This window comes from Pelodiscus sinensis, chromosome 7 (assembly GCF_049634645.1).
Source record: "Pelodiscus sinensis isolate JC-2024 chromosome 7, ASM4963464v1, whole genome shotgun sequence".
NCBI lineage: Eukaryota > Metazoa > Chordata > Testudines > Trionychidae > Pelodiscus > Pelodiscus sinensis.
The window spans coordinates 13,287,677-13,359,765 of NC_134717.1; the positions used below are offsets into that span (position 1 = coordinate 13,287,677).

Genomic DNA, 72,089 nt, shown 5'->3' on the forward strand with positions numbered 1-72,089 from the left:
TACTTCCCCACTCCCGTGGGTAGGCACAGAGGAGATGGGGACTCACCACCATAAGGGCTGGGTGGTTAAAGCTATCCTATTCTTCAATACTGGCCTTCTAATTCCTTTAATTTAGTTCCATTAATTAACAATCCAATTAGTCTCTGGTCCAAATATCTGGTTAGGTTTAGTGAAATGGACACAGAGCTGGACAGATCCTTCAAACTATTCAGGATCAATCGGTTGGCTTGGCTGGTGTCTAGGCCTTTATGGGCACTGTATATTATTGCATCTACCAGCCTGGATTCTATATAATTTCTGGGCTATGACATAAGTGTTGCTGACAGAGTTTCCAGGCCCAAACCAATCTGCGATGGTATCTGCTAAGCCCCTTCATTGCCTAATCAGGCACTTGCCAATTTGATTAGCCAGTCTAGCACACAGCTGGTCTATACCAGTGTGGAACATCACCAAGGTAAGGACCAGTGACAGTTATCCTGGTTCTGAGACAGGTCTGTTCAGGGCATGATGCACAATTGGGAGGCTCTATTTTGTCCTTAAGGACCTGGTTAATAATATCCAGATGAGGGCAAGTTAGCAATGGCCATTGTTTAACAAATGACAGCCATGCCTCAGGGGTTACCTTTGTCTGGGCTTTAAGTGGTAAGCCCCAGTGGGAGTCAGTAGGTCCAACTTCAGTGGCCTAATGTTAGTTTAGCTTCTTTCCCACAATACTCCATACAAACTTTAACTTGGAGGACTGTGTATTCTTTGTCCTCATAGTGTTCATGTTGTTACAATAAACAGAATAATTATGTGTGAATGAGGGGTGGCCCAAGGCCATGTATTCCCCATTGCTATTAGCGTGTATTTGTTCTATGTATGTGACTTGAAGGAGGTTACATTGACTAGAGTCACTGTTTCTCTTATAGGACCAAGCATGGTTCACAGATGTTTAATTGTTAATAGGAACCCATGCAATTCCATAATTCTTGAGGCCTTTTAAGGCATCAGGCACCAATGAGTAGCAGGGCAAGTAGCTGTTATTGCAATGGTGAGGTTACTAGTTTCCTCATTGTTGTGGGCATCTTTACTTAAACATGCTGATGTCCACTTGCCCGTGTTGTTTCTTATAAATTTCTTATTATCTCTGGCCAAATCACTTTATCGTTGGTGTGCAAATTTACAGAAGCTAAATATTTCATTTGTGTAGCCATTAAAGCAAAACCAATCCGGTGGGGGAGAGGGCTGGTACCCCACTCCCAGTCCTTCTGTTCACGTGATGCACTCCTTGCTTCCTTCCAGTTCCTTTTTTGTTCACCTGTGGAGACATTGTTAACATTCTCCTAGCCTAAACAATTTCCAAACTATTATCCTTTCACTGAATTTTAAAGTTGCCAATTGATTGGGCCCAATTATTAATTTGGATGGTTTAAATTAATGCTTCTGCTTTACTCAAATTATCCTTTCATTAAAACAATATCCTACACACAACAATATTTGCAATACGTATTACAATTAAGACACACAAGACAAACTTGGACAGAACACAAACTTATTGTGTCATGACACAGAACCATGGTTTTTTGTTGTTGTTGTTTGTTGTTTTTCTTCAGCTGGCACCAGCGCTTTCTGATGATCTGAAAGACAAGAAAATATTTCTACCCCCGTCGGGGTGGTCCATTATAACTTAAAATACTGCCTAAGATCTGTTAGGGGAACTGGTTACAGCTAGTTCCTTACCACTTCCATGGGCGAGTGAGCTACAACTTTACGAGAACAAGAGCGCTTCATCGGTACTCGTGACCTTCCACTCCCTCGAATTACCTCTAGAGTTGCTAGCCCTCCCCAACAGTGGCATGCCTCAGTTTCCCTCTTGTACCACAGATCAGGCTTAATGTGTGAAGCTATAATGCTTCTCCTTAGCACAAGGTGTTGGTTAGTTATTGTTCCAGCAAGCAAAAAGCTTTTCTTTTCCTGAAAAGAATCATATACAGTGTTACTTATTAAAACTATAGTAATAATAATATTGACATTAAATTTTGTTAAATGGGCGCTTATAAATATTTTGTTTGTATTTGGACAATTTACTTGAGGGGACAGGTGTTTTATATTCCTTTGAAATAGCCAAGCAGCCTGTATTCACATATAATGTTGGATTTGAAAGCAAGCCAAAAGTGTTATCAACTCAGCCTTGAACAGAGACACAGTGAAGTTTCAGGGCTTGGATTCTTAAAACAAAGATTTGTTTTCTTAAAGAGTAAATTTAACCTTAAGGATTGAATGTAGAGATTTCATTCTTTTATACAGTTAACCAGTTAAGTGTCAATAGAATTCCTTCTTATCCTTTTGAATATTTAACAAAAGTGTCTGTAGTCAAATAATTAAATTTAATTGTTTCTTTGCCTGGATTATTGAAAAAGGCTGCAAGAAACAAGGAGTCACTTTTTAAAGCAGGTTTCCCTTCATATATTACAACAATCGCTTAATTCCTTCTTATGTCCTGATTCCTGCTAAATGACCCTTCCCAATGACACATGTTTGTCCAGTATTAATTTGGTAAGGAGGATGGGCTTTCCCATTAGCCCCCACACCTCCTAATTCTTTTCTATAGGTAAATCCAAATGTGTATTATTGCAGTCAGCTATTACTAATTTTAAACTTCTCAGTATAGGGTTGATCTATGCTGCTGACTCTGGGGTGGATCACTTGACCATGCTCTGTAAGGAGATTTATTTTGCAGAATGTGTCTCCTTGTTAGGGCAGATTTAGCTTCTAGTGATTACATCTTCAAATTCAATTCCCACTATTTGGCTTTTAGGGTGGCTTTTAGGTTACGTCCTCCCACGCCCTCAAGCTAACAGTGTGTGAAGGAAAGGTTTTAACTGTTTTTTCTTCTGGACGGCCCCCACTTGTGCGTTGAGAAACATCCTTGGGTAGCCTGCGATTCCAGCCAAAGAGGCTGTAGTTATCTATTTGCTAACAAGGGCTTGAGAATCTCTTAAAGTTGCTTGGCAGCCCTTTCCTACTCCTGCGTTGTGTTCCATGTATATGTTTCCAACCAAAATGCCTAGGGCCAATATGGCTTGATGGTCGGCAGGCATTCCTTCCTTGAGAATTTGGAGGAATACTTCCCACAAGCTGTTAAGTCTATTCCAAAACTCAGTGTTTTGCTTTGGATCGGACAGATTTGTAACTAGAGCCCGTTCTTCCAAAGGGAAGATCTGATACCTTTCAATTATCTTCTGTGCCTCCTCTCTATCTTCAGTATGTGTGGTAAGGGCCCATATAGGGCTGGGCATAGAAAGGAGTGGAGGGGGTAATGTTGGGCCAAATTCCCCCCCTAAGCTTGGGAGAGGCTGTGCACTTGCGTGTAAGTTACATTTCTCACTGCAGGGCGGATTTTTGCTTTTCTGAGCTTCAATCTCATCCCTCAGGGCTTTAATTTCTTTCTCTGTCAATCTGTCAAATGCTTACAGGTCCTTGGACCATGATGCACGTACATGTAGTACGCAGGGGTGCCTTTCAGCGGTCTGGGGGGGGGGTATGCTTAGACTGACCCCCATCCATTTTAGTCATTCAGGGGAGCATCCTGTCCACTTCCCGTCTGCTCAGTGGCTTTATAGGAAACTAAATCTACACACTCCAAAGAAGGGGTCTGCTGGGTCTAGAGTGTCAGACCTTATCAGCAGCTCATGAAATAAGGGGAGTCGTCACTCCCTCACATATCTGCTCGGTCTCGAGGTTTGGCTGACCCTCCTTGCGTTCAGAACTCCCTTGTGGGAGAGCCCTGGTGCGGCTGGAATCAGCTTACTTTTCAGAGACCTGGGCAGCGGCATTCACACTCCACTCATTACATTCACACTCAGCATGCTTTTCACACACAGAAATTTTCCCACTTTTAGATGCATCTCTTATTATGGACCTCGTCCATATTTGGGGCGGCAAACAACACTGTTCCCCCCAGGGGCGGCAAACAACATGTTTCCCCCCAGAACCACAGCAGTTCCCAGCACTGCATAAACCTAGGTGCCTTATGTCCGGACGCAATACAACCTTCTTCCCGTACCCGGGGCGGCACCACCAATACCACAGCAGTTCCCAGCACTGCGTAAACTTAGGCCTACTCGGGGATAACAAAACAACCTCCCCGGAACCATTTTGCGTCTGACCTTGTTGCAGATTCAAGAAGTTCGGATGGCGTGAGCCCACAAGAAGCAGACGACCCTACAGGCAGTCCTCCTCCACACCCCAGTAGAGATTTCAAAAGGTCTCTTACCTCTCGTTTGGCGCCATGGGGGTGAAGGGGGATGGTCTGCAGCCGCTGTCGCTGTCTTCAATCGGGCGTTGCCATCCGAGTCACGGCACCAAATTGTGGAAGAAAACATTGTCCTCACTCTGAGTTTGTAAGCAACAAGTAGCCAGAGGCAGTTTTATTACGAGCTGCAGCAAGGGAAAAACTGGTTCGGACGGGGGGGGGGGGGGGGAGTCCCCCCCCTCACCGAGGCAGATCTTCGAATACAAGCAATTATGAAGCAGTTTATATACTGTCTATTAAATATAATAACAATAACAATTAGTCTCCTTCCCATTCCAAACACCAATGGCTAACAATTATTTAGTTCCACCCAGATGCTCCTTATCTCAAGGTCCCTACCAGAGTCAGCATTCTATCCTTATCTCCGTATGGAGGCGAGAGGCGAAGGCAGCGTCTAATTACAGATCTCGCGTTGTCAGGCCACAGACTTAGCCTGACTCTTGCTCTCTTGTTAACAAGACCAAGATGGCTGCACACAAATTCCCTTATTCCCTTTTCCTGCCTCCACATTCGGAATAAGATTTTTCGGAAGATCTCTTTTCGGAAGAAGCCTGCAGTCTAGATGTAGCCTGAGAAAACTTTGTCTCCTCCTGCACAGATACGCTTTAATCTTATGGTATAAAGTTTCATTGTGCCTGAGGAGTGGAGTTGTTGACCACAGTCCTTACCCCAAAGCTTTAGATGACCATGTAAATACCTGAGCCCAGGTTATTAAGTACCTTCAAATAAGTAGTGTATATAAAAAAGTATTGTGTGGGTATGAGTGTGTGTATGTGTGTGTATACACACACAGGCACACACACACACCCCTTACAAGAAGTACAGGCAGTCCCCGGGTTACGTACAAGATAGGGACTGTAGGTTTGTTCTTAAGTTGAATCTGTATGTAAGTCAGAACTGGCCTCCAGATTTAGCCGCTGCTGAAACTGATCAGTTTCAACAGCGGCTGAATCTGGAGGCCAGTTCTGACTTACATACAGATTCAACTTAAGAACCCCAGGCATCCCCAAGTCAGCTGCTGCTGAAACTGATCAGCAGCTGATTCCAGGAAGCCCGGGGCAGGGGCTTCCTGTAGTCAGCCACTGGTCAGTTTCAGCAGCGGCTGACTTGGGGACGCCTGGGGCAGAGCAGCTGGGGTGCTGCTGGGTTGGTCCAGTGGCACCCAGAGCGGCGCTACGGGACCAACCGGCAGTGCCCCAGCTGCTGTACCACAGGCGTCCGGAGCAAAGCCGCGGAGCACGGGGGCAGCGGGACAGCCCAGACGCGCCGTGGCTATCCTGCTGCCCTCGGGCTCCGTGGCTTTGCTCTGCTTTGCTCCCCGTCCCCCTGGTCTGCAGACCAGGGGGACGGGGAGCAAAGTGGCGGAACACGCGGGCAGCGGACAGCCCAGACGTGTCTGGGCTGTCCGCTGGCCGCGTGCTCCGCGGCTTTGCTCTGCTCTGCTCCCCGTCCCCCTGGTCTGCAGACCAGGGGGACGGGGAGCAGAGCAGAGCAGAGCAAAGCGGTGGAACACGCGGCCAGCTGACAGCCCAGACGCGTCTGGGCTGTCCGCTGCCCGCGTGTTCCGCTGCTTTGCTTCCTCTCCCTGGTCTGCTGGAGACCAGGGAGAGGGAGGGCCCCGTTCATAACTGTGGATCCAACGTAAGTCGGATCTGCGTAACTCGGGGACTGCCTGTATCTGTATATAAAATCTTAATGAATGGCGTGAAATCTCTTTTGCAAGCGTGTAGAAAAATTAAACTCCCATTTTGTTACTAGCCTTACCAATATGACAGTACTAGCTATTATGTATACATGCGCATGCTCACACACGTGCATGCACACACACACACGCACACACAAGGCAGTTTCTGCTAGCAGCCAAATGTAATTTGAACTCTGCAGTTCATTCCAACTATTTACAAGTACTATACTCCATAAACAGACCACCTCTTTGGTAACATTCTTTAGAAAAGCTGTGTAATAAATTGGCATAATAGTCTTTTTGAGGGAAAGCATTTCATTTTAATCAAATGTGTGCCACCATATTTAATCAATCATATTGATTGACAACAGCAATAGTTGGGTATCCCAGCAGATGCTGCTACTACCTCATTCTTATTCCAGTTTCATTTCTCAATCAAATCCATGTGTAAAAAAATATAATGTGCTGCCAAGATAATGTAATACAACTTCAACTGAAATGCACACCACCAAGACCAAAACTGATAAGTCAAAGTATGGGAAAAGTTAACTTTAGAAAAATCATTTATGACATGCAAATATAAAAGTTTTATAGGTTAGATATGCAAGGACTAGCCCTAATAAAAATGGTAAAGTTTCAAAAAGAAGTATTGAACAATCATTGTGAAAATAACCTTTCAAAAGATGATTAGTTCTGAGCTTATTTAAAATGTTTTGCTATAAACCTTTACTGTTGTTAGTAGTATCTGAGTTGGCTTAAACTGTTCATTACACAAGTGAGATGAATTATAACTTTTATCTGAACAGCTGTGTTGTTTCTGTTGTGGCGAAAACCAGTTAGCAGTGATGCATTGCTCTGTGCCAGAGGCTGAACTAGCAAGTTTTGAAGTTAATGATTCATATAAGCATACAGTGAGCCCTAATTGTTAGTATGTCAGGTACAGTATAAAATTACTGTTTTCCTACTCCCAACTCCATTAAAGTTCTTTCTAAGCATTCTGCAGACCTCACTTTACCAATATAAGGGTTGATGACTAACCGAGACCACCCTCTTAGTGGATTTGCTTTATCAGACATTTAGAGGCCCAGATCCTCAAAGGTATGTGGGCACCTAACTTTCGTTGATTGGGGTATTAATATGTTGGATTTTCATTCATATAGAATCATGAATCCATTATCTGCTAGATCACTATATGGGCCAAATCCTCATTCAGTGTAATCTGATGTTGTTCCATTATAGCTGGCACAGCCATGCTGTTGTGCTCCAGGTGAGAATCTGATCAAACAGGTCTGTCTAGCTCTGTCGATATATTTTTTCTGATGTTTTATGCCATTCAAGTACAACAGCTCATTATGTTTTTAAAATTGCCAGTATATTTTTTAAAAAACCACAGTACAGACAAGTCTCCAAATTAGTCTCCTTTAATGCCTCAGAATAACTGAGTAGGTTTCTGTGTGTCTTGAAATAAACCAGAAGATGCAGCCAATGACAATATAATTAGACTATGGATGCCAGCATTGTCTGGCATCCTTCAAGCTAACCTCACACCCAGAACTGATTTTAGCAGGAATGATGCTGACAGCAACTAGGAGAACACACAGTTCCTCATACTAGCAACCATGCTGAGGGAATTTTTTATTCTAAAACAACAGACAGTGAACCAGGAAACAGGCCAAACAGGCTCCGAATTTTTTCCCCCAGAATCATTTTACTCAGATGCCATCTTTTCTTGTCTTAAGAGTCAGGGCCTCCAACAGGGGTGGGTGGGTACCTTGGGGCCTGGCTATTTAAAAGGGCCTGGGGTTGAAGCAGCAGCAGCAACCAGAGTGCTGGGCCCTTTAAATCACCGCCAGAGCTACAGCCAGCATGCTCCAAGCAGCGCTGAGGACTGGGGAGGGGGAGGTTAGTGTTCAGTCCTGCCCCTTTTGCCCAAGGACCACCCCTTTCAGAAGCATGGAGCTGCACCTCCACACATGCCTTCCCAGGGGCCTGGCAATTTTGTCGGCCTTCTTGAAATGAGCAAATTGCTCATGACATGAAAGGTGGCAGAGTCACAGATCTGCAGACCAAAATCCAAATTGAAACAGAAAAGAGCTACAAGAATGATTCATCTGGAAAACATGAGAGTCTAAGGAAGATGAGAGTCTATTTTTCAGAGAGAGAAGGATAAGAAATGTTTTAATCATACTCTACTAGTATCTACATGAGGAGAGCTCTTTAAACTATCAGACAAAGGCATTAGAAGTCCCAAGGCCTGGAAGAGAGGTGGGCAAATTCTAGCCCACAGGCTGGATCTGGCCCACAGGGTTAGTTGCTGATGGGGCCCCCACCTCTATATTTATCTTCGCCTCTGCAAGTATGGGGCAATCACAGCTCTTGTTGGATGTGGATCGCCATTTACGGCCAATGGTAGCGGCGGGAAGCAGTGTCCCAGTCTGCACCGCTTCCTGATGTTCCCCTTGGCCATGAACAGCGATCCACAGCCCACAAGAGCTGCTATTGCCCCGTACTTGCAGAGGCGCAGTTAAATATAGCAGTGGCGGCCCGCCAGGAACTAACCCTGGAGGACTGCCTTTTTTAATTGTCCACCCCTGGCCTAAAAGCTGAAGCTAGACAAATTTAGACTAGAACTAAGGATTACATTTCTGACTGTGAGGGTAAATAACCATCGGTACAACATTCTTAGGGTATGGTGGATTCTCCATCACTTAAGGTCTTTAGATCAAGGTTAAAGGTCTTTTAAAAATATGCTTTAGCTCAACCATGTGCATGTCACAGGAGGTCAGAAAGAGAATTGTAAAGACTTCTTCTATCCTTAAAAATATGAATCTACGAAAACCTTCTATTTACCAATGAAGTATAAGTGTGAATTGGGGGGGGGGGGGGGGGGGGTATTGAGCCCTAAACGTAAAAGGCGAGGAAAATTCTTAATTCCCAAAGAAAGCAAAATAAATTGGTATGTAATATAGTTTATCAGGCACTCTCCCTGACTTCTCTGTGAGTTTTTTTTTATATTCAGGACTTCACTAGAGGTATTCACAAACCATGGACATCTGTCATCCCTAGAAAATGTAATGAGAAGAAAGCTAGTTGAAATTAGTTGAAATTATTTCAGTGAATAGAAAATTTGCTGGAAATTTTTGTTTGTTTGTGTGCCACTGAAACTATGAATTCAGGCCAAATATGTTTAAAAGTTTTGGCCAACTCCCTTCCTTCCCCTCCAAAAAAAAAAAAAAGACCCGAAAACAAAAAAATTAAAAGTGTCAGAAATTTTTGTTTTCAAATATCAGTTCAACTCACCAGGCAAAATGTTTAATTTTTTGACTCAGACATTTCTTCTGTTCTTCATGTTGTTGAGAAAATGGAAAAAATTCAATTTTCAGTTTGAAACTAGCCTGTTTGCTTGTTTGTTTTTTCACTGAATTGAAACGATAATTATTCACTTGGCTCTAAATGAAACTAACAACTCATTTCACATAGACTACCAACCAATCATATTATTACTTGAAAGGCTTTGCAGCTTCATAACTGTCCATTTAGCCACCCATTCCCCTATTTTGGCTAAATTTAATAGTATACACCATTGCAGTGACTAATGTTCATTTTGTGAACAAACACAATGAACAGACTTTCCCATTAGTGTTTTACAGTATTTAGGAATACAAAAGATCTTGGAACATATATGAATACAATTTTATCTGCTAATGCATCGTGTCGGTCTTTCTAGACTTGTGTAACAGAACTTGTCATTGCAGCAGCTGAATGTCTTCTATGCGAAGCAAACACAATTATAACTCAATGCATTGGGCTGGGATGATGTACAATGTTTAAGAAGGCTTTTGGATTTGCTTTGACAATGAAGGTGATGATGATGAATTTATTGGGCTTTTTTTCTCTCACAAATTCGTAGCCAACTTATCTGTGCACATGTAATCTTTATACATCATAAGAATGGCCATACTGGGTCAGACCAAATTTTGCATCTGCAAAAATGAGCTGTGGCTATCTGCACCCACATCAGCAGATGCGGATACCCGTGGATATAAAGTGGATACCCACAGATTTCCAGGGCTCTAATTATGAACAATGCTTATACACAGAGCGACAACCTCATGGCCATGTTCTGATGGAGCCACCAAAGAACAAGAGGTTGCATCCAGGGACAATGTAGCTCGGGTCTCACCAGGCCCAGTGGAAACAGAGAGATTCTTGCTGTAGGTGACAGCTCCCAGCAGAGACCAGACACTTCCCTGAGCTGCAGCACTGGAGGCTTCCTCCTCTCAGAAAGATAAATTCCTAGCAGTTAGTATCTCCTGGCTGCTGTACTTCAACACCCTCCCATAACCTCTTCTAAAGCCCCAAACCATCCTTCACCCTGCATCCAATCCAAATAGTCCAAATGTCAACCAAACTATCCCAGTATCCCAGTCAGTCATTCTTCTCCTAACTGGAAAGGTGCCCGCTTCTTCCTGCTCTTCCCCACATGCAAACTTTATACCAAGGAACCAAAATTAGTCTCTCTTATCATGGCCTCACCTGTGGCCAGTTTACTGCCTGCTGCTCTCAAGGGCTTATGCATTAAAGCCTACCACTTCAGGACACACTCAGCTCTGGATGCATAATCCCTAACTGGCAGATCCAAGGGGACAGTCCATCCAGGAAAAGCAAATTAAAAAAAACCTCAACCCCCTTGAGAAGACACCCTGCCAGTGTGAAATATCATACACCTGCAATGCATTGTACACCAGAAGAAAAGGAACCGCTACAGGGCACAAGAACAGAGCTTTTGGAAATGGCGCTGGGAAATCTGCCCATGCTCAGAATGGTGGCTCAGACAAGAGGATCCTATTTAAATGGCTCATGGCTCTCGTTTGCAGCACAGAGGCCAGAGCCATGAGCCTTTTAAATAGTCGCAGTAATCCCGGGCGGCTGCCAGGCAATGTGGGAGCAGCAGGGCAGGGAGCCAGGAGCCCTTGGTTGTGTTTTTACTTCAAAGCCTCTAGTCCCAGACAATTCTGGAGGGAGGCTAGTCTCCTGCTCCAGCCCCATCCCTTCTGTGAGCTGCAGCCACCCCGTAACCACACACCAAAATTCATTAAGTGTCCCCCCCCCCCTGAGAAAATTATTGCTCAGCCCTGGTATAGAGGAACATGACTGACTTCAAAATGCAGTGCTGCTGCCATTCTTTAATCAGCCAGAGGAGGCACTGTTGAGACAGCCTTTTCCTGCCTCCAGGAGATAAACCAGGGTGCTGCCGTCTTCCTGCTGCCAGCCCCCGGGAATAAGAAGGGATACTGGCTTGACCACTGTGTTTCTCTTGGGCTGCTTATGTCCCGTTTTCTTTGTTGTGGTTCCAGTGCTTCAAAGACACCTACATATCCCTGCATCCTTGCTTAGTCCTCACAGCCTCAGAATCTCAGTATATGTATTGCATGATACAAAAAACAACATAAAAAGAATGCTGAAGAAGAGGTTGGGACAAGAGGGGAAGGCTTGCCAGACCTCTGTCTTCTCTCCCCAGAACTGGGTCACTTCCTGTCCCATATGGTGGCCCTAGAGGGTATGATGAGCCTCTAGGACCATCCACTGGCCTGTTGGAGGGAGCCTAATCTGGCTCTTTCTCTCACTCTGTCTGGGGTTGGCAGACTTCCACCCCCATGTGTTGTCCCACCCACGGCAAGAATGGGTTATAGGGCCTGCTACTAGAAGGACAGAGGGGGCCTGGCTCTCTCCCCCCTCCAGCCTCCACTACATCTATTCTTGCCCCTAAGCCATTTGCACTGCAAAGGGGATGTAAATATGTTGTGCCCCAAAAGTTTGGCTGTAGAATTATTTGCCCTCCTCCGCTCATCCTCGCAGAAATCAGGGTGACAGGTGACAGCTGCGGTGGTGAATTTTGTGATGAGGAGACTGGAATGCTACAAACTTGTCCAAAACCACCTAATTTCTTTGACATAAGAAACCGTCATAGATGACGTCTCTTTTTTTCAATAATCTGCAGCATGGAACACATTTCTTCCTCCTCATCATGAAGAACTCACTTCACACCCGGGGCTTTTGGAGAAGCTGAGATTTTATCCATGTTGCAGCTGTCATTTTGGAAGGCTGCTAGTTTGGAGACTAATTTTAAAAAGACATGTACACTCTGGGATGGGGCGGGAGCCAGGAAACCTTGCATCAGTCAATCTTCAGTTTGTATCCTCTAATATCCCATTGCAAAAATGCATCTAAAGCCATGCCAGAAATTCATGAAGTGATGTATCAATCTTTAATTAATTTTACCCTATGCAGGTTTACACTGCCAAGTACAATCCAGAATATTCAGGGGTGTGAATAAAGGACTAAAAGGCAGGAATTAGGCAGGCAGGTAAATTGTGAATATTGCGATTACTACTGCTCATTAGCTGTTACACTGAACATCATATTTTCCTTCCTTGCCTCAAATTTTCCTTCTGCAGTCTCTTATTTGCTTTCTCTAACTGCTCTGGTTTGTTGTTCACACTATAAACTCTCTGGAGTAGGATCTACAGTTTAATATGCATTTGTACAGTGCAGAAGATAGCACAACAGAGCTCTGACTTGAGCTTTTAGACGATGCTGCAACAAACAAGCTGGGCAATACTCCATTCTAGGTCTAGTTCAGACATTGACTTAGTCGGTAACTTTGGTAGTAAATGTTTCAAGCAAAAATAAATAGATATTGTCATGATTTATAATCTGCACAATATCCTGATTGATTCGATTTCTTCCTTCAAGTAAAGGTGTAAAGGTTTTGATAAGCTGGAGTTTCGAGCAATTACATTATCTTGACTTTTGAGTAGCACTTCCAAGAGAACTCCAGGCAGAAGCACCAACCCTTAATTGAATCTAAGATTTCATTTGCCTTGAACTAATAGCTGAGGAATTCAGTATAATTTCTTCCCAGAGAAAAGTGAGATAAATGATGTGTACATGTCTATCAGGTAAAATATTTGATCACTTACCCTCTTACTCATCATTGATCTTTAATCACTTATTATGTAATGTTACACCCAACAAAGATTGCAATGGGGGGAAAACATAACAACCATGCAGCCTGCAGAAGCAAGAAGGCAATTTGTCTCCAGCAGGAAGGTTGCTCTTTTCTGCACACTCCGTTTACAGCATCATCTATCATCTGTGAAAATCGCCAAGAAGCAGCAGTAACAAAGCTCAGCTGAAGTCACATGAGGCAAACTGTCTTCTTAGAGTCTCATCCCAATAGTAGCCAAATTCTAAAAATTTCCCAGAGCAATGACAAAAGAGTCAGTATAAAAGGGTTTTTATACTCTCACCCATTGGTATGGAGCAGAATGATATTATTCATGAGACCTCTTTGAACACTACCGTGCTGGGAGACAAATTACATTTGCAGATTATATATTGGTAACGGTAACAACATGATCCTTCTAAGGAACAGGTAAACTATTTTCATATGAGAATCAGTGTGTTCCCTTATTCCTACCACTGTAAGCTGAACAGCTGATGACTTTTTCTAGGCTGTGAACTGTCCGTTTATGGGGGGAGAGAGAAAAGAAAGACGAAGAAGGAAAACTATTTTTTCACTAAGAAACTTTCAGATCCCATGAAACCTGACTACAGTTTGGCATGTTCTTCCAAGCACAGCATGCAAAAGTAATAAGATTTTATGACGTGATTATTGGACATTGTGGGCCTTAGCCATCTGCTAAGAGGGGGACACACTGCTCCTGGAACATCCTAGTAGTAATTTGCACAGTGCTTGAATTCTTGAAAGTTACCAGGAGTTCTAGTGTGGTGTAGATATCAACTGGCAATCACAACATGAAAAACAAAATGACTCAGCCATTTGGTCTTCTAGGAAAACTGATTCCAGAGTAGGGATACTGTCATGTTTTGCTTTTAGATTTCTCATTATCTCTAATAGGGATACTAAGTTTTCCAGTCTGCTGAAAACCTGTAACATAACTCCTCCCACAAGTGAATGCTGCCTCACTGACAAAGCACAACCTAGTGATAGCACAAAGGACATACTCTTCCCAATTCATAGTTATGGCTGCGTTCAGCTTCCCATTACTAAAAATCTCTAGTGGCTACACTATTCATGCATGCAATAGGCAGACAGCATTCAGTCGCCTACCAAACCCCCTGCAGATTCCCTAGGCAATGCCAATTTAGTCGGATTCCATGCAGGGATTAGGAATGACTAAATATGAGGAGTGGGATTTTCAAAAGTGCATAACATTGGCCTGTAGAAATCATCTCCTGCTGCAATCAGCTAGGGATGAGAGAAAATTACTGACTTGGCTATAGCTCTTGGGTTGTGTTAGACTCTCAGGAATTTTTGATCCATGTAGTCAGCCTCGTTTGATTTGTTTCAATGGGTTGGTTTTGGAGGTCTATATATACAGGACTTGTAGGACTGATCCCGGGAATATCTATTTGGTTGATAAGATTTTAGGTCCTATGTACAATTAAGTATAAAAATTTTCAAACTTTGGGGCTGTGGAAATGCTGCACCTCTGTAAGCCAGGCTAATGATGTAAGTGCTCAAAATATTGACTTAGGGTCTGGATTTCGGTTCCCAAGTTTGGAAACTTTGGCCTAATTTAACATTTTTGAAATTTTAATAACACTTCATTAGCGACAAAGGATTTTATGGAAAGCTCATAAAAATGACAACAAGGACACTGTGGGTGTGAAATGGCTCTCACGACAGCAAATATATTGTAGTCTGCATGAAGGAAGTCGATAAATTGCAGATGAGAAGTTTTGGAAGGGGTAAAACGGACAGCATTTTGCTTGCTGTACCAGATACATCCCCTTGTTTCTTGAATGGATCCATCTAGTGCTCTATGTAACCTCATCTCACATCAAGGCCTGTTGCACTTATGCCCATTTCTCACCCTGAAATCCTATATTAGACTATGGGCTGGGTACTGGGTGAGTAAGAACACCTCTTCTGCTTCTTCCTTGCATGACTCGACTCTAAACAAGGAGTGGACAGGTAGACATGGGGAAGGAGGAGATAAATGGAGCCTTAACTCCTCTCCTCCACCATTCCATCCAGCAAAACTAAGCCAGTAAAGGGGTTAGGGAGTAATAATTTGTCATAGATAGAAGCCAGCAGAAAATTATTAACAACCCCATGGCTGCACAATGGGGAGAGAAGGGAGGGAATTGTAACTCCCTGAGCTACTGTTTCTTCTCTGGGATGCTCCTGGGGTGGCAGGGGCTAAGTCCTTGTGGCTCAATCTAATCATAAAGGAGAAGCTTTTACTGTGGAAAAAAATGGTCTTGATCTACAGCCGATGTAGATGGGCTGTTGATTTACAACACCTGAGGATGTGATGCGTTATCTTTAGGAGCAGGGAAGTTGGGTAGTTTTCTTCTTAATGACTATGGCTACATCTGCACTAGAGAGCTCAGAGCAGCACAGCTGTACGGATGCAGCTGCACTGCTGTCAGCTTGGAGAGAGCTCTACTGTTCACATAATCAACCCCCTCCCAATGAACAGCCATAGCTATGTTGGCAGGAGATACTCTCCCACTGACATAGCACTGTCCATACCGAGGTTTGTTTTGGTGTAACTTACATCACTCAGGAAATCGGTGCTTTTCACAGAGGCTACGTCTACACTACGAGTTTGTGTGACAGAAAATATGCTACTGAGAGACTCATTAACATAAGTCACGATCTTATTTGCATATTTTCTGCTGATCTGTTTTTTCGCTAGGGGTTTTTGTGCAAAAACAAGCAGTGTGGACATTTCCTTTTTGCGCAAAAACCCCTTTTTGTGCAAGATCCTCACGCCTCAATAAAGGAGGTATACCAATCTTGTGCAAAAAGAGGTTTTTGCACAAAAAGGAAACATCCACACTGCCTGTTTCTGCGCAAAAGCCCCTAGCGAAAAAACGGATTACCAGAAAATATCGAAATTAGATCGTAACTTATGCTGAGTCCCTCATTAGCATATTTTCTGCCACAAAAACTCGTAGTGTAGACATAGCCAGACATTCAGCATAAGCTATACTGACATAAGTGGTCATGTAGACATAGGTGTAGTGTGCTTTTTGCAGGCAGCTTTATAAAATGCTACATTTGTTGAAGAGACAAGAAAAGAAAACACCACCACTAGAGGTGTCCCCTCTGGTAGCAATCTATGCATAGTGTATGCCTTGAATGAGGAGAAATAACAAGCATCACGTGGGGATAGGACCACCAGGCAGCAATATCCTTCTGAGTACACATCAAGCGAAAAAATGAAAACTACAAAAGTAAGCTGTAATAGGCCAGTCTAGGACAGCTCATGTGTTAGGCATGCCTTTGCTAATTTGAAATCAAAACACATGTACTCTTCTGAGGCATTAATACAAAAATATATATTTGTCATAAATGTTTCTTATATCAAAAAATTATTATTATTTTACATTACAGTAAAATAAATAGCCCACCTAAAACTTCCTTTACCATTGACAGAAAGACTAGTTAACAGCTGGGAGAAAAACAGGGGGTATGGAACTGTCGCAAAATGTGAAGGGAAGCACACATCAGTGGCTTTGCTTTTGTTCTTTATTGTTATAAGTTTTCTCACACTTGTGTAATATTAATATAAATATTGCCTCATCTTATGTCAGCATCCTACACCATTGCATCAAATTATTTCATTCCCCCATCACCTTTTCCTTCCTACTGCTTCTTATTATCATCAGAAATACCTATTAATCCTCAGGAATACTGCATTTCCCTTAATATAAAATGGATTTATATTTTTAGCAATAGGCGTTCTATAATACTGACACGACATTCAGGTGACAACAGGACATGGATGTGAGAAATACAGATTCTTCAGTAAAGAAAAGGAAGATCTCTGCTTATCAATTAACCTAGACTGGACCCAACACTACAAGAAAGTGTTGTGCATAAAGGGGCGAAATTCTCTATGACAGATGGCACTTGGTTTCATGCTATTACTGAGTTACTGCTCACAAGCTTGTTTACCTCCCATACAGAAACAATAAAATTGCTTATTTATTTTAAAGAGAGACGTTGAAATGCTTATTTACCAAATCAATCAAGGCTTACTAAGGCAGAACAGCTACAATCCTCACTCCCCTAGAACATTAGATACCTCACTGATTTCAAGTGGCAATTATCCACTGCATTTTTTTGCAGCCCACTCTGACTAGAGGCATTTAATTTGCAGATTTTGATGAGAATTGTCATATTTTTAATTGCCTATTTCGTCAAACTGAATTTTGAAGCAAGTGATTAACTGGAAGCTGCTTTTCTTTTTTCTTTCTCACTAGCCTTGGGCCAGCAAGACAAATATTTGTCAAGACCCAAGTCTGGTTATTTTACATCTAAGAAATGCACAACTACCTTCAAGTCACCATTGGGCATAAGAGAAACATGACTATGATTTAACAGTAGCTGAAAAATGTCAAAACAAGCTGTGGCTGGCATTTTGACAAGACAGTGTTGAAAAGGAACCACTTTTTCAAAATTTGGAAAACTGCAGAGTAAACTGTACGGTTATCACTTGGCTCTGAGTAGGACTTTGCATAGTCCTGAGAATTTATACGTGAACCTCTAATCAGGGCGTATTAAATTGTTATTATTTGTATTCAGTAGCACCTATCAGCCATGGACCAGGACTGCCTTGTGTTAGGCACTGTATATACTGAGAGCAAAGGGAAGCTTTCTGCCATAAAGGCTAGATAAGACAAATATTTACAGGTATGCTTGGTTTTGTGCACACAAAGTCAATGTGACTGTTCACTTGCCTGACAGTAAAAATGTATGTACATTTTTTTCCAGGACTGGGACCTAAATTGTGACTCAGTGTTTGTTAAAAAAAAAATCAAAAATATTTTAAAGCAAATATCCTCCCTGGAAGTTTATCAGTTATCATCAGAATATGATTTGGCACATTTTTATTAAAAATAACATTGTGGAGGGGAAAGCACTTGATTCTGAAATAGTGTAGGAAAATTTTAAATCAAATATACTTTTTTCCCCACAGACAAGCAAGATGAGAGCATTTTTAACCATCATGTTAAGAAGTGATCATTCTTATGATTCCGAATACTGGGTGGATCAGTGCTAGAAGCAGACAGTACTCTATCTGTTGATGATAGTTTTAAATAATTCTAATTAGCAGGATGGACAAAGCTATGCAATTAAAAGACTCAAAAGCGTCAAATATACATTATACATTACGCAAACAACTGTTGACCAGCTCCATTTAGGTTAACTGACTACATCTATCTGTGCTTCCCTAAGATGTAGGTAAATAATTGTTTTCCTGTTCATCTTGCCCCAGTAGGCCTTTTGGATATCAACCTGTTTTAGGTCACGTATCATTGAACTAAATTTGAGAGTTGCCAGTTGTTGGTTTCCTGAGCAAAAGCTAGAGTCACCCCAGCAATTCACCCCAGTTGATCATCAGGTGAAGGATCATGATTTATTCTCTCTCCAAAGCCCTGGCTACAAACTTTTAACATGATACCAAATAAAAGAACAACTACAAAACATCTCTGCTTGTTTTACTAGCTGTCCTCTACTTCAGGGCTTACATCAAACTCTCCTGAGAGTTATGCAGATTGGACTAAATGTGAAAAACTCATATGTATTAGGAGTTCTGAAGACTTCCATGCTATTTTTTGAGCGTCAGGGAATCATCCATATGAACAGAAAGGTTGTCCTCAGAGCAGAGAGGTTCTGCATACAAAGAAGTATTTGTTTTTCTGCTGCTCTCAGGAAATATATTTCAGTTTCTAATGTCCCAGGGGAATTTTCTCTTCACCAACCCAAAGCTTAACCCTCTGAATTAATGCAGTGACCAGGGTCTGTAGAAATAACATGAAGAAAACTTTACCAGGAGCAGATATCCACCTCAGAGATTTAATATCTAACATAGCGCCTGTGCTTGTTTCACAGCTTGAGGGAAACCAGTGGCTAAGTATGGCTGTGAAATCACAGGGACCATTATTATTGCTATGACCTGTTTAATCAGAAGAGACATAGGCCCAAAACAATCTTGAGCTGAATTTCCTACCAGTGAAATATCAAACAAATCTATGTGGCGATGAGTGACGACCACAGATTCATCAGTAGCCAACACTTTCCACTCACATTGTTATTAATCTGATCTGCCAATGTCTGATGCTAATAACCCCATCCCTCTGAAGAGCTGACACCCTATAAAAAGGGCATCGGAGAAAGGTGACAATTTTCATCCACAATGAAAGAGAAGAAAGGAGTGGCAAATGTCACCGTTTATTCTGACTTACCTAGGTACATTTGTGACCCACCATGGTTGGGAATGCTCAAGAATGCTACCATAATTGTTCTGTCCTTTTCCTATTTACTTAAGAACAATTATGGTAACATTCTTGAGCATTCCCAACCATGGCAGGCTAGTCTCTGCGGTGAAACTGCTGCAAATCCACTGAGATCAATGGAGCTGTGCCAGTTGAGAACTTGGCCCTGTGTCTCAGTTCATTCAACAATGATTGTACTTGACATGCAATACAGAACTAGCATTTGTTTCTAAAAGGAAAACAGTGGGTTCTTTCAGTGCTAACCCACCCTATAAATAGTCCCAGTTTTCCAAGAACTTAAGTGCCTTTAAATCAAACTCATATGTGCAAACTAGTTTGACGGGAGGGGCAGAGGAAGAGAAAGGAAAAGAGGACATCACTGTCACCGCTGTGGTATTGTTGAGTGGCAGGGGATCTCAGTGGTGGAGAGTGAATAAATGACTGCTTGAAAAGCAAGGCAGCAATCTTTTCAATTGTACCTCATTAAACACGCACCCATTACAAGCAGAGTCATTTCTTCCCCACTGATGAATACTCCCAACATTATTACTGAGGATCAGATCTTCCCAAGACCCCTTTGCACTGCTCCACTGAGGTCTTAAAGTTGCCTAAAGACTGCCCTAGGATAATGGATCACTGGACCCTTTTATAAGGTGGGATTCCAGGTTGGATTGGTGGGAAAGGGCTGATGCACGACATAGTCTGCCAATTCTAGGAAGCAATGTGACGCCTTAGGAGCTGTTACCCGCTGACATAATTTGAAGCAGGCTCCAGGATCGGAGTGTTTCTGTATGATCACTGCCTCTGTGGATCTGGCTCCCAATCTTGAAACTCAATGCCGGCTGTGAAAAAAGCCATTTATCATTTCAAGCTTCCTTGTCCCTTACTACTCATTGTACAGCCTTATGCAAAATTGCATGGTTTCCCTGCCCCAGAGATACGTAAATAATTTGTAACAATTTCTTTGCTGAATTTTGTCTCCACCTCTGTTCATGATTTTTTACTGAATAACTGTGGTGAATAATTCTTGCTTCAGAAACTATTCACAGCAAATATTCAAGATCTGAAATTCAAGATGTTTTTACCACAGGGCATATTTCCATTCCCTGATTTGGTGAGCATAAATTAGATGGATGTTTCTAGTGCACACAAACTCACATTTGCCAATTCAATATTTCTGAATATTCTCTGCAACATTGGCTTAAATTGCAGCCTCTCCACAAGTACATTTATTTACTACTATACTCATAGAAAACAAACACAACAGGGGCATGAACATAAAATAATCTTTTAACATTTAGATGAACTCATCACTAGTATGTCTGTACAGGCAGTCCCCAAGTTACGCGGATCTGACTTATGTCGTATCCGCAGTTACAAACGGGGATTTCTCGCCCCGGAGGACTGGAGCGGCGGGACGCTTGGTCCCGCCGCCCGCCTCCTCTGGGGCAAGAAAAGCTGCTCCCCGTCTCCCTGGTCTGCTGGGGGAGCCAGCAGACCAGAGAGACGGGGAGAAAAGCGGCAGAGGACCCAGGGACGGACCTGCGGCCGCTTCCAGATCAGCTGGAAAGCCGCGGAGGACCCGGCCGGACCCGCGGCGCTTCCAGCTGATCTGGAAGCGGCCGCGGGTCTGGACCCGGGTCCTCCGCCGCTTTGCTCCGCGTCTCCCTGGTCTGCTGGGGGGGACGCAGCTAGTGCCCCCCCCAGCAGACTAGGGAGACATGGAGCAAAGCTGGGGGCCTGTGGTAGAGCAGGTGGGGCGCTGCCGGTTGGTCCCGCAGCACCGCTCCTTGGTGCTACTGGACAAACCCGGCAGCACCCCAGCTGCTCTGCCCCAGGCGTCCTGATTCAGCCGCTGCTGATCAGTTTCAGCAGTGGCTGAATCAGGACGCCTGGGGCAGAGCAGCTGGGGTGCTGCTGGGTTGGTCCAGTAGCGCCGAGGAGCGGTCGCGCTACTGGATCAACCCAGCAGCACCCGAGCTGCTCTGCCCCAGGCGTCCCCAAGTCAGCCGCTGCTGAAACTGACCAGCGGCTGACTACAGGAAGCCTGAGGCAGAGTTGCTCTGCCCTGGGCTTCCTGGAATCAGCTGCTGATCGGTTTCAGCAGCAGCTGACTTGGGGACGCCTGGGGTTCTTAAGTTGAATCTGTATGTAAGTGGAACTGGTGTCCAGATTCAGCCGCTGTTGAAACTGATCAGTTTCAGCAGCGGCTGAATCTGGACACCAGTTCCGACTTACATACAGATTCAACTTAAGAACAAACCTACAGTCCCTATCTTGTACGTAACCCGGGGACTGCCTGTAATGTACTTTTTAGTACCTTTCCCTCCCCCATCTTCTCTTTCTTAATATTGTGTTTGATTTGTTGAAATTATGGTACTCTGGGTGCATTAGAAAATAACTGGAGTCCAAGTATTAACAGGACAGATAATCTTTTGTGCCTCACAGCAGAGTTCTAGTGACTGCAAGCAAAAAGAAATCCCATTAAAAAAAGACAAAGCTGCCCTATAGCCCGAACTGAAGCGTGCCAAGGAAGGTCAAGAAAGGACTACTGCTTCCCCTTAGAACTAGCTGCCTTTCAGGAGCCAACAGACAAACTGTGCATAATGTTTATACTTTAATTTGAGGTTACTACTTTGCTGAAAAAAAATCAGGACAAAAAAGTAGGTCTTTTTGTTCCAAACATCCTATACCTAGTGAAAATAAAATGTGAGTACATGAAACAATTAAACTATGTAGTGTTTACTATTCTGCTGTTGTTAACTGGTTGGATTTACCTTTCATTTAAGATTTAGTGTTGGACATTAAACTCCAAAATGCCTCCTGCTTTGCATTTAATGCTGGCTTCATAACTAACGGCATGAAATGATTATTCTGCCCACTGTGAGGTACACACTCCCTCCTTCTCAGCCATGGTTGTACTTTTACAAGCATTATATTTTACATTTAACACCACTTAAGTATGGGATGTTTATCCGTTAGTGTTCTAATTGGACATTACTGGTAACACTGATTCCAAATGTAACAGACACGCAAGTCAGGCACTGTGATACATCGGTTACGACAACACTCTTTGTTTAGGAGCCAGGATTAGGAAGGGTCTGCCAGTCACTACTGCCTGCTACTGCAGAATCTAGCTGAAAGCAGATGGAAAGGCTAGCTGTCAGAGAGTGGTAGGAGTCCACAGCTGACCCATCACTCTGCTCACTAAGGTGATGTCTACACAGGAATAAACCCCCAACAGCTAGCCCAGGTCAGCTGACTTGGGCTCATGGCATTTGGACTTCCGGGATGAAAACTGCTGTCTAGACATTTGAGCTCAGGCTGGAGTCCTAGATCTAGACCACTGCATGTGCGAAGGGTCCCAGCACTTGGTTCCAGACCAAGCCCATATGTTCACACCACGAGATAGGTGACTGTGCCAGCAGTGGCAATGTTACAGACCTTCTATCCCTCTGTAGATGGGCCCTGAGGTATTACCTATTTCTCCCATGGAGTGCAGTTAACTGGGAAATGGGTGCTCGATGGATTAATTATGTGGAAAGCTGACAAGCTAATGAGAGCAAGAAGCTTGTGTACTGGAAACTGTTACTAGATAGAACAGGAAGTTCTGGGCAGGCTGCCAGGAGATACAGGATTTCGGGGTGATAAGATCTTACCCTCCTTCCCCAGTGAGCGGGAAAAGAGGATGTTTACTTCTGCTTGTATGGTGCTGTACTTGTAAGCTGGTGCACTGGACGCAATCAACAACACACTGGTGTCTATAAACCTGAGAGCATCTAGTTTGTTTGTGATGGCAAAGAGGTAGAGAAGATTGCCTTGTCACACCAGCTTATAGGGGGAACATGGGGAGAAAGTTGGAAGAGAGTAGAGAGGACACAGGGTCCTAGGTATTTCAACCCCTCTCCTCCTCCAAAGATGGGCCCTCCACGGCAGAACTCCTGCACTTAGGGTGCGTCTAAACAGCACAATTATTTCAAAATAACTGATGTTATTTCGAAATAATGTGCGTGTCTACACAGCAATTCTGTTACTTTGAAATAATTTCAAAATAACGGACAGATTATTTCGAAATCTGTAAACCTTATCCCACGAGGAAAAACGCTTATTCTGAAATAGCTATTTCAGAATAACAGTAGCATTGACGCTCCACTGCTATTTCAAAATAGCTCCTCCCCGGGGCCATTCAAAGTAATTTCTCCCCAGTGCATCCTGGGGCTCTACATCAAGGTAGCACATCCACATTGGGGAAACCTGCCTCAGACTAACTTTGAGTCTTCCCTGTAGTGTAGACGTGCTATTTCAAAATAAGGCAAGATGTGCGAGCTTCCTCACTGATACATTTCTACCAAGCAGGGTGCAAACAGATGACCCTACCATTGGGGAACCATTAATGGCTCAGATCCCACAGACTACATTTCTACAGATAAGCCACTGATCGGGGCAGCAGGTTTGTATAATTTTTAGTGGTGCCCAGAATGGGTCTAGTCCCCGCCCTGTAAGCCGCCCTTCTCTCTGCCCTCAGCCCTCCTGAGACCTACCCTCCTCCACCAGCCCTTCTCACCCCCATGCCCACTCCTCCAGTAGCCCCACTCTGATCATGTGAGCTACCCTTCCTCATCCCCGCTCCTAAAACCTTCCTCTACACACCTTCCCTGCCTCTCTCCTCTGGTGCTGGTCCCTCTCTGCAGGTGTCTGCCCTTCTGCTTCACCCCCAGAATCTCCTGGCACCTGCACCTTCCCTTATCCCTGCACCCTCCTGGTGCCTCCCCCTTCCCTCACTGCCCTGGCCCCCTTTGCCCTCCTTTTCCCTGATGCCCACCCCTCACCACCCTCTGCCCTCACATGACTTGCTCCATCCCCACCTTCCTCATGCCCACCCCTTCTTTCAAGCCTTCTTCCAGCACCTCCCCCTCCCCCTTCTAGCGCCCAATGCCCTTACCCTCTCCCCTCCCAGCATCACCCTTTCCTGCTCCCACAGACACCTCCCCTCCTGCCCTTTTCTTCAGTCTCCACTTGGCCGCCTGGCATCTGTCTCTTGCTACCTTCCCCTTTCTTCTCCTGACCTGCTCTCAGCACAAGCCCCTTACTCTCCCACCCCTTCCCCCTATTTTTCCCTCACCCCACCTTCTTCCTTCCAGTTTGCAGCGCTGGAGTCTGTGATCTGGCCCCAGCTGCTTCCGGGGCCCCAGACCACTTGCCGAGCCTGGAGCCGGGTCGTGTGGTGAAACTCTGGGCCGCGCGGTTTTAAAGTCCCACGCCGTGATGTCACGCCACATCCGGGCATCTCCCTCTCACCTGTTGCGCGGCATTTCAGCACGCCAGGCATACACAGCTGTCATTCCGGAATGGGTGCTTTCATTCCGGAAAGGGCCAGGGGGGACGCTCTAGGGACAGGGGATTGGAGGGGGGGGCGGCAGGTGGGGGTCATGGCCCGCTCCAGGCAGGGCCAGGGGAGAGAGAGACCCAGCTCCAAATATTGGTGGAGCAGGGCCCCCGGCTCTGAATATTGCTGGAGCATGGGCATAACTCGCCGCCTATGCCACTGACAGCTGCATTCCCAAGGACATCATAGATCACAAAGCCTGGGAGGACAAGGCAGTCTCAGTTGGGGGTGGCAGGTGGGGAGAAAATCCAGCTCTCCACGACAGATTAGATGAAGCCAGAGTCCTCTAGGTTTCCCAGCCTTTTGGATACCAGAGTGTGATTTGCTGCCTTCCTAAACTGTCAGGGAATCTCAAGGATCACTGTCCATCCACAGACCAGTCATTGAGAAACAGCTCTAAGAAATGTCCCCAAGCTTCCTATTCAATAAAGTTTCTCCACAGCAACAAGAAAGACATTTGCAGCAGCTGCTTCTCTTTACCCTTACTCCATCTAGAAAAGAGAAAAAATCCCCAAGCAAATCTTTCTATAACCGAAGAAGGGGGAATGAGAAAGTCCATGAAGCCTGGACCTTTTCTATATCCAATCTCAATCTATTTTATCTGGAAGCTGCTACGCCTGGCAGCAGCACAGAATGGATAGGTCATTTATGTTTGTACCATGTTCAGAACAATGGGGTCCTGGCCTCTGGGAACTATCATAACAAAATAATAGCAGTCATACAGACAGACAACCTGCTCAACACATCAGCTATGAAAAAGCTTCAGGCCAAAACAGAGCTGGAAAACAAAATGGGGACGGCTGGCTAAAAAAGCCTCTCTCCAAAAGATCTTCAATGTTTGATGGGGTAAAGAAATTGAAGGAAAAAAGAAAGATTGAATCCACAAAGCATACAGCAGAAATGCCATCTGACTTCCAGACACAGAACTCTGGATCACCACCAAACCTGTACATTGGTAAAAAATCACATTGAAAGCTCAGGGTTTAACTTGCCCATGAGAGCGGACCTCAGCAGTGGGTTTGGGCTGGTGAGACCAGACCTGAAAAAAGTCCCTGTTAGATCCCAATAGACAATTTCCAGCTTCCATTCACAAACTTTTGGAAGACCAGTAACATTTATTTGCATATAAACAAATGATGAATATGCAAATAAATTGTTTCTGGTCCTCCCAAAGCCCTCAGTGCCAACTTTAGCAAAGCTTTTGATACGTCCTTGGGGTCATCTCATGGCGCAGCCCCGACAGGACTCCCAATGTCACGGGCTTGAGTGGCAGCTGCTGATGAGACAGGAGCAGGCCCGGTCGACTGCCCTAGGCGGTTTCCCAACCCCAACCCCAAGGTATCTTCTTCACCCACGTTTGGGACAGGTAAGGTTAGAAGGCCTCTCTCAGGCCTACTGAGTGACTCGGCTTGTATGGGCCCTGGAGGTCGGGTGAGTAGCCCCATGTCCTCTCCCCCAGTTGCGCCTGCATTCGTGGGTGAAACCGCAGGCCACACCCTGCCCCGGGGTGTGTCGCTGGCCCTATCTGTCGGGCGAGTTGTTCTGCTCCCCCCTCCTGGCCCCAGTCCCGGCTGGCGCAGGCTCCCCCAGCTGCATTGGTGAGCACAGCGCATGGCCTTCTCCCTGGTCCTAGTGCCTGCCAGATCTAGCGCAGCTGCCCAGGAGCATGCCCAGGAGAGACGCCACTGCAGTGGGCTCTCCCCCAAGAATCATGTGCGAAATTTTTTCTGAGGAGCGGTATTTTTTTTTCTAAGGACCGGTCCTGGGCCACGAACCACACTTTGGGAAACACTGCTCTAGCCCCACAAAGGGTTGCGGGGGGGGGGGGGGGAGGTGGCTGGAGTGCCAATGCAGGCTCTCCAATGCTGAAAGTGGGGAGCCCAGAGCCTTGAGGGCTGGATCCAGGCAAGACAAGGGCCGCATCCAGTCCCAGGGCCTTAGGTTCCCCATTCCTGAGCTAAAGACTTTGAGAACCTGCAGGAATGTATTTAAGATCTGCCATAGTGTTCTGGACCATTGATTCATCTAGTGCAGTATTCTAGCTCCAAAAACAAACAGTACTAGAGATTTCTAAGAAATGTGCAAACCTCCCCTGTTAAGTACAATTATGCAACAACTTTCCTATGGGAGAAGGGTGGAGTTTTTCCCCTAACTCCATGCAACTGTTTGGCATGACTTAGCATGAGGTAGCATTGCCAATTTTGGTTGGACATATTCCTGTAGGTTTCATCACATAACACAGTCATTAATTATAGATTAACCTTTAATTCCTGGATACTTTAGAACACTTCTGGAGGTTTAGCAATCCTGGCATGAGGGCTCTTCCATTGGACATTTACCCTGCATAGTGTAACTAGGGATATTCCTGTTATGCATTTGTCTAATCTTTAATTTTATATGCCCTTTTTTTCTACACTACCCAGTGCCAATGAGTTACAAAGTGTATTATTTGACAAATAGGTTTTTAAAATAATTTCTATCACACTACAGCTTGGACCTTCTTGGTCCAGCATCCTTGGTAGCTGGCTGGTCCTGAACGAGGGGATTTGCAGGACATGAGTAGGTCCCGTCATTGGCCTCCCTGCCTGCCGACCCTCCCTACGTCTGGCTGTGACGCTGCACCTGATCCCCTTGTCCCCATGCTCGGGCTCCAGACCTGGACCTGCTGCTGCTGGGCTCCAGCCTCCCTGCCATCAGCCCTGCCAGGGCTCCCCAGAGCTGGAGCTCTCTGCTGTGCAGCCTGAGCCCCTTGGCGGTCACAGCTCCCCACCGCACTACCAGAACTGCTGCTGCTGGGGCCACAGCTCCCAGCTGCGTGGTTGGACCACAGCACCACTGGACCCCGCTACCACACTCCTGGCCTTGCCACTAGACCTCCCTATCCATGGGCTCTGTGGTCCAGCAACATCCGTGGTCCTGGCGGACCAGGGATGTTGGCGGACCAGAGAGTTCTGGCTTAGGGAGGTACAGCCTGTAGTAGCCAGAAGCCCTGATCTGGGACCCAACTGGCTAAGCACTATCATACAAAGGCCTCCCCTTCTCCAAAGCGTTTATAATCTCTACACCTGTCGAGACAATAGATGGGTCTGGAAAAATACAAGAAAGGCAACGAAACCATTCAGTTTATATTAATAAATAAAAGCATCGATAAGCTAACTGCCTAGTTATCATGTTGTGATTTCTAAGCATCAAAGAAGAGGTGAGTTTTATGGAAGAACCAGAGAGAGGAAGTGTACTGCCTGACAATTTAATTGGTTTCAATTCCTTGCTACCGCTCTGAGAAGAGCTAAAGAAATGCCCAAGTGATATTCTTTACTGAAAATAGCTCCATCATACCACATCCTACCTGTCTACTCTCTAATCTAAATAATAACACCACATTTAGTATCCCCTACTTTAGATGTTTATATGGATATCATCATCCAGAGGAGTGTTCGATCTCGAGATGAACCCTTAATCTTCAGTCCATGAACTGCTAGTGCTCAAGTGTTCATAAAAAGCTTCATCTAGTAGTTATTCCATAACAGCCTACAGAAACACAGGAACTGTCATTCTGGGTCAGACCCAAGGTCCACCTAGTCCAGTGTATTGTCTCTGACAGTGGCCAGCACCAGGTACTGAACAGGCAGCGATAAGAAAGCTGGAGCAAGCAGATATGGGAAAAATCTGCCCCCACAGCATCTGTCTAATCCCTAACAGTTAAAGATTGATGTGCACCATGCAGCTTCATATCCCTTCTAAAAAATGTTGTTAGCATTGCCTATTATAACAGGGAAATGTGAGGTAATTTCTATGATCAGCTGTGAATTAATTAAATACCACTATTTGTTTTCATTGATTGCAATTCTCTTGACCTCTTCTACTTCTATTCTTTTTGCGATGAAGTACCCAAAACAGAACACAACTATTCAGGGTGAAACATAATAGTGTCTCTCTGCCTTCGTGCATCTAAGACCATTTACTTTTCTTTTTTCCTTCAGAAATTTTTATCTGGACTGTCCATCTCTCTCTCTTTCCATCCATGTGTATATTAATAACTCATACTGAAACTTCCAATGTGCACTAGAGAATTACAGAAATATAGAACTAATAAGGACCTCAAGAAGTCATCAAGTCCAGCCCCTTCCATATCTGTGTACAGCAAAAGTAATATAGGTACTCTAGAATTGCTAAGGGCATAGCTTTGATGCTACTCAACATTTTAGCCTTGATGATCTCATTAACTAACAATGCATTACTTAACTAGCATTGCCACCTCAGTGTTAACCCCACCCAGTTCAGATGACCGGTAAATACATTATACAACACAGGCCCTGTAGGGGATTCCTGGGACACTCCACAAATAACCTCTTTTCTATGTATCAATGATCATTTACTCCTAAATTTCTATTTTCTGTTTTACCCAATTTTATCTTAAACTGCTGATTTTGTAAATCGTGTCCCATCCAACCCTGGTATTACCCTACCTGCTTTCAAATTAAAAAATATGAGCATTTTAAAGGCTGTCCAATACCCAAGTTTTCTTATAATCACTGTTGATATAAAGTATGCTCCTTATTTAGTAATCCTGATCTTAATCTATTAATTTTAAACAGGGACACTGCAAAGCCATCACGCCAGCTCTCCAGCTAAAATTAGCACATGAAATACCTGTAGAGATGATTCGGTATAATTATGAAAATAAACCTGTCAAACAAGATTGTACCTATATTTAATACATATTTTGCTTTTAACAGCAGAAGTAAACAGCATAGACCTTACAATTCATAGTTAGTGAAGAGTTTATAGTGCTTATAAAGTTGTATCTAAAATATACCTTCTTCATTCTATACTGAACATCTTGAAGACAGTCTAATATTATAATTACACATTATACAATAGCAGCATGTTCACACTACTATAGTTAAGGCTGTGTCAGCATTCTCATTATTAACCTCTTTTTTCAGGTTCTGAGTATTACAGCCATAAAATTATAATGCAGTTTGAAAATTTGGCATATAAGGTTTTCACCTGGCAGCAATTTATTTTAGTCAAATAAGAATTAAGAAAAACAACATCTATAAAATAAAGGAGACCACCCAAGTGCATTTTGCACAATCAGCTGAAAGTTTCAAAAACGCAATTTGGAAAGAAGCTAGCTGACAGTATATTCCAATCATTTTTAAATGAATGATTTTAAAATGTGCAAAGTGGGTGCTATCAACGAACAATTACCACACTTCCCAAGGATTTTTACTATACATTTGTATATGCATGTTCTGTTCTCTAAAGGTATGTAAACCAATATATAAAAGAACTTATTACCAAGCAAATAACAAGAAATTACTTATCTTCAGTTTTATACACACAGTGGTCACCATTAAAGCCCTGGAATCTGAGGTACCACATTATTTCTCTATAGCTACTGTAAAAATTATGATCAGTATCTCAGCTTTTATGCCAATCATTTACTTTTTATGAAGACAACCATGTTGAAGATCTGATTGGGCAGTCCTTGCTTATATCATCATCCAACTAAAGCCACTTGCATGAGTAAGGAATGCAGATCAGGCCAAATGAAACATACTTTTAAAAAAATATATCAACAAGTCCCTTGTGAAATTGAAGATGGAATTACAACTTCATTTATCTAGCATTAGTTATTATGACCCTGTGCAGAAGAAATATCCCTGAACAGGAATACACTTAATCATGTGCTTATCATTAGCTTAATGGAAAGGACGTTCTTAACTGTTTTCCTGAATTGTGGCCAAATCGTGAAAATGTGCATGGGGCACTAAAATGTCATGGTGCTATAGACCACTGAAACTGTGGAGTTGCTGAACTGACATCTCCAAATATCAGTTTTTTATTTAAAAATGTTAAAAGCTTTGTTCATGCAAAAGTTTTTCCTTCTGGTAACCCTTCGTTTTGTTACATAGAGGCATTTAACTGCACATGTTATAGACTTCAGACATAAAAACACAAGACTCAAAAAAACCCCTGCCTATATCAGGTTTCATGTACTATACATACATAGACATTATTATTTATTAAAACAAGTATTTGTTCTTTGGACCAACTTCAACCTCTTTATGGGACTGTAACGTGTTTTAAAAAACTTTCAAGGAAGATTAAAATATTAATCATTCAAATTAAACAAAAGAGCTTGTTTAAACAACATCAAGAAAGTGATGGAAGTGAAAAAGAGGAAGTTTCAGGGCAAATTCACTGATGGTATGGTCAGGCAAAACTCAACTTAAATCAATCAGGGGAGAAAGAGGGAGATGCCTATTTGCAGCAAAGGTGTCTTTACCCTATAATCTCAAGGGAGAAATGCAAAGCCGAGTAAAAAGGGGGGTGGGGAGGATTGGGTGTTAGCCCCAAACTATGGGCCAGATTCCAACACACATACTGACAGGAGAAGTGGTTAGTGCAATAAAGTAGGTCTTGGAAGATCTGGGATCAAGTCCCTGCTTTGCCACAGATTTCCCGTGTGACCTTGGGCAAGACATTTAGCCTCTGTGCCTAAGTTCCGCAACTATAAAATGCGACTTATGGTGCTTTCCTATCTCCCAGAGGGGGGAGTAGGAATGAACACCTTAAAGAGTTTGAGGCACTCAGATATCATACGAATGGGGCCATACGGGTACCTAAAACAGTACAACCCTACACCCCCACTAGTCCCACGGACTTCAACCAGACTAATGCAGAGAAAGGTTTTACTCAACATGACTAGTAGTGTCAGAATGTAGGCCTAGGAGATAGCTGTCTTCATGAATCAGTAGCAAGGTGAGAAGACACATTCTGAAATTAGTCTTCAATTTCCTTTTTCATTTTTCTGAAGATTTTTCAGCATCAGGAAAGTTTCCATTTCCAAGCTCACTAGAGATTTCCTAATAATGTATCATTTTGAGACAGATACAAGGGGAAAGAAAGATGGTGTGGGGGGGGGGGGGGGGCAGTCCAGATAGTCCTATATAAGTTTTTCCCACATTTGACAATTGTTTTTTAAAAAGCGATTTAGCACATTTTGGGGCTTAACTTGGTTTCCTTATTGATATCACAGGTCACCTGTAACTCATGTTGGTACGTAAGACAATAAATATAACTAGCTACTAGCATGGGTTACAATATCTTCAGTCTTAATTCTGAATGCTCTGGCTTTTCCTAAAATATCAAAAACTTCAATTCCTCAAATTGCCAGAGAAACTGAAGCAGAATTTTCAGCTACACTACAGTAACTCCAAGGTCAGTTTGGCACTGTAATATTGTGGAAAAAGATGGTAAACCTATTTTAGATTGGCAAAAAAACTGAATCTTGTCTATGAACGAATATTGTCAAATCTATTGCATACAAATGTTACTTCACAGTAATAGGACACCAAGGTTTCTAACTAACTTACAGAAGCAGCAATCACAGATTGCAGTAAAGTGTACCATTCAAAGGGGGAAAAACTGCATTTTGGCAATTTTACAGTCAAAATGTTCCTTATAGCACGTTCTTCCAACAGTTGTCTGTCATATTTTCCTGTATAAAAGATGCATTTTGCTTTTCCTTAGTCCTGGTGAGATTTTTCTGCAATGACTTTGCATTCATACTGCAAAACAACCAAAGAAAGCGAAAATTATTTGAGAACAAGGATTTATAGACTTAAGTTCTGACTGAGTTAGGTAGCCGTGAAAAAGAGGGATTTACATCGTTACTGACACAATAGCTCTGTCCGCATTTTCTCCCCAATCAATGAAGGCCCCAACACTCTGATGCTTTTTAAGGTATCCTAACCAACTAGAGTTCTGTAGTAAGCATTTTGTGCACAATTGACGCACAAAATGGTAGCATTCTGGGCCTCCTGGCAGAGCAAGAAAGAACCTAACTATATTAGCTATTGACTCAGAGCTTGTCCTGCTTTTTTCCCCTCAAACATGGTTTCTTATATAGGCCTTGACCTGCAGGGGCTTGGGGTTTGTGCATATACAGAATGAAGTGAAAGCAATGAAATGGGAAACTCTTTAGGATATGTAGGGCACTCAGCAGCACACAGAACTGCTGGGGGCAGGAACATGCTGACCAGATTGAAAAGCATTGCTTCTGGACTCCCAGCTTAGTCCACATTTGCAATTTGAAAACCTGGTTGGTGTTAGGAAAAAGTGGCTTGCACAACAACATTTAAAATGCCAAATAATTTCTTAAACCAGACAATACAAGCTCAGTACAAAAAAAAAAAAAAAATCTCACACACCACACACACACCAAAACCACTAACTTACCATTGCCAGCTGCCTACCAATGTTCCCCACAGTAATGCCACCAGCAAAAAATATACATGGTAACCAGGAACGAACATAAAGGAAATCTGGAGACGTATATCTAGAAAAGAATACAGGTTTGGGTATTGTCCGTTTACTGCCATCACCAAATTATCCCAGCACAGTCTTATCTTCAAAAAAACCTTACACTTTTAAAATTAAACACACAGAGAAAGACACTGAGAAATCTGGATATGGAACTAGATTAACCTACTGATACACAAACTTAAAGAAAGTTTGATTTGTTACTGCTAATATCAAATTTACTACCCATCCATTCATTTATTCTAATATCCTTTCTCCGTTTGATCCAGTCTGTTTTGCTGTAGGTTTTGTATCAGTTTTACAACACCAAACCAAAATCTCAGTCTTAAACACATATAATACTCACAAGAATAGTCCAATTAAAGTAAAGTTATACATATATTTAAGTGTTAGCAAGTTCAGGGTTCAAGTGAATTCAGATCTTTCTTTAATATTTTTGTTCAACATTAGCACCACTTAACTATAAGAAAAATGCTTTAAAAAGACTTACTGGTAAACCCCATTGTAGACCAGAAACTGTGATACCAAGGTGGCCAGAAAAGCAATTCCTATTCCAAGCCCAAAGCCACTTCGTGATCTATCAAAGGTCCACCATAGTCCAATTGAAAGTGCAGCTAGTGTAAGAGATAGCTGTATGTTGTTGGCAAAATCCACCTTCTAAAGTCATTTGTTAAGGATTAGTTTTAAAGTGCCAACTTCGAGAAGATCAGTTCTCTTTACGTTGTTAACTAAAATTTGACCTGAGAAATAACATACTCCAACATAACAAACAAACATCATCTTCTAGCTCTTGCATAAACACAGCTCTCGCCATTTAATACAACTAAATGATAGAGGGATACTACAATAATAATTTAAAAGGATTATTTTCCCTCTGTCAAGAAGAGTATTGACTTAAAATATTATTTTGTTTAGGCTATTTGTAAACACACAATGTTGTCTCAGTACAAAGTGAGACAGCTATTAAGAATACCAGTCTGTCAGATTTAGTGTAAAAATATTAGATGAAGTAGTATCAAAAGAACATTCCAGCCTCGTCAATTACTCTTTTAATAATCTGTGGTTTAAGCCTTAAATCCAGTATTCAATTGCCAATGTGCCCTACATATTATGCTGAAGTCTACTGAAATAAGGTCATCTGGAAAAAACAAAAGCTATTTAATATCAATCACTCATACATGCTTTTAATTAGCATAGTATTTTGATCCAATTAAACATTTATTCAGAAACTTGTTTGCTTTTCAAAAAACAACTATAGCAATGCAAAATGTGAATACACAGCATCAACAAAATACTCATGTGAGTCAAAGTGGAAGATCAGTTACATCAACTTTAAATACAATAAATTAATAATGTGCACTTTTGCAGCACTTTATCCTCTTCAAAGTGTTTCAAAAATATTAACTAATTCATCTTCACAATAAGAAAGTACCATTAAAGAGATAATGTTAACATTCATAAGGATAACTTCAATTTAGGGGATGACAAATTTATAGATAAAACCACAGAAATCCACTGGCCTGGGGGAAGATCTAGTGGAATAGTCTAACAGGAAACAGGGTAAACTGGATGGTAGCAGAGAGAGAATGGCAAACACAAGAACACCATGACCAAAGTCAGCTCAAATCTGGGAAAGTCTAAGGGCTTGTCTTCACTACATGGAAGATTGCCACTGCTGAGATCGATCTTCTGGCGTTCAATTTAGTGAGTCTACTTAAGACTTGCTAAATCAAACTCAGAGGGTGACCCAACTGGCATCCAGTAGTCCTCCTTTTGTGAGGAGAAAGGGAAGCTGCCAAGCTTGGCTTAAGGTAAGCCAACTCCAGCTCATGTAGCTGGAGTTGAGTACCTTAAGTCGAGCTGCCGTGTCTAGTGTAGATCTAGTCTAAGACCCTAATTCTGCTATTAGAATATGATATGAACTGAAGCTCCTGCTTTTCAGGAAGCCACCTAGAACAAAATAGTGTTCTATTTATATCATCTATAGACGATACTGACCATGCTGAATGGCTGATTGTGAACTGCAGAGGTGTTTGCTGAGAGTAATCAGACTGGTGGGAAGTTTGCCACTCACATTTCCAAGAAACTTGTTTGAATTTCTGCCCTTTATCTAAATGTGCCCACTGTCAGGGGATGCTCAGGAGTTGAAGGCAAATATATATGGAGAGATACCATCTCATAGAACTGGAAGGGACCTTGAGAGCTCATCCAGTCCAGTCCTCTGCCCTCACCACAGGACCAAGTACCATCCCTGACGGATTTGCCCCAGATCCCTAAATGGCCCCCTCAAGGATTGAACTCAAAACCCTGGGTGTAGCAGGCCAATGCTCAAACCACTGAGCTCTCCCTCCCAATATGAGACCATACTGATTCTTCTTTGACTATAGGAATACCAAATCCTGCAAGGGGGAGATTAACCAGACCCTAGATTTGATGTCTCCAACATTAATGGGCACACAGGTAAGACTGCAGGAAAGACCAACATGCATCCAAAGTTCAGGCCACTGGAATGGGAATACAGCCCATTTTCCATGGCTTTCTTTGTATCTCATTTCATCCATTGTCCCTCTTCTGGTTCTCCTTCAGCTGGAAAGGAGACACCCTACACCACATGGCCAGAGAGTTTGCATCACACCACCAGCAATTCTCTGCAGGTAACAGTCTGGTACCTGTTGCTACAGATGAAAGAATGAGCCTTCTATGATGTTGAATTCTCCTTTTCAATACCCATATTTGAATCTGGGTTTGGTAGACAATTGTTTTAACTTAGAGGGAGACTGTGACACAAAACACAACTGCTCACACGGTTGCCAGTGAAACATCACAGCCCATTTTAAAGCTATGTTTTTGTCTAATGTCACAGCTTCTTCCTCTAGGGCTGGTGCTAGTCTAGTGTAAAGGTGTACATGAATTTTTGAGAATTTAGCAGGAAAACGATGTACTGCCCATCATACCACATTGACTCACTCACTTCTCTCCTTTCTTTATATTCTAAGGCAAGTCACTTAGCTTATTTGTATTTCAGTCCCGTCTGTAAAATACGGATAACAACACTTATTCACTTTCATACGCTTTGAGATCCAGATAACAAATGCCAAGTATTTTTTCCTACCAATTTTTCCCATGCTTAGCAAAGTGCACACTCTTCATTGATGATGATGCACACGTGACATTTGCTCTCCTAATTTGTTCCTGCAAACTTCATTACCACACAGAAGGATACAGCGCTAGCATGATTTATACCCACAAAGACTGCTACACAACGCATTACACTGGACCATTCTCTCTTAAATTTATGTGGCTCTCCCAGATGTCTGTCCATGCAGGGATACAATAACCCAATCACAGCTGTGGAAACATGAAAGAAAAATTAACAATTAAAAGCATCTGCAATATTTAGCTGCACAAGAGACAGTCTAGACCCAGACGGTTTTGAAATAATAAAAATTATATTTTTTTAAACTGTTAATATCTGAAAATAAAAACAAAAAAATAAGGCATAAGTTATTATTAAAAATTTGGCTTAAAATTCAATGAAAACAGCTATGTGTTTGTAATTTAAAATTTCCCCTATAGCATCTTCAGCTAGCGCTGCGCTTGTGCATAATACCAGGAAGAGGTAAAAATAAATTAAAAGTGGCATTTTCTAAACCTTGTCAAAATTTTCTTTTAAACACTCACTATACTCTAGTTCCATGTGTAAAGACAATTGCCACCCCAGCTGAGACACATCAGTGAAAATGCTGTTTAGTGTTACATTGTTTTAATACGTAAGAAGCAGGGTTCAGGAGTTGCTTTGATTTTTAACACCTTATGGTCTGGAGGTATGTTGGATGCATCTCACAGGAGATGTTTTCTATCTGCCAGACAGGAACTGGGTTAAAAAAATAAGGGTTTAAAAAATAAACGAAAAATCACCATTGAAGCAGCATCAGCAATTGCCACATGACCAACATTCTAGCTGAGGGTGTGGAGCCCAATCGATAGCAAACCATGACAGATGAAAAAATGCCTGCAAATAGCACGGATGGATGGCAATGAAAGATCTCTCTTCATTTGTGTCTTTAGGAGTAAATTATGTCTACTGCCTGTCAAAGAATTACAAATATTGTGGTTTTGCATATCTGTTCACTCGGGATGATGGAATGGGAGAGGACATACCCCAAAGACATATTCATGACAATTATGTTTTGTATGTATGGGTAGCAGAACACCATGTAAATTATCCAAGCAGTTGAGTAGGTTGCAAACTTTGTTCCCTCAGGTAGCATTTGAGTACCAGACAACAGTTAGAGAGGAAGAATTGTGAAATTTCTTACAGAGAGCCACTGTAGCATTTATGGCCAGAGGAAACTGACTAAGTAGCAAGAACACGCAATCTTGTAGTCAATTTCAACATAGAAGCTCAGCTTTTCACCTCAAGACTGTGACAAAGCTTGAAGCTTAGAATTTCCTAGTAAACAGTTTGTACATATGTAATGTTCTTAATTGCATGCTAGGAGGCTGCCACTGGTACAAGTGGGACATTGTCATTTCAACCCCCAGAACAAATCCTTTACATAGAAACAACCCTAGTAGACTGTGCACTGAAAACAGTGTAGGAGTATGTTGTGTAACTGTATGAGAATAATAGGCATATTGCTGATCCTCTAAATCTTTTCAGAGTCTCTTTCTCCTCTCCTCTTGGAGGCCTCATGGACACAATATGTCCATCTTACTAACAGAATTATACAGAACTACCTCCGTGTATTCTCTTTTAAAAAACAAACACGTCATTCTTACCGTAAAAAAATACTTAATAGATATGTTTTGGTAGCAAGCCCTGCTACAAATAAGAAAGAAAAAATCCTACGAGATGGTCAAATCAAACTGCTCATCAGTAAATCAAACCCCTCATGAGTTCTATGTCAAGACAACCAATTTAATCATAAAAAATATATGCAGTAAATACAAGGTACCATAGGAGCAAGGTTAGAGAATAAGAGCTATGTTAGACAGGCAACTTATATTCAACAAGTAAGTAACTGTGACCAAAATATTCCAAGTTCAAACAGAATAAAACTGACATACTGAGACAGCTACTTGGACATTTTCCTCTCAAATCAGGCTTCTGTATATCTGTAGTGAAATGATTTGACATCATACCAAAATAAAGTAATTAGATAAAAGACTAGGCTTAAACATTACCTTTAGCAAAATTCTGATGCCAGAGTTGCCCAACAGACCAAAGGTAAGTTTACTAATTTGCATTACACTTGAACCTCTTTTATCTGGCAACCTTGGGAAATTGGATTTTTCTGCACCATGAGTGTTTGCCATAATGAAAGGCACTGGGGGTGGGGCTGTGGGGTCTGGAAGAGGGAGGGTGCAGGAGCATGTTGGGAATGGCGGGTGGGATTTCAGAGGGATTCTAGACCAGCAATCCACTGCACCACTGTTCCCCAATCCAGGAAGTGACGGGGAGAGGTAGCATGCAGAGTTGATTCCTCGTCTTCTGCCAGGGTCCAAATCACGGAAACGCAAATTACGGACGATCAAGAATACTATTCTCCAAATAAGCAAATCAAGTTCAAGGAAAATGTTGTCTTTAAAATAAAACATCCACTTTTAATAGAATTCCCCCACCCAGCTGCTCAGAATAATCCACTGGTAACATGTAATATGACCCATAGGAGAGGTCTTACACTGTGCTCTGAAGCCCAAACTCTGTCAGACTTTTAAGGGGATCAGATTTCAGAGGACATTTATTGCTAACACTGTCCCACCCACAAGAGGAAAGGAGCGCCTTGTGCCTATGTCTCCTGACGTTATTGAGGGACAACTGGGTTCCAGACCACGTGGAGCTTTACAGAGCTAAACCTGCACTGTGACCTGCACTCAGAAGCAAACAGAGAGCTGGGGGAAAAAATGGCATATTCTCATTACATCTTACACCAGAAAAGGCAAAGCTACTCCATGCCGCAAAATCTGAGATTTCCAGATTCTTTTCCAGAGTTGCCCACAAAGGGCATGTCTGTAATCCAGCCTCAAGGTTACAATCATATGAATTTATATGGCTTGCCAAACTCTGGTTTCCTAATCCCGAAGGCAGAACATAATCTTCTGACTCAGGAATCAGCACAGCAGGCCTCAAACTAGATAGTAGCTAGTTCTGCCTCGGTGCAGGGGATTGGACTAGACCTACCGAGGTCCTTTCCAGTCCTATATTGCTACAATTCTATGATTCACACTACAATATCTGGTCTTTCAGGAGTAGGGAAGGAGGAAAGAGATAGATAGGAAAGGTAGCAGAATTTGATCCAAAATCTTCCACATTTTTCTATTAATGAAGGATTTTTAATTTCCCACTCCCCACCCTGCTTCACAAAACAGACAGATGGCACCTTCTGACATTACCTGAAGCTGTACCACAGCAAGGCGGTACCCACCAAGCCGAAGAGAAGATGCTTGTGATCACATCAGGCGGAAAGAGAGTGACATTCCTCTGAATCTGTAGCAAGTTTAATACTAACGCAAGAAACACACCAATAAAAAATAGCACGATTCCACGAATCACCAAGTTCATGCCATGACTGGTTACAGATGAAATGTATGGACCACACTTTTTTGGTATAGTTGATGCTGAATTGCTTTCTGCCATGATGTGTTAGGCGAGATCCACCAGTGTGATTGGAGAAGATTCACTTGCAGTCAGTATTTTAATTTAGGACGTATCCCAAATCCTGTGAAAATAACAGACAAGGCTGAAAAAATGCATTTTAAAAGAAAGTGTACGTTAATCTGTAAAAAAATAAATAAATAGTCAAACTTTCTGAATTTGCAGAAAATATAATTTACCTTATGAAAAAGCCAAACTCTGAAGAACTATGGGTAGTAATTCCATGCTTTAATAATAAGAATATAGCAGTAGGAATATATATTATCGACCAGCTGATCAGGACAGTGATAATGACTATGAAATGCTAAGGGAAATTAGAGAGGCTATCCAAAAAATCCCTCAATAACAAAGGGGGATTTCAACTATCCCCATACTGACTGGTACCCGTCACCTCAGGACTAGACAGATACAGAGATAAAATTTCTTGATACCTTAAATGACTGCTTCTTGGAGCAGCTAGTTCGGGAACACACAAGTGGAGAGGCAATTCTTGATTTTGTCCTAACTGGATCATAGGATCTGGTCCAAGAAGTAAATATAATTGAACTGCTTGGAAACAGTGACCATAATGTAATAAAAGTTAACATCCCTATGGTGGGAAAAACACCTCAGAAACCCAACACTGTGGCATTTAATTTCAGAAAGGGGGACTACACAAAAATGAGGTTAGATAAACAGAAATTAAAAGGTACAGTGACAAAGATGAAACCCCTGCAAGCTGCATGGAAACTTTTCAAAGACACCATAATAGAGGCCCAAATTAAATGTATACCCCAAATTAAAAAACACAGTAAGGGAACCAAAAAAGTGCAACTGTGACTTAACCACCTAGTAAAAGAAGCAGTGAGAGATAAAAAGGCATTGTTTAAAAAGTGGAAGTTAAATCCTAATGAGGAAAATAGAAAGGAGCATAAACCCAGTCAAATAAGTGTAAAAATATAATTTAAAAAGCCAAAACAGAGTTTGAAGAACAGCTAGCCAAACACTCAAAAATAGCAAAATGTTATGTAAGTACCTCAAAAGCAGGAAGCCTTTGAGGCCCCTGGATGATTGAGATGCTAAAGGAGCACTCAAAAGACAATATAAAGCCATTGCAGAGAAACTAAATGAATTCTTTGCTTCAGTCTTCATAGCTGAGGATGTTCGGGAGCTTCCCAAACCTGAGCCATTCTTTTCAGGTGACAAATGTGAGGAATTGTCCCAGATTGAGGTGTCACTAGAGGAGGTTTCGCAACAAATTGATAAACTTAACAATAAACAAGTTGCTGGGACCAGATGGCATTCACCCAAAAGTTTTGAAAGAACTCAAACATGAAATTGCAGAACTATTAACTGTGCTTTGTAGCCTATCCTTTAAATCAGCTTCTGTACCTAATAGCTAGAAGGTAGTTAAAGTGATGTCAATATTTAAAAAGGGCTCTAGAGGTGATCCTAACAATTACAGACTGGTAAGTCTAACATCAGTACCAGGCAAATTATTTGAAACTATAGTGAAGAATAAAACTGTCAGACACATAGATGAACATAATCTGTTGGGGAAAAGTCAATATGGTTTCTGTAAAGGGAAAGCATGCCTTATTAATCTGCTAGCATCCTTTAAGGGGGGGGTCAAACAAACATGTGAACAAGGGGGATCCAGTGGATATAGTGCACTTAGATTTCCAGAAAGCCTTTGACAAGATCCCTCATCAAAGGGGCTTACATAAAGTAAGCTGTCATGGGATAAGAGGGAAGGTCTTTTCATGGACTGATAACTGGTTAAAAGACAGGAAACAACGAGTAGGAATAAATGATCAGTTTTCAGAATGGAGAGAGGTAACAAGTGGTGTACCCCAAGGATCTGTCCTGGGACCAATACTATTCAATTTATTTATAAATGATCTGGAGAAAGGGGTAAGCAGTGAGGTGGCAAAATTTGCAGATGATACTAAAGTGCTTAAGATAGTTAAGAACAAAGCAGAGTGTGAAGAGCTTCAAAAAGTTCTCACCAAACTAAGTGGGCAACAAAATGGCAAATTAAATTTAATGCTGATAAATGTAAAATAATTCACATTGGAAAAAATAATCCCAACTATACACACAATAGGATGGGGACTAATTTACCTCTAACTACTCAAGAGAGATCTTGGAGTCATTGTGGATAGTTCTCTGAAAACATCTATTCAATGAGCAGCGGCAGTCAAAAAAGCAAACAGAATGTTACGAATCATTTAAAAAGGGACAGACAATAAGACACAGAATATCTTACTGGCATTGGAAAAGGCTCAGAAAAGGGCAACAAAAATGATTAGGGATTTGAAACGGGTCCCATATGAAGACAGATTAAAAAAACTAGGACTTTTCAGTTTAGAAAAAAAGGAGACTAAGGGGGGAGTGAACATGATAGAGGTAGGGATGTTAAATTTCGTTTAATCAACTAGTCACTGGATTTTGCATATTTTCCATCAACTAGTCGATTAGTTGATACGCAGGGGAGCTGCAGTGGGGTTAGCTTTCGACCCCGGGAGCTAACCCCACTGTGTCTCTGCCTTTTAAATGTATTAAGAGCCTACTGGCTCTTAATACATTTAAATGGCTGATGCACAGCAGGGGGACCCTGCATGACCTGGGACAGCTGATTCCATGCTGGGTCCCCGTTCACCCTGTGCACCAGCCTCTTAAATGTATTATGAGCCAGAGGCTGAAGCGCAGCAGGGGGGACCCGGTGCGAGCCAGGCCAGCTGATTCCCGGCTCACGCCAGGTCCCCCCCGCAGCCCACATCAGAGTTATCACAGACTCTATTCATGGAGGTTAGGTAAATCAATGGCTATTAGCCAGGATGGGTAGGAATGGCGTCCCTCGCTTCTGTTTGCCAGTGGTGGAAGAGGATGACAGGAGAGGGATCACATGTTTACCTTTTCTGTTCATTCCCTCTGAGGCATCCGCAATTGGCCACTGTTGGGAAGACAGGATACTGGACTAGATGGACCTTTGGTCTGACTCAGTATGGGCCTTCTTATATCCTTAACTTGCTCTATCTGCAACAGAGCTTTTGCAGGTCTGTCTGCAATAATGCATTAAACAAATAAACATGCTGAAAAAAATAAAGTTATGGCAACAGATTTACATTCTTGGGAAGTGGGGGAGGGGGAAAACAAACACAAGAAAAAGTGGGATGGCATGGGTTAGGGTGATGTGAGACCATATGGAGCAAGAATAGAGTCTGTGATGACTCTCATGTAGAAGACAACAATCAAGTGGTGCCAGGGTGTAGGTGTCTCAAAAGAGAATAAGACATCTAGTTTCAAGGCAGCTGTGGAGTTACTCACTTCTTTGATCTTCTAAAGAAGCCAGTAAATAAGTCACAATGTGCAAAAGGAAAATGAAATTTGAGAAAAATTTCGTAGGGTAGAGTCAGCAACCTTTATAATAACTAAGAAGAGAAGTGAATATTTGAAAGCTAGAAGGGCACATAACCACATTACACAGAAATTCTCACGAAGCAACAGAGATGTCATTAAACTTGTAACAGCATGTTATGAAAAATGATTCTCGGCTTCAAAACAAAAAGAGCAAAAAGGGAGAGAAATTCCACCTTCCCATCAGGCTCAGAGGACTGCATACATTCCTAGCTCTGTACAAACTCTAAATATGAATGGCAGAATTCTTTCCCAACCATATTTTAAAAACTTTCAATCAAAACTATTGTTTTACATGGAGTCAGCATCATACTCATGTAGGACATGGACAGCGTAGCCACTTTGGCACTCTAAAGAAAACAAACACTGTTTTTAAATTTGAAACTGCCAACTGGTGGCAGCTTTTGATATCTGGCACATGGCCACACGGAAAAAGAGAGAAGTAAAAGACTCCTTGTTTCCCCATTCCATTCCTTGATCAGTGGACACATAAGATGTGGTCTAATAGTGCACAGTCACAAAGGCAAGGTGGAGGAGCACAATGTCTGGCAGGGCAGAGAAGAAATTTTGGAGGAACTACAAGCAGCAGAGATATGAAATCTGAGGCTATCTATATTAATACAGGTCAAGCCACAACAAACAATTCCAGAAAGAATCTAATGCACACCATGCTGTTGTATACACTACAGCTACACAGAAATCCATACGTTTTGAGAGGGTTACCAGAGAGCCCATATAAAAAAGTATTGCCCTATCCATATAGTACTACTTCCTTGTGGATTTCTTGTGAGGATCAATTTACTCATGTGGACATTCAGAACTTATGGCTATGCTCATGAGTAATTAAGTGAGTAGGCCCAGGTTGTGAGCTTGCAATGCTACCATTAGTGTGGATACAGAGGGTCTATTTTTCTGTCCTCCTGCCTCTTGCATAGACATTTATGCCAGTGATAAAATTACAGCCCTACCAGAGCTGATTCAGCTCTGGTATGAAGATACAGATGATAAATCTCCATTATATCTGTAGTTATCTAGAATGGAGCAGCAATATGATTTAAAATGGCTCAAAGCTTAAATGACTGAGAGACTTCCTTTAAAAATATGAATGTGGCAGTTTCTCTCTGCTGCCACTGCAGTGTCGTGTCACTCTTGCCCCTAAAGAGGAGGAAAGAGGAGAGGAGAGCAAGGTTAATGAGCACACAAAATAAGAGACAGCGAAAGCAGCAGGTATCAGAGGGGTAGCCGTGTTAGTCTGAATCTGCATCTGACATGCATCTGACGAAGTGGGTCTTTGCCCACGAAAGCTTATGCTCCTACACTTCAGTTAGTCTATAAGGTGCCACAGGACTCCTCGTCGTGAAAGCAGCAGGTAAGCTGTATCAGATCTGATGAGGGAGATAAGCCATGGACTTCATCACAACCACAGAAATGGCAAATCAGAATATGTCATGGCTTAAATAAGCAAAATAAAAAGCATGATATTGAAGATGAGTGTGTGTCTGTGAGGAGGGGTGGGAGGGACAGCGTGAGCCACTATGTGGATAAGCCACAGGACATCTGGCTTCAACTCTTGGCTCTGCCATTAGCAGGTGAGGTGATTTTGGGCAAGTCACTTCATCTCCCTGAACCTTGATTTCCTTTTCTGTAAAATAGGGCTAGCTAATGATACTGATCTCTTTTGGAAAGTGTTTTGAGACAAAGACTGCACAAAAAATGTTTGGTATTAGTATGATTAGAGAAAACATACTGGCAGTGGTATGGTTGGAGCTTCATGATGCTAATGTACACAATACTAAAAGAATTCAGCAGACAATGATTTATGAAACAATTGGCAATATTTATCAAGCAATCACTGGCCTTGCCCATGCTAGTAAATTACTTGTTTTACAGCAACAGTGGAGTTGCACTGGTACAAACTCTGCTGTGGACAAACATTTGTACCACAGAGTCACCTTGACCACTCAGAATAAGGAATGGAATTCACTAGCCCAGGGGCACCCATGCAGGGTATGAAGATGTTTATAGCAACCAGTGCTTTGTTTTCAATTAGTGACATGGTATCATTTTTTGTGTCAGTTAAGAGTACCACAGTGGACTCCTGGCTCTGCCATTGATTTGCTGAGAGATTTTAAGGGTAATCAACATACCTCTGCTCCTCAGTTTTCCCACCTACAAATAAGGGACAACTAACCAATATGTATAAAACAGAGAGATCCTCCTGTAGACAATGCTGCTTTTGTAATATATTATTAATGTGCCACGGGTACTAATAGTGAAGATTACAATTTCTGAGGAAAGTTGCAGCCAACTCCTTAATGCGGGAAGCATGTGTGCATATATACATACACATTAATTAAAATCAGTTGTATTTTATCCCTTACTTCCCTCCCTGCATGACCAATGCCATCACAATTTACAATTTGACCGTACACTGCTGTGCCGTCATCTCTTGAAAATATATTCAAAGATGGAACAACACAGGAGAGCTACAGAGCTGGTAGCTCTTCGCATGACTGATTCAGCTCCAATTTATCCTTTCCGTGGGACACCGCTTCAACCCAAACTTTTCAGTGAGGGCAGGCTGTGCCACATGACGGCTTTAGGATTCATACTCAATAATCATCATCTGCGATTTTTTTCCTGTCACTGCAACATCTCTAATAGGAAAAGCACCCTGCAACTGCTCCAAAGTTTACCACCTTAACCACCACAGATTTCACTGTCCTGCCCTTACTGGCCTGGCAAGTCTAAGTTGTTTGGAAGGCGACTCTGTGAATCATTATGGATTAATTTGAAAGCTCTCTTTTTTGTAAGTCACTCATGTTCAGTACAGGCAACAGCCTGCTAACATGGCTCTGGCACACATTCAGAGATAAGGGAGCAGCTAGATGCTGAGGTATAAGCGTGGGAAGTATGGGTGCGGGGGATGTTGCAGCACCCAGCTTCCCCATGCCTGGGGGCTGGCTCCACTGTCTGCTCCTCCAGCCCTAGGTCCTGGCCTCCAGGAGATATCACCATACTCACGTGCTTTGCTGGCCCTCTGGGATCCTGCTGCCATGGGCTCCGCAAGCCCCCAGGGTCCCACCAGCCCCCGCAAGCCCAGGGTCCCGCAGTCAGCCCAGGGTTCTGCAGCTGCCCTCAGCTGTGGCCCCAGCCTGGGGCAGTGAGGTTGCCAGCTCTCCAGAACAGAATGGACCAGATGCCATTTGCAGCAATGCAGTCCAGTCTCTCCACTCCAGGAGAGTTGGCAACTCCATCTCAACAGGTCTAAAAGGCGGAGGGGAGAGGGCAGCTCAGCACCCCCACCCCGAAAGTAGCTGTGTGCCACTGTGCCAAGGTGAATTCAGGCCTTCACGAGCCTGCCAAACATCTGCTCCCAGTGGTGGCTTTTCCCAGAGAGACGCCTGCTGCCCGAGGACCACCCAACTCATTGCACGTTTGCCACCCGTCCGCTCTCCAGGCCGCAAGGCTGGAGCTCGGAGCAGTCTGAAGCGGGGCATCACGGAAGCCGCTTTCTGCCCTCGGACAGAATTCCTGCTGCAGCCCACGAAGGGCTGGTGGGCCCCGGGGGGCAGCGTCTGACCCTTCCCCAGGCCCGCATGTGGACGTGGCACCCGCTGCCACACGGGACAGAGCCGACTCCTGCCGGGGGGAGTTCGCTCCATGGGATCCCAAAGCTGGGGGGTGCCCCACTGAACGCGGCGCTGGAAGGCACCCCCTCCCGGGCAGGGGGCTTAGCAGCGAGACATGACCAGCCTGGGAGGGGGCGGCTCTGTCCCATCCCCCTGCTGCCCACCGGCACGGCCCCCATCCCGCTCCCCAGCTCTGCCCTTGCCACTCCCCCTGCCCGGCCCCGCCACGGCCCCGGACTCACTCTGCCTCCGCCATCTTCGCCCGCCCCTGCCAGTCTCCGCCTTGCGCAGCCTCCCCGGCGCTCAGCTGGGCTGCGGCGAGCAGCTGACTCGGGGCACCAGCGATTCCGCGGGGCCCGCTCGGCTGCCGCTGAGCTCGGGGCAGCGGGGCTTCCGCGGGGGGGGGGCGTGCAAAGCGTGGCCCCCAGCTGCGCTTCCCCTGGGGTAACGGAGCAGTGTCCGTGGGGGTTGGTCCAAGGGCGGCTGGTGGGGCCAGGGCAGAAGGAGAGAGCGAGGCTCCTGGTAAAAATGCAAAAAGAAAGTGGAGCCTGCAATGTACAGAGAGGTCGGACTTGTCCCCCCGCCCCCCCCCCCTCAAGCAGCGGCTGAAAGAAAGAGGCGACGAGGAAAGCGATGCTGAGACAAATGCAAAAAGAAAGAGACGTTCAAAGAATAAAATAAACAGTGCTAAGGGGGAGCGGGAAGCAAGCCAAAAAAGAGGGGAGAACAGTGGGGAAACGCGGGGAAGAAAATCCGGCAGTAATATGAGACGGGGAAGAATTATTCATCATCATGTCAAATCTTTTTAAAAGTCTGGAAAAAAAAAACGAGTGAGGAAGAATGGAAATAAGAAATAATTTGTATCCATGTAAATAAAAAACAGCTGATCCTGACCCTTCAAGCTGCTCTGCAAGCGCTTATCTTTACTCCAATTAATTTATTTTAAACCCACCCTCAGTGACTTCAGTGCAACTGGATTTAAAAGCATGCAGTGTTTTATGCTTGAAAAAGGAACTTCAGTTGCAATCTCTGAATTCTTTTTTCTCCGTTGTATTGCTTTTAATAAAATGCTTCTTTACTTGTCACTTTCATCTGCATTTTTTAAATTGTGAATTTGTTTGTACATTGACTTCAGTGGGATTATTCCAGATAGGGTTGCCAGGTGCCCAGTTTTGAACTGTACAGTCCAGTATTTGAGTTTTCTGTTCCAGAAACATATTGAGAAATTATATATATGAGAAAATATAAATGTCCAGTATTTTCTAAATAAGATATAATGTAGATTGTGATGTAATGTCAAGTGTATCTGATATATTTGTTGAAACCATCTGGCAACCCTAATTCCAGAGTAACAATAAGGATGTGGTATTGGCACGCTCACTACTGGTCTATCCAGCTATGTAGACACTCTTCTCAAACCCTTCGTAACCAATACCCCCAGCTATCTCCGAGACACTACTGACTTCCTAAGGAAATTACAAAACATCGATAACCTCCCCAATAATACCATCCTTGCCACCATGGATGTAGAAGCTCTATATACCAACATCCCACATGAAGACGGATTACAAGCAATTAGAAACACTATCCCAGAGGACACTACTGCCAACCTGATAGCAGACCTATGTAACTTTGTTCTCACCCACAATTATTTCCGGTTTGAGAACAACTTATACCTCCAGATCAGCGGCACAGCCATGGGTACACGCATGGCCCCACAGTATGCTAACATCTTTATGGCTGACCTAGAACAACGTTTCCTCAACTCCCGTCCCCTTTCACCCCTCCTCTACCTACGGTACATCGATGACATCTTTATGATCTGGACACATGGCCAAGAAACACTGGAGATATTCCACAGAGATTTCAACAACCTACACCCCACCATCAACCTCAGCCTGGACCATTCTACACGAGAGATCCACTTCCTGGACACCACCGTACAAATCAACAATGGAAAATTAGACACCACTCTCTACAGAAAACCCACTGACTCATACAGTTACCTACATGCATCCAGCTCCCATCCAGAACACACCACACGATCCATCGTCTATAGCCAAGCCCTTCGATACAACCGCATCTGCTCTAACCCCACTGACAGAGACCAGAAGCTTCAGGATCTCTACCAAGCATTTATAAATCTCAACTACCCACCCAGAGAAACAAAAAAGCAAATTGAAAGAGCCAGACGAATACCTAGAAACCATCTACTTCAAGACAGACCCAAGAAAACCAACAATAGAACACCACTTGTCATCACCTACAACCCCCAACTTAAACCTGTCCAACACATTATCAAGAAACTACAGCCTATATTGGAACAGGATACCATACTCAAAGAGGCTCTGGGAGACAGACCCATAGTCTCCTATAGACAACCACCTAACCTCAAGATGATTCTTACCAACCACCACAGGACATACCACACTAATACCAACCCTGGTACCTTCCCTTGCAACAAACCCCGTTGCCAGCTTTGTCCACATATTCATTCTGCTGATACCATTATTGGACCTAACCAAGTGAGTTATAAGATCAAGAACACATATTCCTGCGCATCCAGAAATATAACCTACGCTATCATGTGCCGAAAGTGTCCGTCTGCTATGTACATTGGACAAACATCTCAGACACTTCGCCAAAGGATTAATGCCCACAAAACAGATATTAGACAAGATCACAAAGAGAAAACAGTTTCTTGCCACTTTAACCAGAAAGGACACTCTCTAAATGACTTAGCCACCTGCATTCTGCTACAAAGACCTTTTACATCTGCACTTGAAAGGGAATCCTCTGAACTGTCATTCATGTTAAAATTCGACACTTACGGACAAGGACTTAACAAGTCTTTGAACTTTCTCACCCATTATCAAGACAGTTTCCCCAATTATCACCTGTAATACCATTAACTCACAAACATCCCACTCTCCCTACCTTTAATATCAGCAATTCACAGACACTTACCTTCCTTCCTCCCCCTTCCCACCCCCCCGCATCCTCCTTCTGTTCTGCAATGTGATTTGTCCTTTTCATATTTGTTCATTTTTTAAATTGTATCCTTTGGTATATATGGTTGTGACTACTTTCTTCCACTATTTGATCTGAGGAAGTGGGTCTGGCCCACGAAAGCTCATCATCTAATAAACCATCTTGTTAGTCTTTAAAGTGCTACATTGTCCTGCATTTTGCTTCAATAAGGATGTGGGAAAGCATTTGCAGGATTGGGACCTATGAAATGGAAAAAAAATGGGGACTGGGAATAAATACTGAAAAAATGAAAACAAGAATCCATACAAAATGGATACAATGGAATAATACTTAAAATGCTGAAAATGTGAAAACGGGAAGAGTATTACAAATGCAAACATACTATAGACTTCTAAAAATGCAGTTAAAAGTGTATAGCAAATAAATATAGGGGAAAATATACAAAAAAGTAAAATTCAATTAATGGACCTGATGGAGTTTCTTTTTAAAATATTGGCCTTTGTTGTTAATCCAGTTCATTCCTAAAGTAGTAGGAAGTGCCAGACTGAGGCACTCTAAAATGTCTTTGCTTTCAGCTTTGTTATTTTGTGCTCAATAAATTTCATTAACAGGAATAAATCATTTGAGGTTAATTTTATAGAGGGCTTAAAATTGTTGGCCTGAATTGGGCCCTTCTTTTACAAAGATTTGTTCACATACTTAATGTTGTTTAACAGTGTTGTGTTCACTGATTAGAGCAAAATGAACAGAGAATACTAATCCAGGAATCCCATTTTTATCACTAATTTGTAGACTTCCTTAGGGTGAAATCACAGTGTGACACACACAACTTCTGGTAAACTAACTTGATTAACATCTTGCAGGAAGAACAAGAAATGAGAACATACTGGGGCTTGTTATTTATATGGCAGATGTATACAGCATTGCTCAGGTTCTTAACTGTAGTAATGTTTTTTTAATTAAAAGGAAAATGTACATTTATTTAAATGATGGGGCTCAGGACGGGTTGGAGGGTGCAGGATCAGGGCAGGAGATGGGTGGCTGAGGGCAGTGAGTGAGGCGGGCAGAGGTCAGAGCAGGGGGTGGAAGGTGTAGGGGAACTTAGAGCAGGGGTGGCAGTAGAAGTGTCAGGGCAGAGGGTGGGGGCTCATGGCAGGGGATGCAGGAGTCAGGATGGGGCTAGGAGGGGCTTACAGCAGGGCATGGTGGTACTGGAGTCATGGCAGGACATGGGGCACAGGGCAAGGGGGTGCATTGAGTCAAGGCAGGGGGTAGAGAGTTCAGGACAGGATTGGATGCGTGGGGAGCTCAGGGCAGAGAATGGGGATGTAGAGTGAGTGAAAGGTGTGGGAGGGAAAGTTGTATGTTCAGGGCAGTGTAGCTGTTCCTCCAATCAGCCCCTTCCCTTTCCATAATATGGAAAACAATCCCATTCAAGGCACATCCTATTTTCCTAGCACAACTAAATCCTGACCTTGCTTAAAGCAGGAAAAGAGGAAGCTGCATTCCAAATTTGGTGGCCCTAGGCCTAGCTCTTATAGGTTAGGATGCATTCTTGAACAAATGAACTTGCAAACAGACATGTGGACTCACAGATAGACAGATGTACAAATTCTCTAAAATATATCTATCCACATACATAGGGCACTGTTTCTTTAAAAGATTTGTCTTCTACTCTGTGTTCAAGGGGGTAAGGTACTCAATACTGCCTGATTCATTTTAACCCAAATGTTCCTTTAAGTGAAACACCTTTAGGTTGTGTCTAGACTGTCCAGTTTTTCCGGAAAATCAGCCGTTTTTCTGGAAAAACTTGCCAGCTGTCTACACTGGCCGCTTGAATTTCCGCAAGAACACTGACTTCCTACTGTCTGAAATCAGTGCTTCTTGCGGAAATACTATGCTGCTCCCGTTCAGGCAAAAGTCCTTTTGCACAAAGCTTTTGCGCAAAAGGGCCAGTGTAGACAGCTCAGATTTGTTTTGCGCAAAAAATCCCCGATCGCGAAAATGACGTACGGGGCTTTTTTGCAGAAAAGCGCGTCTAGATTGGCATGGACGCTTTTCCACAAAAAGTGCTTTTGTGGAAAAGTGTCCATGCCAATCTAGACGCTCTTTTCCGCAAATGCTTTTAACGGAAAACTTTTCCGTTAAAAGCATTTGCGGAAAATCATGCCAGTCTAGACGTAGCCTTAGTGTTTCTTGCAAATGCAGACATGCGCCCCAACTGAAAAATTCTCCATCATCCCTATTTGCTTAGCTACCACATCTAATGTCTTAATATCTGTAACTATTATTATGGGGCAATTTGAAACAGAATCTGGATTTCTCCTCCCTGAATCAGGATCTGCACTGTCACCTGCATCTGAATTTATAGTGTCCAGGCTTTGACTTCCCAATGTAAGGTCTGGGGTTCTTGTACCCAAATCAGCATTTTCCTCATCAGAGCTATCAGAACTTTCCCCTGAATATAATTCTAGTTGATCAGGATAACTGTAAAACCTCTGCATCCTATACAGGTACTCCAGGTGATACTAGCATATCAGAGAATCATAGGACTGGAAGGGACCTTGAGAGGTCATCGAGTCCAGCCCCCCGCCCTCAAGGCAGGACCAAGCTCTGTCTACACCTGACAGATGTCTATCTAACCTGTTCTTAAATATCTCCAGAGAGGGAGATTCCACCACCTCCCTTGGCAATTTATTCCAATATTTGACCACCCTGACAGTTAGGAATTTTTTTCCTAATGTCCAATCTAAACCTCCCTTGCTGCACTTTAAGCCCATTACTCCTTGTTCTGTCCTCAGAAACCAAGAGGAACACATTTTCTCCTTCCTCCTTGTGACACCCTTTTAGATATTTGAAAACCACTATCATGTCCCCCCTTAATCTTCTTTTTTCCAAACTAAACAAGCCCAGTTCATGAAGCCTGGCTTCATAGGTCATGTTCTCTAGACCTTTAATCATTCTTGTCGCTCTTCTCTGTACCCTTTCCAATTTCTCCACATCTTTCTTGAAATGTGGCACCCAGAACTGGACACAGTACTCCAGCTGAGGCCTAACTAGTGCAGAGTAGAGCGGCAGAATGACTTCACGAGTTTTGCTTACAACATACCTGTTGATACAACCTAGAATCATATTTGCTTTTTTTGCAGCAGCATCACACTGTTGACTCATATTCAACTTGTGGTCCACTATGACCCCTAGATCCCTTTCCGCCATGCTCCTTCCTAGACAGTCGCTTCCCATCTTGTATGTATGGAACTGATTGTTCCTTCCTAAGTGGAGCACTTTTCATTTCTCTTTATTAAACTTCATCCTGTTTACCTCTGACCATTTCTCTAACTTGCTAAGGTCATTTTGAATTATATCCCTATCCTCCAAAGAAGTTGCAACCCCACCCAGTTTGGTATCATCTGCAAACTTAATAAGCGTACTCTCTATCCCAATATAGAATCATAGAATCATAGAATAATAGGACTGGAAGGGACCTCAAGAGGTCATCGAGTCCAGCCCCCTGCCCTCAAGGCAGGACCAAGCTCCACCTACACCATCCCTGACAGATGTCTATCTAACCTGTTCTTAAATATCTCCAGAGAGGGAGATTCCACCACCTCCCTTGGCAATTTATTCCAATATTTGACCACCCTGACAGTTAGGAATTTTTTCCTAATGTCCAATCTAAACCTCCCCTGCTGCACTTTAAGCCCATTACTCCTTGTCCTGTCCTCAGAAACCAAGAGGAACAAATTTTCTCCTTCCTCCTTGTGACACCCTTTTAGATATTTGAAAACCGCTATCATGTCCCCCCTTAATCTTCTTTTTTCCAAACTAAACAAGCCCAGTTCATGAAGCCTGGCTTCATAGGTCATGTTCTCTAGACCTTTAATCATTCTTGTCGCTCTTCTCTGTACCCTTTCCAATTTCTCCACATCTTTCTTGAAATGTGGCGCCCAGAACTGGACACAGTACTCCAGCTGAGGCCTAACTAGTGCAGAGTAGAGCGGCAGAATGACTTCACGAGTTTTGCTTACAACACACCTGTGGTTACAACCTAGAATCATATTTGCTTTTTTGGCAACAGCATCACACTGTTGACTCATATTCAACTTGTGGTCCACTATGACCCCTAGTTCCCTTTCTGCCATGCTCCTTCCTAGACAGTCGCTTCCCATCTTGTATGTATGGAACTGATTGTTCCTTCCTAAGTGGAGCACTTTGCATTTCTCTTTATTAAACCTCATCCTGTTTACCTCTGACCATTTCTCTAACTTGCTAAGGTCATTTTGAATTATGTCCCTATCCTCCAAAGAAGTCGCAACCCCACCCAGTTTGGTATCATCTGCAAACTTAATAAGTGTACTCTCTATCCCAATATCTACATCATTGATGAAGATATTGAACAGTACGGGTCCCAAAACAGACCCTTGAGGAACTCCACTTGTTATCCCTTTCCAGCAGGATTTAGAACCGTTAACAACCACTCTCTGACTACGGTTATCCAGCCAATTATGCACCCACCTTATCGTGGCCCTATCTAAGTTATATTTGCCTAGTTTATCAATAAGAATATCATGCGAGACCGTATCAAATGCCTTACTAAAGTCTAGGTATATGACATCCACCGCTTCTCCCTTATCCACAAGGCTTGTTATCTTATCAAAGAAAGCTATCAGATTAGTTTGGCATGACTTGTTCTTCACAAACCCATGCTGGCTATTCCCTATCACTTTATTACCTTCCAAGTGTTTGCATACGATTTCCTTAATTACCTGCTCCATTATCTTCCCTGGGACAGACATTAAACTGACCGGTCTGTAGTTTCCTGGGTTGTTCTTATTCCCCTTTTTATAGATGGGCACAATATACTAGGGAGTGAAGAAGATACACAAAGTCTAGGGACCTAGGTAATGTTGATGATTGCTCAAATGCCACTATGTGCCTGCTCAAAGGTGCTGGATCTCCTGATCTAAATTATGCTAATGTCACATTAAGTTGGAGAAGCAGGAATGTCATATCTTGGCTGTTGTCTCGTTGTGGTGTATTCTTGCTTAGAAAACAAGCTTAAGCTCTTATTACCGAACTAAAATAAGCCCTTGGCATCCCTTCCTACATGGCTTAGGTGCTTGGGCCAGCCTTCTATGTCCAAAATTATCTTTCTCATCCACAAAAATGTTAGGGTGCACTTACTTTATAGGCTGCATACATATGTCATGTTTATACATACTGATAGCATGAACATACATATTAATTACATTAGATCATTCTAACAAAATTTTTATTTTTGTACTCCCAGTTATTTTGGTTCTTTTCCTATGGTGTACCTATTAAGTTTGAGGGCCCACTTAAGTCTCCTATGCCATTAAAGGTTGATTTATGTTATCGCTGTCTCTCTAGTGACAGGTCCCAGACATATGTAAGCCAACCTTGCTATCTGGGTGGAAGGTCCTTGACATATATGTACTAAATTTACCTTGTAGATCCCTTGCATTATAGTCAAACTCTTTTACTATAAACCTAGTATAATAAAAGCCACCCCTTAGCAACTCTGGCTCTATGGCAGAAAGTCATACCAATAGCAATCCTGATTCTACGATTGAGAGCCCTCCTTATAGCAACCCTAACCCTGGCTCATTTAGTGTCCTTCCTATATCAACACTAAACCTAGGCTGGGGAGTCCTGCCAATAGCAATTTTAACCCTAAAATGGGGAGCCCTGCCCATTTCAACCCTGACACTGGCTCCTAGTTCCCTCCCGGTAGCAACCCAAACCCTAAGCCTGAGAGTCACACCCTATGGTTAGGAACCCTAGAATCATAGAATCCTAGGTCTGGAAGAGACCTCAGGAGGTCATCAAGTCCAGCCCCCTGCCCAAAGCAGGACCAATCCCAACTTAAACATCCCAGCCAGGACTTTGTCAAGCCGAGACTTAAAAACCGCTAGGAATGGAGATTCCTCCCCCTCCCTAGATAACCCATTCCAGTGCGTCACCACCCTCCTAGTGAAATAGTTTTTCCTAACATCCAACCTAGACCTCCCCCACTGTAACTTGAGACCATAACCCTAGCACTAGGCTGGAGAGCTATTCTAGTAGGAGCCCTAACCCTGGCTCCTAGTGATAGCTCCATAGCAACCTTAACCCTGGCTCCTAATTCCCCTCCAATAGGAACCCTAACTCTAGGATGGGGAGCCCTGCCCATAGCATCTGTAAATCTAGGATGGGGAGCTCTGTAAATTGCAACCCTGACCCTGGCTCCTAATGCCCTTTCCACAGCAATCAAAACCTTGGTTCTGAGTGCCCTCCCCTTGGCAACTCTGAGCCTGTGACAGAGAGTAACACCCATAGGAAAGCTAACATTGCCTCCAAGTACGCTGCTCCTAAGAACCCTAACCCTCCCTCTAAGAGCCCTCCCCATAGCATCCCTAACCCTAGGACAGAGAGCCATCCCCATAGCAATTCTTACTCTACAATAGGGAGTCCTGCCCATAGCAACCCTGACCCTGTCTCCTAGTGCCCTCTCCATAGCAACCTTAATCCTAGATGCTAATGCCCTCCATGTAGTAACCCTTAGGGAGCCTTCCTCCCTGAACTTTTAGCATTGTCACCAAGTCCCAGACCCTTAGGAACCCTGATCCTAGAGTAGGGAGCTCTCCTCTAGTGTTTCCTTGTTCTCAGGTGACAAGGGAGGCCACCCCATTTCACTGTGTTAGGCAGCAACACTCGGGCGTGGGTCCCGCTGATGGGGCTGAGCAGTAAGTAGTCTTTAGCCTGGAATTTCTTGGCTAGGTCTACCACCAATCAAGAGTCTCCTCTGTGGCAAGACATAATTAATGAATAGGCCTTCTGGTCTCAGGGGCAATAGCTGCCATCCCAGAGCTGAGATTGAGGCAGGGAAACCTGAGCCCACCCTACTCCAGCCCAGGGCCCTAACAGTGGCAAAGGTGAATAGTTTCACCACTGGGTCAGTGGGGATCCCGCCTGAAACATGCTGTCCTCTGTTCTGGCAACGCAACCAGACTAAACTCTGGTTTCCCAGGGCTGTGTCCTATCACAGTCTGTGTGGGGAGCTGCATATTCCAAAGGTCCTCCCCTAGGGCAGTGAGTTATCCCCAAAGCAAATCAGGCCCTAGAGCCTGGAGCCACTCCAATAGGAAACCTTGCTCTAGGGCCCCATAGCAACCCTGGCCTTATGGCCAAGAGCTGTACAAACAGGAAACCTTGTCCTAGGGCCAGGTGCCCTACCCCTAGCCACATTCGCCCCAGCCAGGGTGAATAAGTATAGGTGAGCATAGGTCAGGGTGAACCTACCCATACTCACCCTGATCTCCGGGACAAGGACCCCCACCCCTAAGCATCATGACCCTAGCTCCAAGTACCCTCCAAGTGAACCCAACCACAAGAGCCCTATCCCTAGCTCTAAGTGCCTTCTCCATAACTTCCCTCATGATAGGGCAGGGAGTTCTATTGTAGAGGGGACAGGGTCAGGGTCCCTGACTCCCTAAGTTGATGTCCTTTGGGGAGACTCTCTGGGTATGTCTAGACTACATGGCTCCATCGACGGAGCTACTATATGGAAGACAGGGATTGGCTTCTGTTCTTCCCTTTCCTTTGCAAGCAAGCAAGGTCTGGTTGAAACAAGGCCCCTTTTCTCAGGCAGCCCCTATATTTTCAGTCTAAGAATTTAGTCTCTCATAGACTATTTATTGTCTATTCATGGGATGTACGTTATACTCCTCTTCCTGGGGCATTTTCCTTTACTGTTGGTCATGGTTGCTTCAGGATTGGTACATCTAATGGCTGTCTCATGCTCAACTGGACTGACAACCATTTCTGAGCAGAGCAACCTTCTTCCTATCCTCATTCTTTCCTTAGAAGTTCCCCTTTTAAGCACCTCCACTCTCCAGCCTCAATAAGTCTTTGCAGATGCATCTTATTAGTATGGTACAGACCCAGAGGAGCTCATTGGTCTCCTCCATATCAGGGCATGCCCCCCTATTCCTAGTTCCAAGAACCCTCTCTATAGCGACTCTAATCCTGAGGCTGGGAGCCTTTACCCATAGGAACCCTAACCCTTGTCCCAAGTACTCTACGCATAGGAACCCTATGCCTAGCTCCAAACAACCTTACCATAGGACTGACAGGAAGATATAGCCATAAGATCCTTTCCCACAATGCCCAGTACCTTTCTCATAGAAACTTTTTCCCAGGGCGAGGCTCCTTCTTTGCACTGCAGGAGTGCTGACCCCTGCAATTTCCACTCGACTGCATAATTTATGGTAATGGGGGACTATGTTCACACTTTCCCTCAGGGAAAAAATGTATCCTACCTATAGCTACACAAACTGTAGTTTCAAGTACCCTATCCTAATGTACCCAACCCCTCCAGTGGGATGCTCTATCTTTAGAAAACTTAATCCGCTTCAAGTACCCTACCCATAGGAACCCTAATCCTAGGGCAAGGAACCCTATTCATAGGAATCCCATCCCTAGTTTGGGATTCTCTCTTCATAAAAACCCTAAACCTGTAGCCTACCCATAGTAACCCTAATCCTAACTTCAAGTACCCTATTTTTACAAACCATATTCCTAGTTCTATGTATCCTGCCGATAGGAACCCTAACCCTCTTGTGGTTAGAAATAGTTTGTTCTATGTGCCTTGAAAGCAATATGCATGAAGAAGTGGAGGACAATGAATTAATGGATGAGAGGCAGACAGGAAGAGACTCAATAAACTGCATTGATTGATAGATCACAATGTGGCCATGCGTAATATAAACGGCCAAGTTACTGCTGGACCTCTGTGTGTGTGTGTGTGTGTGTGTGTGTGTGTGTGTGTGTGTGTGTCTGTCCAGCAGTAACTTGGCCGTTCATATCGCACATGGCCACATATTGTGTGTGTGTATGTTAGTTAGGAAAAGAATGCTCTTTTGCTTGTGCTCAGCCCAGCGTTCTTGGGGAGAGCAGAATTGCTTCCTAGTAATGCTCCCATGTACTAACTGAATGGGGTGGGGAGTAGAATGAAGGTATAATACTGTCTCCTTTCTACAGTTGTGTGTTGGTAGGGAGGAGTGTACAATGCACCTTTTGTAAGCATTCAGATACCAAGCAGAATTTTCCCTAGGGTCTCGCTCTCCATTGCAGCTCTGATATATCCCCTCTAGCCTGCCTCTGGCTGTCAAATCTAGAATCAAGTTCAAAGGATTTGGTAATCAAACTATTGGTGAGGCAGAAACGGCTCCTGGGGGTACCAGATGGAGAATGCAGGAGATTGAGCTTTAATGGCAAAGACAGACGTTGGGAAGGAAATGAAATGAAATGAGCTGAATTTAAACAGATTATAGCAAACACCTAAATCAAAATTCAGAGAAAGCCTTTTAAAAGTTAGAGGAACTGCTACAGGAGAAGCTAACAAAAATCCAAGGCAAAGCAAATTTAAAGAAACAGACATCAGGTGCGGTCTGTATGTGTGACTGTCATCATGGCCTACGCTGGGGGTTGGATCATGGACTTCTAGAAGTAAGAGTGCACGTTGCTGTGACTTGGGACTGTGATAGGAATTACACCCTCTTTGGATTGGTTAAAGAGGGGAAAACACTCCCTCTGGCTAGTGGAGACTATTCTCAGAAGGAAACCCCTCCTACTGTTACCTGTATTTTTCAATGGGCTACAAATATTCAGACCAAGGTCTCTGTAAACTGCTTCTTCTCAGATATGAGGCCAAATTTGCTTTTACTTATATACCTGCAGATGCATGGAAATTAATAGGGTTCCACAAGTGTAACTTAGATCAGAATTTGGCCCAATGAGTCTATAGTATGTGAAATAATATATACAGAGAGCAGGGAAGCCAACAGACTTGCTGGGCCCCTGGGCCAGGTGGGGAGCAGGAGGGCAGGCTCCGTGGTCCCAGAAGAGACAGGGCTTCCGGTGAAATGGGTAGGGCTGGGGCAAACAGCCCTCACCAGCACCCAGACCAGAGCGTGCTGCACTACACACACATCCCTCAGCTGCCTGCTAGGCCTCATCACCATCCAGAGCATGCCATCCTGGGCTCTGACGGCGATTTAAAGCATCCGGGGCTCAGACCACTGCCACAGTAGTGGCAACGGAGGCCAGGAGCCCCGGGCCCTTTTGAATTGCCGGGCCCCAGAACAGTTGCCCCCCTTTGCCCTTCTACCACCACACCACCATTGACGGGCCTGACAGAGAAAGACAGAGTTCATATTCCCTGCCCCAGGATGTCCTGCAAGGAGCCTATCACATAGATAATGTTGGAGTCTGACTAAGAGCCAGTAATAAGCAGTGCCTGCCTCTTCTTTATTGCAAAATTCAGACTGCTGCATCATCTCTAATAATAAAAAAGGTCTTTAATTTATAAACCTTATATAGCAAAATAATGTCCACAAAATATCATACAAATGTCCTTGAAAGCTTTCTTGAAAATTCTCCATCCATACAGAAGATTTCTGGAAGGTCTTCAGATATGTGGGAAGGTAGAATTAAGCACATTTTCCACAGATTTCCTTTATTCTGGCAGCAAAGGCTACCTCTTCAAAAAAAGGAGGCAGAAGAGCCTTCTCGTTAGTGTGCAGTTGGACTGCTGCAAAGATCAGAATTGCTGGTGTGTTTTGCAACATATAGGATGCTTGTTATGCACAAAGGAGTAGCACACTATGTACGTTTCCGATATCTTGGCAAAGAGTACAACCTGCTATAGATAAGTTGTATAAAATTGGCTTTTCAACAAGGTTGGCATTTTAGAGACTGAAGCATAACAAAGTAGTAGCAGTGTTAAATTATCAGCTTGCATCTGTTCTTACACGTGAAAAGGGCTAGCACTTACCTCACGGTATGGACAGAATATAAAATACAAGGGATGATATCAGTAGCAGTTTTTGTTTGCTTTATTTGTTTATTTTACTGCTTGCAGAAGGTGCTGGAGCATCAGCTCTAGAGACTAAAGTCCTTTATTTATCGACTGAACAGGTGCTGCGTGGACAGTCGCAGGACAGGTTTCTCCACAGCAGCCTGCCAACATGTCTCGGCAATGATGTAGTCTGCATACACATTCAGTTCTTGGCATCCCTGCAGAGACGGCTACCTAGGGAGTGGTATGGTGCCAACGGCGCTGGAGGTTTCTGTGATATGGACACCTGCCCACTCGGAACATGACCAAGACAACCTCATTACATCATACACAAAACAGCCACACACACCCATCCAATTGTAGGATTTAGGTTTTAAATAATACCACTGAAATTAGGATTTTGATCACTCCCAAATTAGGCAAAGTTCAAAAGACCTAGAAGTGAAAGCTCTCCTATTTGTATTATTAATTCCATGGGACATCCAGATTCCAAAAGGAGTTAAAACAAAACTAAAATATGGGAAATCAATGCTGGGACACAGAACTTCAGCAGGATATTTTTAAAAGATGGTTTATGTGAATTTAAATGTGCTAAAACAATGAAGGAAAAGGTCGCCAAAAGGAAATGTATAGACATAAAGTAATGAATTGCCTAATTCATTATGTGTGTGTCATTTGACAATAAATACAATGGAAATCAAAACAAAATCAAGATGAATGAATATGCAGATGGGAAGAAAGAAGCACAGGTAAACCTAAGCAAAATGACTGGAAGGACTTGAAAATTAAATAAAGGATGACAACAAATAAAACTGCAACAGTGGGAAATGGAAAAAATCTTCCACGAGAGGTTAAAATGTTGTATGGACCCAATAAAAATATCTAGAGTATCCATGAAATACGAGGTCAAAGATAGAGATGATTTCCCCATCCAATGTGGACAAATATTGTTAGGAACATTCAGCTCTGGGATAAAAATGCACAGCTCCAGTGACTCAGTACAGGTCAAACCTCCCTGGTCCGGCACCCCCGGGACCTGGGCAGTTCCAGATGAGGGAATTTCTGGACCAAGGAAAGTACCCTGCCACCGGCCCCCTCACCCTTCTTCAATGCTGGTTCCTTCGGCCCCGCTACTGGCCAGGTGACAAGGCTGCCCTGGCCCCATTGCCAGAGCCCCAGCCTATGTGCTGGCACAGAGGCCGCATCCCTGGCCCCACTGCCATAGCACCAGCCCTGCAGCTTGGCAGCATGTGGCCCTGACTGAGTGGCCCTGGTTCAAGCTCTGCTGCCACAGCCCCTGACAGGTTTTCCCTGCTGTGCTGCTGCGGGCCGGCCTTATCGCCAGTCAGGCTGCTGTGGCTCTGCCTCTGCTGCCAGGCGATCACACAGCCCTGATCGGGTGGCCGCAGCACAGCCTCCCTGCCGGACCTATCCATGGGCTGCCCCGGCAACTGCTGGGTTGCCAGGCTGTCTCTATCCCACTACTTATAGCCACTCTACCAATGCTGGGCTGCTGAAGCTCTGGCCCCGCTACCACCAACATCGCCATGCGTGGGGTTCCCTCCTGCCCCAGGGCTCTCTGGTTCAGGAACATCCGCGGTCCTGCTGGACCATGGGTGTTGCCACATGAGATAGTCCTAGTGGCAGTAGTGTGGCCATAAGTAGTGAGACAGAGGCAGCCTGGCAACCCAGCTGGTGCCGGGCAGCCTGTGTGTAGGTCCAGCAGCAGCGTTGTGCTGCAGCAGCTCGGTCAGGACTATGTGATGGCCTGGCAGTGGGGGCAGAGCTGCAGCAGTCTGGTTAGTGATAAGGCCAGGCCATGGCAACCCAAAAGGGAAAATCTGTCAGGGGCTGTGGCAGAAGAGCCGGGGCTGCAGCAACCCAGCTGGGGCCACAGCAGGCTGACAGTCAATCAGGGCTGCATGCTGGCTGGCAGTGGGGTTGGTGCTGCCATGGCAACCTGGCTTGGACCAGCCGGCAGCGAGGTCGAAGAAGCTGGCAGTGAGGAGGGGTGGCAGGCTCAAGGGGCCAGTATCTGGAGACCTTCTCTGATCTGGCAAATTCCCTCAACTTGGACCTTCCAGGTCCTGAGGGTGCTGGACCAGGGAGCTCCAACCTGTACTCAATGGAATTCAAATTGGGTATGGTCAGGGAGTTTTATGGCATTTTGTTGCTTCCTGCTGAAAACTGAAACTTGTAGTAATTTAGTGGTTCCCAAACATTTTAAGATGACCCACTCTAGTAGTCAGAAGTGGTGTCCTGACAGGTCTCTTGCTCTGTCCAATGATGACAACCATTCGGCTGTGTACATGTGTACTCCTCTTGTGTGTTGTGCTGACTTTCCACAAATAGTCCACACAGCAAACTCTGACGGTACGTCTAAACTACATGGCTCCGTCGACGGAGCCATGTAGATTTGTTGTTTTGGCAAAGGCAAATGAAGCCACGATTTAAATGATCGCGGCTTCATTTAAATTTACATGGCTGCCACGCTGAGCCGACAAACAGCTGATCAGCTGTTTGTCTGCTCAGCGCGCTAGTCTGGACACTCCCCTGCCGACATCAAAGCCCTTTGTCGGCAGCCCCGGTAAACCTCATCCCACGAGGAATAATGGGGCTGCCGACAAAGGGCTTTGATGTCGGCAGGGGAGCGTCCAGACTAGCGCGCTGAGCGGACAAACAGCTGATCAGCTGTTTGTCGGCTCAGCGCGGCAGCCATGTAAATTTAAATGAAGCCGCGATTATTTAAATCGCAGCTTCATTTGCCTTTGCCTATGTGTCTAATCTACATGCCTCTGACGACAGAGGCATGTAGTCTAGACACAGCCTGAGAGAGGCTCTAAAACGACAAAATTAGATAAGGATTGAAGGTACCAGGCCGGAGTTTATTGTCAAAAGAAGTATAGTAGTTGTCAGTACACTCTACCGAAGCACTAGACATATTTAGCTCCTGACTGTGGAACAGCTCAGTCAGTCAGAGGGCTCACTGTCCCCTAGGCTAGACAAAGACAACCCCTTCAAGAAACAACTTTATAAAACAGGAACAAACAAATTACACATAACTTCTGCCACGCCAGGTTGCCATCCACTGTCATTACCTAAATACCACCCATCACCTTGCACCTGGTGATTCTTTTAGAACATCTCTATTCATCATGCTGTCATTTTAGACCCTGTCCTGAACCTGGGACAGTACGTCTGTTATCTGTGGGGAGTATATGGGTACCACGGTGCTTCTTAACAAGATGTTGTTGCCATACCTCTGGAATGTGCTTTCAACCTGTGCCTACTACCAATTAGTGTTTTACACCTGTGCAAAGTACCAGTTAGTGTTTTGCACCCTCAGCCCTGTTTGTGCCAAGTTCTGTGAGCAGGGACCTGCCTCTTCCTCACAGCTCAATTTTGTTTTATATTAGCAAAATCTTGACCATTGTTTGGTAGGCCTCCGGCCTCACATCAGGCCTGTGATACATGGCCTTATATTTCAGACCCTCATCGTACTACACCCACCAACTGCATTTTGTCTTTTTTCCCCAGCCCCTCCCTTACTAATACATATGCCTTGGCATCACAATTCTAATCCTAGCATGATGCAGAGGGGAAGCTCCAAAGGCGGGGTTTGGAGAAGAGAAATCCTACCCCACACTAATCACTTAGTGGTTTATTAGAAAACAAAATCCCAACTATACATACTAAATGATGTGATTTAAATTAGCAGTTACCATTCAAGAAATAGTTGTTCCCAGAAAGTAGTTGTCAATGGTTCACAGTCATGCTCAAAGGGCATAAATTGGGTCCCATAGGAATCAGTTTTGCATTTTGTTCTCTTCGATATCTTCATCAATGATTTAGATAATCGCATAGAGAATACACTTATAAAGTTTGTGGATGGTACCAAGCTGGGAGGGGTTGCAAGTGCTTTGGAGGATAGGGTCATAATTCAATGATCTGGACAAACTGAAGAATAGTCTGAGTTAAACAGGATGAAATTCAATAAGGACAAATGCAAAGTACTCCACAATTTCACACATACAAAATGGAAAGTGACTGACTAGAAAATGAGTACTGCAGAAAGGGAGCTGGAGGTCACAGTGGAGCACAAGTTCAATGTGAGTCAACAGTGTGACACTGTTGCAAAAACAGGCAAACATCCGTCTGGGATACATTAGCAGGAGTATCGTAAGCAAAACATGAGAAGTAATTTCTCTCTACTTTGCTCTGGTAAGGCCTCAGCAGGAGTAGTGTGTCCAGTTCTAGGTGCCATATTTTAGGAAAGATGTGGACAAATTGGAGAAAGTCCAAAAGGCAGCAACAAAAATGATTAAAGGTATAGAAAACATGACCCGTGAGGAAAGAGTGAACAAATTGGGTTTGCTTAGTCTGGAAAAGAGAAGAATGAGAGGGTACAAGATAACCGTTTTCAAGTACATAAAAAGCTGTTATATGGAGGAGGGAAAATAATTGTTCTTCTTAATTTCTGATGATAGGAGAAGCAATGGGCTTAAATTGCAGCAAGGGAGGATTAGGTTGGAAATTAGGAAAAACTTTCTAATTGTCAGGATGGTTAAACATTAGAATAAATTGCCTCAGGAGGTTGTGGAATCTCCATCACCAGAGATTTTTTAAGAGCAGGTTGAACAAACACCTGTTAGGAATGGACTACAAATAATACTTAGTCCTGTCTTAATTTCAGGAGATTAGATTTCTCATGGTCTCTTCAGGATAAATAATGCATAGTTATTTCAAAACAGCATGTCTACACTGCAGGGAAGCCTCAAAATTAGTCCAAGACAGGTTTCCCTAATGTAGACACGCTATCTCGATTTAGAGCCTCAGGAGGCACTGGGGAAGAATAACTTAGAATGACCCTGATGAGGGGCTATTTTGAAATAGCAGCAGTGCAGTCTTTACACATGCCTTATTTCAAAATAGCTATTTCAGAATAGGTGTTATTCCCCATAGAATGAGGTTTACAGATTTTGGAATAAGCCGTCTGTTATTTTGAAATTACAGTAAAACTCCGGTGGTCCGGCATCCAGTGGTCCGGTACGCCTGATTGTCCGGCACCAACTGCAACCCGGAAGTGCTCCGGCAGCTGCTTCAAGTTGTTAGAGTAATTGATTAACTGCGGCTGGATCCACAGCCGACACGCAGTTAATGTAACTTTCCTCTCTACTGCCGGGAGGGGGGGGCCAGGAGAAGGTAGGGGTCGGTGGGAGAGGGGGAGGGGGAGCAGGAGGGGGTGAGGGTGTGCCAAAGCAGCCGCATTCAGGATGTTCTGGTCAGTTACAGTCACGCTGGCTGGATCCACAGCCAACACGCAGTTAATGTAATTTTCCTCTCTACTGCTGGGAGGGGGGGCAGGGGAAGGTAGGGGTTGGTGGGAGACCCCTGTCCCTCTCCCTCCCCCTCTCCCACCGACCCCTACCTTCCCCTGCTCCCCTCCTCCCGGCAGTAGAGAGGAAAATTACATTAACTGCGTGTCGGCTGTGGATCCAGCCGGAGTGACTGTAACTGACCAGAACGTCCTGAATGCGGCTGCTTTGGCACACCCTCACCCCCTCCTCTTCCCTCTCCCCCTCTCCCACCGACCCCTACCTTCCCCTGCCCCCCCCCTCCCGGCAGTAGAGAGGAAAATTACATTAACTGCATGTCGGCTGTGGATCCAGCCGGAGTGACTGTAACTGACCAGAACGTCCTGAATGCGGCTGCCTGCCTGTCACCGCCTCTCCTCTTCCACGCGCAGGCTCTGCCTCCCTGCAGCAGGAGGGAGGGTTTGGCACACCCTCGCCCCCTCCTCCGCTTCTCCTTCGACGAGACCCGCCCCTGCCAGAGTACCTCCTGATAGTCCGGCATTTCTGATAATCCGGCACCACCTGGGTCCCAAGGGTGCCGGATTATCTACTGTATTTTGAAATAACGGAATGGCTGTGTAGACACTCGCATTTTTATTTCAAAATAACACTAGTTTTCTCAAAATAACGGAGCAGTGTAGATGCACCTTTCCAGTCCTATGAGTCTATGATTCTCTGTTGGAGTCACTGTAGATAGTTTTCTGAAAACGTCTGCTCAGTGTGCAGCAACAATCAATGCTATTCAGAATGGGATAGATAATAAGAAAGAAAATATCATAACATCTCTCTATAAATCAATGTTAACCCCACACCTTGGGTATTTCCTGCAATTCTGCTTGCCCCATTTAAAAAAGATAAAGTAGAATTGGAAACAGTGCAGAGTAGGGCAACACTAATTATTAAGTGTATGGAACAGCTTCTATATGAGGAGAAATTAAAAAGACTGTGACTGTTCAGATTGGAAAAGAGGCAACTGAGATGGGGGGAGATATGATAGAAGTCTGTACAATCATGAATGGCATGAAAAAAGTGAATAAGGAAGTGTTATTTTGTTCTTCACACAACACAAGAATCAGGGATCACCCAATGAAATTGATAGGCAGCAGGTTTAAAACAAAGAAAAGGAAGTACTTTTTCATTCAATGAACAGTTCATCTGTGGAACTATTTGCCAGGAGCGGTTGTGAAGGCCAAAAACTACAATGGGGTTCCAAAAAGAATTAGATAAGTTCAAAAAGGATAGATCCATTAATGGCTATTGATGCTTAGGGTATCCCTAGTCTCGTCTACCAGAAAATGGGAGTAGACACAGAGAGATGGATCCCTCTGTGATTGCCTGTTCTGTTCATTTACACTGAAGCACCAGGCAATGGCCACTGTCGGAAGAAAAGATACTGACCTAGATGAACCATTGGTTTGACCCTCGGTATGTCATTACGATGTTCTTATTTCCCTAGCTATTTACTCCTCACTTACACTAGCATAATATTTACCCATGATTATTACTTTTTTTAAAGTAAAATGTGTGCCTATGACAGATTCACTTCATTGTAGAATTTGCTTCTTCAAAGCAGAGACAGGCTGTAGCTTTCTGTGTTCTGATTTAGCTCTATCATGTTTGAAGTGGGTCTGATTTAACAAAGTAAGAACACAGAAAGCTGTGGGCCACCTTACTGTGAATGGGTTATGAGAACAGTTTATTCTTGAGAGCCTTGGCCACATATCTTCTAGTGCTTCATTGGTTTTCCATTTTGTGCAATGGTTCCACTGTATCCATTTCAGTGTATTTATAGTGATGAGCAAGGTGTAAAACCAAATATAGGTAACATTAGAGTCTTATGACATCTCACTATAAACCGGTGGAGTAAGTCAGCTAGTCTTAGTAACAAAAGACATATCTTACACTAATGGTGAAATTTCCTTTAGTGCTAAAGGTCAGCCCAAGGTACATATAACATTTATATCCTCATTTGACTTACCAGTGTATAGGCCTTATACAGATACTCTGTATAGAAGTGAACTTATCTCCGAGGGTACGTCTACACTACAGCGCTAATTTGAACTAACTTAGTTTGAATTAGTTAATTCGAAGTAAGCTAATTCGAACTAACGCGTCTAGAACTAAAAACTAGTTCGAATTAGCTTTTTGCTAATTCGAACTAGCATGTCCACATTAAGTGGACCCTGAACCGGGCTTAAGGATGGCCGGAAGCAGTGCCGGCAGGGCATCAGAGGAGGACTTAGGGCGTGGAGATGCTGTCTCAGGCTAGCCGAGGGCTGTGCTTAAAGGGTCCTGACCCCCACCCCGGACAGACAGTTCTCAGGGGTGCCCCGCTTGAAAACCAGTCCTGGCTTGGAGTGCCCGGAGTACCCACACTGGGCACATCACACCACTCGGCCATCAGACCAGCTGCACTTGCCGCAGGCTGCCATCTGGGAAGAGGGGGCAATCGGGGGGCTGCAGGAGAGCTTCCACCCCCAGAAGCCCGCAGAGCCAGCCCAGTCCTCCCCATCAGGGGCTCGTACCCCATTCCTCCCTCACCTCCTTCCACTTACCCTTCCCTAGCCCCTCTTCTTGATGTACAAAATAAAGGACAATTGTGTTCAAAAATGGAATCTGTCTTTATTGAACAAAACTGGGGGAGACTGGGAAAAGGAGGTGGGAGAGGGGAAGAGAGAGGCTGGGAGTGGGGAGGGCAACTACAATGATCAGAGGTTGGGAACAGGTCCCATATGAAGAGCGGCTAAAGAGACTGGGACTTCTCAGCTTAGAAAAGAGGAGATGGAGGAGGGACAGGATAGAGGTCTCTAAAAGCAGGAGTTGGGTGGAGAGGGTGCATTCAGAAAAGTTCTTCATTAGTTCCCATAAAGAAGGACTAGAGGACACCAAAGGAAAGGAATGGGTAGCAGGCTTCAAACTAGTAACAGAAAGTTGTTCTTCACAAAGTAAAGAGTCAACCTGTGGAACTCCTTGCTGCAGGAGGCTCTGAAGGCTAGAACTAGAACAGAGTTTAAAGGAAAGTGAGATCAAGTCATGGAGGTTGGGTCCATGGAGTGGTATTAGCCAGGCGGTAGGAGTGGTGTCCCTGCCCAAGGTTTGTGGAAGGCTGGAGAGGGATGGCACGAGACAAATGGCTTGGTCACTGTCTTCGGTCCATCCCCTCCAGGGTTCCTAGGGTTGGCCACTGTCGGCAGACAGGCTACTGGGCTAGATGGACCTTTGGTCTGATCCAGGACGGCCATTGTAAGCTCAGGGCTCAGGGTCGGGGGTCTCACTGGACCCCCTTGATTTTCATGCACACCTGCTCCTGGGTGGCCAGGCTGTCAGCTCTCCTACCCAAGCCGGCCACTTTCCTGTGCCTAGTGCGGAGATCGTGGACAAGGTCCACGATGTCCGCACTAGCCCAGGCGGGTGCCCGCCTCTTGCGGTCCCGGGCAAGCTCCCGGGAGCCGCCAGCCTGGTCCTGGGAAGAGGGGGAGGGCCGGGGGGCATCGGGTGGCTGGCTCGATCCGTGCCAGGTGCAGGGTCTGCTGGCTGGGTGCTGGTAGGCTTGCACCTGGCACGGGCACCGTAGCCAGCCCGTGCCCCTTTAAGGGGTCCGGGGCCGGGAGGGGGGCATAGAGTTTCCCTGGTGTTGGCCAGAGTGGCCACCAGGGAAACCTGGGGAGGGCTAGCCTCCCACTAGTTCGAATTAAGGGTCTACACAGCCCTTAATTCGAACTAGCTAGTTCGAACTAGGCTTAATCCTCGTAAAATGAGGTTTACCTAGTTCGAACTAAGCGCTCCGCTAGTTCGAATTAAATTCGAACTAGCGGAGCGCTAGTGTAGCGCCTATTAAAGTTAGTTCGAACTAACGTCCGTTAGTTCAAACTAACTTTGTAGTGTAGACATACCCCAAGTGAGCAGGACCCATTAACAAAAAATTTAAAAAAAAAATCAGACAGAAGGAAAACCAGCGTGGGCTGCAACCCACTCGGTAGCAATTCTGCAGCCTCAAAGATCTCTGTCTACCAGGTAGCTGAGTTTTTTAGATTCCTTCCCAGTGTCTGATTGGAACTTCAGTCACCAGCGCTGACCAGTACAGGTGACTGATGAGCAGGAAATTAACTCCTTGCTTGCTTTCCAGCAAGCAAGGGTTCTTCAGCCTATAACAGTGATGATGTGTATTCATTTTCTCAAGGCCTTGAGAGATCTTATTTCTAGAACAATAGGAAATGTGTACAGTCATGTATTTGTTTGTACTGGCCTCTCTTCAAGAAATAGGATATATTTGTTTGACCTCTTGAGAACTCAGCCACAAGGATTTTGGGATTAGAAAGAAAGGGAAATCTACCATAGACTGGAACAAATCCTTTACGTGTTAATCCTTTACATTTTAAATGGTGCCTTATGTACAGCTTTGCAAACCACAGTTCTTCTGTTCAGACAGGTGATGTGTGGGTTTTTCAGGGCAGAGATCAGCACAATGGAGATCTCTAATTGCTACTATTAATTCACCAGATTGTGAATCCTTTGTCACTTTAGTGAGCAGTTACTTACATGAGTAGTCTCACTAAAGCCATTGCTCACCAACAGAAGTCAGGGGCTCACCATCTGGCTTATTAATGTATTAATTATTATTATTATTATTATTATTATTATTATTATTATTATTATCCTGGTGTATTTAGTTTTGGTAATACTTGTAATGAGCCCAGATATTATGATGACAGGTGTGGTATAAAATACAGATATATTAGATTTGAAAATTAATAGTATAAGAAAGTTTAATTGTTTTGAGGAATTCAGACAGTGCATACTTTGAATGATCCACTTCTTCATCCCTTAAACTGCATATGCCATAGGGATGTAACAGTGTAGACGATTAACTGATTAATCAATAAGCAAAAGCTTATAGGTTAATGCTATAGACTACATGCTTTTCTCTTCCCCTCCCCCACAACCAGTAAATTTTTTAGCAGGCTGGCCAGCAACCCGGCTCATTTCTGGCCCACTGTAACTCTTCATTTAAAGTGTATTAAGAACCGGGTAGGTGGAAAGCCCAGAACTGCCCCACTTCTCCCTCCCCCCCCCCCAAGACAGGCTGCTGCCACCCTGCACTGCTGCCTTTTTATCAGAGGCAGCAGCACAGCGTGACAAGCAACCAGTCAGCAAGAGGAGCTGGTTTTTAAACTGGCTCCTTTGGCAGACTAGTACCCCATGCTGCTGCCGACCCCACCCCCAGGGACTATAGAATAGTTGACTAATGGATAAGAATTCATGTGGTTACTCGACTATTCAATTAACTGATATTTAACATCCCTAATATGCCATTTACAATCTCTCTTGGTCAAGTGGTTTCATTTATTGTGTGTGCAACTAAATGTTAAAAGTGACATCATCCAGCACTGCTCCATCACTAGTTGAGAACCAAGGCAGAAAGACAGATGAGACTTGCCTTTGTGACATTCGCATCTCCAGATATGTATGAATGGGTAGAACTAACCTTTTGTAATACCCATAGTTTTCTGTAGTTCTAATTTTTATTGCGCCTGCTGCTTGAAAGATAAGACTTATTCACAGAATTCACACTCCAGTGGCTTGATAAATATATAACAGGCTGAAAAGGTGTTTCTTGGTGCAGTGCCTCTTATTCATCAGGTCTCAGTTTTCTTTGCATTTGATTCTGAGGTTTTTCATTATTATTAGTATTATTATTTGACATTTTTGTCTGACTTCTTTGATCCTTCCCCTACAAATATCCACAAAGAAAAATAGTGTTGGGACAAGTAAAATTAAATGTGGCATGACAAAAAATATGTTTATGTACTTTTATTATATTATCTCTTATTCCCTATCTGACAAATGAGGAGGAGAGACTACTGTAAAGTGATATTCTATACCAAGCACAATGCTTATCAGTTATTTTCTTTTGACCTTCTGCCTTAGAAAATTAATTCACTCGAGCTGTTCACACATAGAACATTAGGGAAAAAATAATGTTAGCACTAGTGAATATAATCTCTGCTGGAAAGCTGGGCAATTATTCAAAGGTCTAATCTCATCTCTTCTTTCATTTTTATATGGCAAGCCTACATTTAAAAGCACTAGATATACTGAGCTACTGCTTTGCACCTTCAAACCACAGTAAATAAATGATGCTAAGTGCCACCAAGAGTGAAAGAGCTTAT

General features: G+C 43.8%; 1 protein-coding gene across 4 annotated transcripts; it reads right to left on the reverse strand.

Annotated features, from left to right (window-relative positions):
• Positions 1–29,384: 29,384 nt before the first annotated feature.
• Positions 29,385–47,272, reverse strand: INSIG2 (insulin induced gene 2). 4 transcript variants are annotated; one of them, XM_006137624.2, is made up of 7 exons: positions 46,956–47,272; positions 42,578–42,726; positions 39,421–39,746; positions 36,248–36,372; positions 33,515–33,681; positions 32,941–33,040; positions 29,385–32,270 (listed from the first exon to the last, which is right to left on the reverse strand). In XM_006137624.2, the coding sequence occupies exons 3-7, from the start codon at positions 39,662–39,664 to the stop codon at positions 32,229–32,231; spliced, it is 678 nt and encodes a 225-aa protein (XP_006137686.1). In that variant the 5' UTR covers positions 39,665–39,746; positions 42,578–42,726; positions 46,956–47,272; the 3' UTR covers positions 29,385–32,228. The 4 variants fall into 4 exon arrangements, with proteins under 4 accessions (XP_006137686.1, XP_006137685.1, XP_075789355.1 ...); XM_006137623.3 differs by lacking the exon at positions 42,578–42,726 and having other exon boundaries at positions 46,956–47,271; XM_075933240.1 differs by lacking the exons at positions 42,578–42,726; positions 46,956–47,272 and adding an exon at positions 40,114–40,201.
• Between the last annotated feature and the right edge of the window lie 24,817 nt (positions 47,273–72,089).

Coding starts and splice junctions, on each gene's coding strand:
- INSIG2 (XM_006137624.2), bottom strand. CDS start 39,664: ATGGCAGAAAGCAATTCAGCATCAACTATACCAAAAAAGTGTGGTCCA. Junction 36,373..39,420: donor TTGCTGTGGTACAGCTTCAG/GTAATGTCAGAA, acceptor ATGTTTCCACAG/CTGTGATTGGGTTATTGTAT. Junction 33,682..36,247: donor GTATAAATCATGCTAGCGCT/GTATCCTTCTGT, acceptor AAATGACTTTAG/AAGGTGGATTTTGCCAACAA.